The sequence below is a fragment of the Carassius carassius genome, chromosome 41, assembly GCF_963082965.1.
Source record: "Carassius carassius chromosome 41, fCarCar2.1, whole genome shotgun sequence".
NCBI lineage: Eukaryota > Metazoa > Chordata > Actinopteri > Cypriniformes > Cyprinidae > Carassius > Carassius carassius.
In genome coordinates, this window is record NC_081795.1 from 22897744 (window position 1) to 22969832 (window position 72089).

The 72089-nt window shown below is 36.5% G+C and overlaps 2 protein-coding genes across 3 annotated transcripts in view; both read left to right on the forward strand.

The window, feature by feature from the left end:
* LOC132122973 (protein Atg16l2-like) overlaps positions 1-24460 on the forward strand; it is a 31470-nt gene extending 7010 nt beyond the window's left edge. The window contains exons 9-18 of one of the 2 annotated variants that reach the window (XM_059533511.1): positions 496-601; positions 4040-4145; positions 4380-4450; positions 6000-6071; positions 7976-8096; positions 8234-8339; positions 13455-13604; positions 14630-14677; positions 21918-22019; positions 23618-24460. In XM_059533511.1, coding sequence (XP_059389494.1) covers positions 496-601; positions 4040-4145; positions 4380-4450; positions 6000-6071; positions 7976-8096; positions 8234-8339; positions 13455-13604; positions 14630-14677; positions 21918-22019; positions 23618-23711 — 976 coding nt within the window. In that variant the 3' untranslated portion in view covers positions 23712-24460. Of the gene's footprint in view, positions 1-495; positions 602-4039; positions 4146-4379; positions 4451-5999; positions 6072-7975; positions 8097-8233; positions 8340-13454; positions 13605-14629; positions 14678-21917; positions 22020-23617 lie in introns of those variants that run through there. The other variant, XM_059533512.1, reaches the window with a different exon arrangement.
* A 4157-nt stretch (positions 24461-28617) lies between these two features.
* LOC132122974 (beta-arrestin-1-like) lies at positions 28618-57809 on the forward strand. Its single transcript, XM_059533513.1, has 16 exons — positions 28618-29077; positions 47029-47059; positions 47691-47751; positions 48121-48165; positions 48564-48760; positions 48902-48961; positions 49075-49142; positions 49466-49601; positions 50401-50485; positions 50572-50644; positions 50735-50872; positions 50958-51041; positions 53348-53371; positions 53767-53837; positions 55545-55596; positions 56180-57809. Exons 1-16 carry the CDS (start codon positions 29058-29060, stop codon positions 56289-56291), a joined length of 1257 nt encoding a protein of 418 aa, XP_059389496.1. The 5' UTR covers positions 28618-29057; the 3' UTR covers positions 56292-57809.
* Positions 57810-72089: the final 14280 nt, after the last annotated feature.

Here is a 72089-nt window from a genome sequence, read left to right on the forward strand (position 1 = left end):
CTGTATGTTACTGTGTAACATCATTGATAACATTGTTGATCCAACGTGGTTCTTAAAACAAATGTTAATTTGCAGTAGTCACTGTGCAGTAATAACTTTAGTTACTATGCTTTTGGGAAGCTAGTTGATTTCTCCAACATTGTATCATAAGTATGGTGCTAAAGCTGCAAGGAGAAAAGGTGTAGGTTTTTCAGTAAATAAAGTCAGTATTTTAGCTAATCAGAAAATGCTTTTAGCAGCCATCAAGATTATAGTACATTTAGCTTCATATTTACATCTAATCTAGAATCCAGGAGCGTCTGCATATTCTGTCTAGACCTGGACATTGGTTTAAAAGAAAAGTACTGTACTGTATCTAAAATAATGTTATGCTGTAAAATTTAATTCAAATAATTTCAAAAATAATCTGAATCTGTAACCCATTTTAACACACTACACTCACTGCTTCTCTGTTGAAGTTCTGTATTATTGATTGTTCTTGTTTTGTGTGTCCAGGAGTAAGATTCGAGGGAGATCCGTTTGCAGGTCAGAGGAAGATCTCTATGTACCATTAGGAGTCTGTCTGGTTGCCAGAGTCCCCACCAAGGCCATTTTTACAGTGGTGCGTGTTACTGTTTACAACAAAAGTTACTTCTCACAAGCGTAGGTCCTGTTGGGTTATGAAGCAACTTGAAAACAGTATAACTTTGAATCCTGAAAACAATGGGGAAACAGTCTGTAGTATAGTGATAGACATGGATAATAATATTGATCTTGTGGTTCTTCAGTGGGTCATATTTTAAAGATGTCTTTAAAAGCACGTTGCCTGTAGCGGTGTCTGTGGGACAAAACGTCTGTGTCGCCGTGAAACCGTGTCTGTCATGTGCAGCCACCTGCTTCATATGTCCGTGTTCATGTAAACAGCTGACAGCAGGAACCAGCCCTAGTTGTGAAATGGAGAGGAGTTGCCACTTCTGTAAATGGGGATATGTATTGAAGAGCTTATCACCTGCAGCTTAAATTTCCATCGGAGTATAAAGTGATACACTTCTCGCTTGTATTATTTTTACACCTTAGTAAAGTTGCTTCCCTTTCTGTAGTTTTCACAATAGTGCACGGTTTAAAAATAAGATCACCCATGACCGTTATTATTTGTGCCGTGATAAAAACAGAAGGTAGTGAGGTTCCTCCAAATTAGACACTTGGTTATTTGAACACTCAGATACACACTCCTTGGTAAATGAAAGGATTTTTATTTTATTTTTTTTACTTTTTTTGTATCACAGTTTCCACATTATTATTAGGCAGCATAACTGGTTTTAACTTTGATTATAATAATAAATGTTGCGAATCGGCATATTCGTGTGATTTTCTGAAGGATCATTTGAGACTGAAGACTGGAGTAATGCTGTAAATTCAGCTTTGATAACCGGAATTAAGTACATTTAAATGTATATTCAAATAGAAAAACGTACAAAAAGTTGTAATGATATTTTACATTATAACATGCGCAGACTTTAAAAAACATTAATAGATGGTAGTGTTGTCACGATACCAAAATTGTTTCGATACCGATACCTAGTCAAGAATTGCGATTTCAATACTTTTCCTGAAAAGAGAAAATGCACTCTCAAATATCATTGATGTGCTTTATTTTAAAACCAGGACAACATTCTAATCCTATAACACACTAATAAGTGAACATATGAACAGCAGATATATTAAACATTTGAACAAAATATGAAATATCAAAATATAAAAAATAAAATAGTGCAATGACATTCAAGGTAAAGAAAGAATAAATTTAGCAGCATTATCTCAGTTATCATAAGAAACATAAGAGTAATAAATTTATCTTGAATCTTAATCTATTAATCTTAAATTAATATTGATTCTGAACTTTGAATAAAAATATGAACGGCGATTTATATTAAACAATGTTTCTGAACTCAGAAGATTAAATGTCAAAAGATAAATGATATCAATTTAAGCAATGGCGTTCAAGTAAATAAAAAAAAAAAAGAAAAGAGAATTTAGCAGCAATATCTCGGATATTGTAACTTATTCTGTCAGTTGTGCAACCTTTTCTTTCAGAGGAGAAAACTCAGCCAGTGAGCTTTAATGAGCGTCATCTTTAGTGAGCGTCATCTTTTTTTCTACCAGTCGTGGACCGGCGGCCACAGTATCACTTGTGCTCACTCATGCAGCCTAGTGATGCGCGGGTCGGGTTTTTTTCCAACCCGCGGGTCCCGCTTTTATGAAATTATTTGGCCCGCCCCAGCCCGCAAATAAAGAAACATTTCTTTACCCACCCCGACCCGCACATCAGGGACATCACGGAAGATACCTTGCTACTAGACTCATATTTCTCGTTCACTGAAGTTCCTCCCTCCACAGCAGCGCGCGAGCGGAGAAGCTCGGCGCTATTAGCAGCGCCTGCGCAGCTCGTGAACCGCTCTGTGAACTGTTTCATCCTGTCAAAGAGTTACTCAAGATGTGACGGAGCATGTGATTTGTTGAATGTAGTAAACCCATACGCCCTTCACTGAACGAGATCGAGAGATCTTCTCATTCCGGATAGTGATGGGAAGTTCGGCTCTTTTCAGAGAGCCGGCTCTTTTGACTCCTGAATGGCTCTTAATTTAGGATTTTTTTGTAGGCCTTTATTTTACCATAACTTTGCAAAAATTAATGGTTTGTGTGTTGAAAACCCTTTCATGTGCAGTGTTTTTATTAAAATCCTTATAATTGCCTAATTTTGTGCATTTATTTTGTTACAAAACCATTCTTTTGTTTAATATTTTAATCAAACATTTTATTGCACAAATTAACAACAAAACGGCAAATAAATCCACAGAACTAGAACCAAACTCAAGCAAACAGTATTAATGTCCTCCGTGAAGATTGGCATTCAAAAAAATCAGATGCCTCTGCTTTGATGGACTGATCATATTTCTTCTTTCTGTGATTATCTGCCCTGTTTTTGAGAAGATTCTCTCTGAAGGAACCGATGTTGCCACAATACACAGTCTCCCCTCCATTAACGTTGTCACGAATCGTTAATTCAGTGGAGTGCCACTTCACTTTATCCCCCTCTCTGTTTTTACATGATGGTATGATCCCATATACTCACATCGGATTGGCTGCGATGCGATTGCTGACCGATCAAAACAAAGTTCTGCCTTGAGGTAAACAGCCAAAGAAAAAAAAAAACTGGGAGCCGGCTCTCACTCTTCTGATTCACTACGAAGCATCGGCTCTCAGAGCCGCATCTTTTGCGCATGACCCATCACTAATTCGTGAATGAGTTGAATGAACTGATACATCTTGTTCGTAAATGAAATGAAGTAGTATACAGGGTCAGTGAGCCAAGCATGTAAATCTCGATCAAAAATCAGCAGATACAAAGCGCAGGTATAGGAGCTGTGCAGATACGCTCGTTTTCATATTTAGCATACAGAACATAACTCCACGTTTAATCCCCAATTAATGTGAATATTATGTCTGACCAAACAATTAAAATGTTAATTATGCAAGAAAGCCTCGTGCTTTATTCATCTGAATAATTTATTTAAACTATTTAATGCGATTATGCAAACATTTTAGTAAAGCCAAATCAGTTTAGTAAAGCCACTAATGCAGCCATCTCGCTGTAGTGCTTTTTTGCTGCGTATATGAGGAGAAACAACACAGACGTCCATAGGGAGGCACTGGAAGCGTGCGTTGCACACAAACATGAAATGCGTCTCAAATGGGGAACGCAGTCATTCTTTGAAGTATCGATACTAATAAATTTAGGTATCGTGATGTTTTCAATTTCCGAGAATTGCGATACTTTTGAAGTATCGGTGCACCGTGCAACATTAATAGATGGATTGCTAGGATATTTGGTTGATTGCTAGGGAATTGGTACGGTGTTGCTAGGGTGTTCTGGGTTGTTGCTAGGGTGCTCTATGTGGTTTCTAGTGTTTTCAGAATATTTCGGAAATGTCAGTGGATAAAAGGGTAAGATAAATGTAAGTGTAATTCTAAGAAATGAATGTGTGTTTCGTGGTTTCAGGATGCACATGAGCTGGGAATTAACGCTGTGAGGTTCAGTACCAGTTCAAACCTGTTGGCTACAGGAGGAACTGACAGAGTCATCAAACTGTGGGGCATTGAAGCAGGTAAACTGATCTAGAAAAAAAAACCCATCATCTTTTTAATTCTCAGCTTTAGCCGTAAAGACAGAGTTCAGATATAGATAGTATCGAGTGATTCTGAATGCTTTTGTCAATACATGTGACTGCCTCTGACCACCAGCAGATGTCAGGACTCTTATTCATATATATAAATCCTGTGCTCCTGTGATGTACTCTATTATGTGAAATATTCTCAGGCTTGATGTTTCATCCTCACAGGTACTCTTCAGAACAGAGGGACGTTAGATGGAAGTAATGAGGGGATCACCAGCATTGAGTTCGATCCTACGGTATGAACACACTCAAATCATTGTGTTATAACTCAAATCATTGTGTTATAACTTCTACACAGAGTTTTACAAATGAGCCCAGCTTACAAATTGTCTACTCTTTGTTTATTGGTTGTAAGCATTGTAGTTTTGTTGTGTTGCTTGGTTGTTGTGTATACTGGTTGTTACAGAGCAAGCATTTTGCTTCAGTTTCTTTAGCAGTCGTTTCTGTGTGCACTGCAACCAAACACAGATCTGTGCATCAGACTGCTTCAGATTCGCTCAGTAGGACCTGTTGTGATTAATGCCTGCATTTGTTTCTGAAATTTGTTGCAATGCTTGTGCAACTGCTACAAAAACAAATTAATAAAACTTTGATGTGATAAGAATATACCCAAATGAAATACTGTAAACCACTTTTTCAATAATGTTTTGATGAATTCCAGTTTACTCCGAACTATTTAGACCCAATCCCAATTCTACCCTTTAGCCCTTCCCCTTTCCCCTACCCCTCCATTTCGCGCGTTCACGTGAAGGGGTAGGGGTGTCTCGATTCTCTTTTGGTTGGAGGGGTAGGGGTAAGGGGAAGGGCCAGATAGCCCTTCAAACGAAGGGGTATGAATTATCTCGGCAACATGGCTGCTACAGCGAACAAAAAGACACATAAATGTAATCTTTTTTTGGCATAAATAAAGATTTTAACGAAAAGTAATCATTTGTTTTGTTACATTCAATTGTGAGTTCATAATAATGGTCATGTTACTCAAAGAAATGTTAGCAAAAAATCGCTTTTTGCTAACGTCATATCATTACTGACTGCATGATAGTGCCACAGCATATGTCTGATCAGGGCGATAACTGATGTAGACACTGATGGGGGCTAATGTGTTTGACACTTCTCGCTTGACATTTGGCACAGAGTGATCCAGCTTTACCTGCAAAGATTGAGATTTATACCCAGACATTATCTCCTCCCCCATTACCAATTCACCTGCTTACTGTGAACTGTTTCAAAAGTTTAATTTCAATATTCTGTAACCTTTTCACTTTTATTTAACCTCTGTCCACACTTTTGTGGAGTGTGTTGCAGCCATCACAATTACAAAATACATTCAAGATGGTCAGTTAAATCTTCGGAAGTCTTTTATTAGTATTTTTGTTAATTAAATGCTGAAGAGAATTGACAAATCATAGATTTTAATGCATTTTGCAAAATGCCTGAACACTGTAGCAGATCTAGACAGGTGGTGCTGGGGAGGAGGAGGGCTAAAGAAGATTCTCTTGGCATGTGGTAGTGAGCTGTACCTGGTTAGGATGGGAAGTGCATAGATAGGAAAGAGACATTGTTTGGCTACACTAACGGCTTGGGAGAACCAATCTGAAACTCTCAAAAAGCTTTAGATGATCTGAAGAACAACGGAGTCATTGCTAATTAGCACGTATCAGTGAGCCGTCTATAAGAGCCCTCGGCCACTGAAGGATCTTTACTAGTAATATAAGGAGACTGTTCTTGTAAGGCTGTGGTTACTGCTCTAATGCATTGTGGGGTGTCACTGTGCTTTTCCATCAGGGCACTCGGATTTTAGCTGCATCATATGACAAGTCTGCTCTATTCTGGAGGCTAGAGGACAGCGTTCCCAAGGTAACAGAGCTTTCCTCTCGCCCATCCAAACCTCCCGTACGCTTGTCTGTCTCTCTGAATCACTCTGGAGCATCGTCAGATGAGACAGACCAGTATGAACCATGTTAAAGAGGTTTATTCCTATGCCTGCTTAGATTCCATTGTGTTTTACTTGACAGTGAGGCGTGGGAGAGTTTTATAGGGTGGAATCAGCTTTTCACATAACTTGAGGCAAACAGGATGGATATGGGTCTTTCTTACTATGCAGTATTTGGGGCCCATCATATTTGTCTTAATATTTTGTATAAAATTATATATAGAAACATAACGGTTAAGTGTACATGGGTGAATTTAAAAAAATATATCTGACGTCATGAATGACTTGAAAATGAACGAAAAATGCTTGAATTACAGGTATAACTCAGCATTTACATTTTTTATAAGGTCAAAAGTTCAAAAGGTTTGGCAGGGCAGGAATGACCCATATAGATAAAAATGTGCCTGAAAATGTATTAGCGTGACAGAAAGGGAGGACAGAAAAAAGCAAACGCGAAGAATATTGTTTTCATTTCAAGAAATTTTTTATAAACCTCAATTATCATAAACACCAATTGTAAAGCAACAAGAAAAAGCATATTCTTCAGTAAAATGGTCTTGTTTTTTTAGTATCCAGATAAAGACACAGTTGCTCCCCTCAAAACCAATTCGTCAAGCTGAGTATGAGAGGAGACCACTTTAACAAGACACTGTTGAATATTGAATATATTTCAGCCCTGTGTGTGTGTGTGTGTGTGTGAGAGAGAGTCAGCAAGAGAGAATATTTCTTAGAAAATATGTCTGGGTCACATTTTACACCAAAAAAAAAAAAGTATATATATACACACATGCACAGTGGGGCTCGACCTTGCAGAAAATGTGAATAACTTTCAAAAAAATAAGACGGATCATTTTTTTAATACTGTCCTGTTCAAAAGTTTGGTTCTTAATACTGTGTGCTGTTACCTGATGATCCTCGACTGTCTTTGTTTTGTGTTGGTTGTGCATGAGTCTCTTGTTTGTTCTGAACAGTTAAACTGAGAACTGTTCTTCAGAAAAATGTTGTTTCCTTCTGGAGCATCAGTGAACGTTTGAATCTTTTTAAAGTTGTGTTTGAGTGCCTCAGTTGTCCTCGGTGTAAAAAGATGTATCTCAAAATCATCCAGTCACTGCTGGAAAGGCTTCAAATATGCAAAGGTGCTGGAAAACTGAAGAATCTGCAGGACCCTAAAGATTTTTCAGAAGAACAGCTCTCAGTTAAACTGTTCAGAACAAACAAGAGACTCATGCACAACCATCACAAAACAGAAAGACAGTCGAGGATCATCAGGTAACAGCACACAGTATTAAGAACCAAACTTTTGAATGGGGTTATTTTAATAATTTCTGAATTTTTTTTTGTCTTGTGCACTAAATTTAAACATCTTTTATGTACAATATCTTTACGGAACCCCATACATGACATGCAGGAAAAAAAAATATTAGGCTAACGATTTACTAATTCGTTCTCTCAATGTACTAAAACGTGCACACGATTACTATTGCGTTCCCTCGATTTATAAATTGACGCAATTAGTAATCGTGTGCACGTTTTAGTACATTGAGGCAACGAATTAGTAAATCGTTAGCCTAATTTTTTTTTTCCTGCATGTCATGTACGGGGCTCCATAATATCTTACTCGCGACAGTACAATGCAATAACATGCATTTAGTATGAGCTCTTATTTTTTGTAAATTATTCACATTTTCACAGATTATATATATGTGTGTGTGTTTGTAATATAACCATTTAAAAGTGGGGTCAGGTTTTTCTTTATTTTATTTTTTGTAATGTTTTTTAATGTTTACTGTCTAGCCTTTCATTAAAAGTATGTCTATTGTTTTTCTAGCTTACACTGACGGGTCATTCTCGTAAAGTGACTGCAGCCAGATTTAAATGCAGTCAGAAGCAGGTGGTCACAGGCAGTGCGGACAGGACCGTGAAGATATGGGACCTCCAGCGAGCTGCGTGTATGTGTCACACAAATATGCAACAAATCACTCAATTAATTAACTATGAGTACATTTGGCATCTGTCTGCAATAATTAGTTCAACATATTAACACAGGTCAGTAATTTCCATATTTTTCTCTCTGTACTACTCACAGGCATACAAACCATTGAGGCTGTGTCTTTCTGTAGTGATGTTGTTTGCTCCGAGTACCTTATCATCAGCAGCCATTATGACAAAAAAATACGGTTTTGGGACAGCAGGTAAGAACGGAGCAATTACAACACCACCCACGGCGTACACTCCTACAGTATCTAACATAAAAACTCATCTTAAGAAATGTTTACGAAATGTGGACATCTATTTAGTGTTTCATAGCCCGCCTTTGACTATGTGTATAAAGTGTGGTTCACATTGAGGCTTTTGCTTCACACTTCAGAAATCCCTCTATCCAGTTTTAAACGGACATGGCAAGTGCAAATGGCCAGATCTGATTCTGTTCAGAGTGCAGTCACTTTTCCTTGCATGTCTGCAGAAGTAGGTTTATCATGTGTGAGACTTCAGCATTGGATGTTTTACCATTTATGATGTTTTAATTTATGAATCTAAACACATTCATCACAGACAACAATGGAATTCCGAATTCTTATTTTTCATCTCACAGTTCTTATTTAGTCTGGTATTTAAATCCATCTTAATCTATCTGCTTGGATCACTACATTTGGAGGTTGTTGAAAACATGTGACCACATATCATCAGTGGTGTAAACATTGTAATATTGTTCTGTTATAAGCACTTATTATCAGATCACCTAACAGGGCCAAAGCCTGCTTGTGTACACAGACCAGCTATTAAAAACATTTCTGGTCCAAATGTAATATCTTTAAAATTTATAGCTGAAGGTGGAGTTGTTTAACAAGCGGTTTAATGGCTTCGTAGCAATGTAAAACCTTGAAAATGTCACATCATAAATGTGTTGATCACTGAAGTGCCTTTCACAGCAACCGTCCAGGTTTCCAGAACTGACTTGAGAGTAGTTGGCACAATTAAATCTGATTAATGAACCCAGCTGACTGTGCTTGAACTGGCACTGCTCTGTCCATCAGCGCACGTCTGTCTGGTGTGTTGACCTGAAACAGTGCAGCCTCAGGTGTGTGTGGATCCATCGACTGGTGAGCGACAGCTTATTAACGCTTTTGTGGTAATGTGCGAGATTGGTTTCTCCACAGGCCCGGTTGTGCCGACAGAACCGCTCCACACGGGTTAACAGTTAACCCTCAAAGGTGTTTGTGCTGCTCTGCATGGGGGTCATTTTCTATAGGCTAAACATTTTTATGCTTTAGGTTCAGTTTAGGACATGACTGTCCTCCTTTTTTTTTATAATTTTTTTTTACTTTTAATCAACTTAAAAACATAACTGCAACATGAATCAAGTAACATACTTAAAACCTGAAAAACCATCTAGTAAAAAAAAAAAAAAAAGATCTCGTTTTCATGCTACTCGGGCAAGTTTTAGGCCAATTAAAGGTTAAAACAAACAAAAAAAATGTAATGAAAAATATGTAAGAAAAGTTGGCACACTACGCTCCACATCTGTATATACTTTTTTTTTTTCTTTAAGATAATTAAACAGTTTTTTCCCTTCACAGTTCTCATATATATCTTGCATAATACTGTATTATCATATACTTATGATAAATTAAAAATTCAAAAGAATGTATTTATAATTTAAATGATAATATGTTGTAATAGGGTCGCAATGCAAATAATTTAAATCATCCTAAAGTGTATTTTTGATTTTAAAATATTTCAAAATTTTAAAATTAAAATATTTCTATTTATTATTATTTTTATTTTTATCAATATAGATTTTTTTCATAAAACCATTGTTTTAAGAGAGAAAAAGCTATATGAAAAAAATCTATTAAAAAAATAATAATCAAGGAAGTTACAAAAAAATTAAAGTGTCACATTTTTTTTTTTTATTTTTTTTTTCAAAATCAAAAATACATTTTAGGGTGATTTTAATGACATCAGCCAAAAACATTACAAGTAATTACTCTTTAAAATTCAATTTAATTTTACGAATATAAATTTGGATTAATAAATGAAGTTGCACCATGTCCTTACCAGCCACAACTGTCTTTCACTTGCATCCTGCTGGATAGTTCATAATGAAATCTCATTGGTCCGAAATCTCTCTCCAAATAGCAGTAAAAATCTTTTCTGAATGACTGTGATTATGTCGTGCAGAACTTTTGCTTCCAGTGTGGACCGACAAACTTCTTACTGGAAACTCTGCATCAGTTTTTGAACTATTTTCAGTTAACTAATACTATTTATCCAAGTTAAACTCTCCTTTTCTCATAAGGGCATAATAGCCTGTAATACCACAAACATATCATCTCTGCAGTCGAGCTGCGCTGTGAGATGCCACATGACAAAACCACGTTGCTCATCATAATTAATGGTTTACTCTGGAAGTGATGTGATGTCTAGTCATTACATAGAAGTTACATGCAAACCATGACAGTAAACAAACTCTACAACAACAACAAATATTACTTTGCATGACAAAAAACACACAAGCCAAGAATAGAGCTACCATCTGAAAGACTAGTTGACGTGTAGCTGTAACATAATTACTCATTTTTATAATATGTTTAAAAGTGACATTCACAACAATAGCAGCTATGTTTATCATGTTAAAGGGACAGAAGGAAACAAATATAGTTCATGTTGCAATAACTCCAATCCATTGGATGAGAAAGCAACAATAGCATCTTATGGTAAAACACTACAGACAAAACCATTGGTTTTACATGCACTGCTGAATTTTTTTTAGCTCTTTTGATTTCATAACTCTAGTCTTTATCAGACTGGTGGAAAGAAAATATCTAAAATATGCATTTGAATGTTTATTTTATTTTACTTTTTACTGCATTCCATTGCATCTGTAGATTTCAATTATAATAAAAAAAATTCAAAATGATTTATTTTATTTTATTTCCTCCTGCATCGAGGCAGAAATCTCTGCTTCGGTAGCATTTACATAGTTTTGTAAATGTTTCCTATCTTAAGCATGACGTTTCAGAACACTTGCAACACAAAACAGTCATCTTAATGGTGATATCTTTTGGCTAAAAAGTTTACCCGGTGCACCTGTTGTGTCTTGCCTTAAACGGCAGCAAACATGTGTCTTTGACTGAATACAGAGATGCATAACAACAGCTTACAACATTTGCTTCTAAATATTAATGGTGTTGCATGATTATGTCACACTGGAGCTGGTCAAGTTTTCTTTGGAAATCACCTCGTAACAGTCGAAGCAACCCTGTAATAATACGCCTCATTTGTTGCATAACCTTCGTTATTCAGAGCCTCGGTGGGTTTCGATTGCTCTGATTGGATAAGAGATGTAAAATAATAACACCAAGGATGTTAATCCAGCAAAGTTCTGTTCTCTGTAGGCCACAGAGCTTCACGGCGAGCGTAATTCATCTTTCAGCACAAAGCTGACAATATAGATGACGCCACCTAGAAAAAGAGCCATTATTTACACCACGTCTTCGTCCTTGACATCTCTCATTCACTCCCAGCATCCACAGCTTTCAGCTGCCAAGGAGACGACGGCTCGCTTGTCTCCTAGCAACTGTCAGCCCACAAAATTGTCTCTCATCTTCTTGTAATGGGATTTGTGCTGTATTATGACATTTTGCGTTTTTCTCCATGCAACGCTTTAACCATTTTTGTTTCTTTTGGAAAAGAAGAGTTACTTTCAAGTGGCAATTTAATGCCGGACGCATTCACTAAACATCTCTTGTGTAATATGCATGCACAATATGTGTCGCTTTAAGATGTAATAAACACTTGAGCCTGTCTCTGTGATTGAAATTACAGGTCATTGTCATGCGTAACGTTCAGAAAAACAAGTCTTCTCTGGTTTAGCGAGTGACATCCTGGATCTCATAAATGTTAAGATTCATAATCTTTCCCCTTGTCTTTGTCCAGATGATAACTTGTTAGAATATAAATGGAAACCGCAGACTTTAACCTCAGGCTGCACATCTGCAGCTGTCTTTCTTGTCTTAAGTACATCACTCATAGTGCAATGAGACAAACTATCATGCCATCAGTCTCCTTAACCTCGATGGAGAGCTGCACTTAAGCTTCAAGGTGCTTGATCTTTCCTAATATACAGTGCATATATAATATGAGGCCAGAAGGCAATCGTGAACAGGGTTCACTGTGGCGTCCCATGACATTTTTAAAAACAGATCCACTTTTTTTATTGATGGCTATTAGATATCTTAAGCTACTATCTATTCGAACTATTATTGAACATAAAATGAACAGAAAAGTAGGTCGTTTTAAACTCTTCAGTTGCCTTCACAAGTTTCTTTAATGGGTTTCTGTAATTACATCCTGTAACTTATTAACGTTTAAATATATTTTTCATATTGAATCTCCAAATTATTCTAGGAACAATTTAAGGGGCTTTCCGCACTGGAGAAACACTTTTATTGTTCCTAAAACTATTAGCGGAAGTACCCACTTTTTGGCACGTTCGCACCACAGTAACTGGGAATGATTGTAGTTCTAGGAAAGCCTTTTGGGGGAACTATATTAGCTCCTAGATCGGAGTAGGATCTAACCCTGTGCAATAGGAACTACCAGGGATGTAAGTGTACGCTGATTGGCAGAACACATGGCATATGCCACTGGCTCTCTCATTTTTTAAAAAGCTGTGTAAACACAGTTTACACATACTCCACTAACATGGAAAACAGCGATAGATGGACTGATGCCAGAGCTCCCATTCTCCAGTTGTTGACATTGTTGAATGCCGCTCTTAAATGACGTTTGCTGTCAGCTGGCTTGCGTCACCTCAGAGTTGCTTCTGGTGGTCGCGAAAGCAACCAGGAAAATGGCCCTAGGGGAAATTTAGTTCTTGGGGTGGCTAGTTCCTATAACTACTCGCTGCGAAAGACACTATAAAAACAGTAATTTAAATATGTAATATTTTAAATATTTGTTAAATGGCATATTTCACTGGCATATAACTGGAAATGATCATGTTTCTTTTTTTTCATTTTTTTACAATTACAGAACATGGAAAATATTACAACACCTTTTAATGAAAAGTAAAAAAAAAAAAAAAAAACAGGAATTCAGGAATTGAATAAAAGGCATGCTGTGTTAATTATTAATCATCACATTAAACTGAATGTACTATTATTCCTAGCCCTAAAAATAAAGCAATCAAAATAAGCAAAATATAAAAGTCATGTTTACCCGATTGCTGTTTTAATGCTCGGTTACATTAATCTGAAGGCAAAATGAAGTTTGGTTTCTCAGTCCATGTCTGTATTCTGTAGGGCAGGGAGCTGCACACAGGAAGTGCCTCTTCAGGGCAGAGTGACATCACTGGACCTCTGCCCCAACCACAGACAGCTGCTCAGCTGCTCCAGAGATGACATCCTGCAGCTGGTTGACCTGAGAAAGAGTAACGACAGGGTGGCCTTCAGGTAGAAACAAACACACCGACGGGGTTAGGCACAGGTGGCAGAGTATTTTTAACAGCACAATACACCGAAACAGATTTCATGCAGAGTTAAAAATGAACACTTGCTGAGCAATAAATATATGAAAACCTGCCAAGCAATTAAAAACCCTGCCATCTGGCCAGTAAGTTAATTAGGAATGGCAACAGACATGTTTTAATTCAGAATGTAAGAAAATCAGTGATGAAGAGTTCCTGTAGTTCAGCGAGTTGAGCATGGCACTGCCAAGGCAGCATAGCATAGGTGACCTATATATTGCTCTTAATGTAATGTGATATGATGAGTAATCCTCAAAACTGATTAAATAAACATCTGCTCAAAATGTATTTAATAGATTTAAATTTACCTTTGTAAAAACAAAAACATACATTAAATACATTAATGAAAAAGTATTAATTTTATTTAATTAAATATTGAAATATTATGTATACTTTTATTGATCAAAGGTGACAGTAAAGTCTTTTGCATTGCATTGTTACAATTGCATTTTTTAAAGCATACAAAAAAATGGTAATACTTTTATAATTAACTGTTTTTTTTTTAAAGGGTAGTGCATACATGTTATATACACATTGCAAATGACAGAAAAGAGCAGCGATTTTCTAAATTCAGACAAAGCTTTATGATATACAATGAGTTTTTTTTATTTTTTATTATTATTATGGAAATTACAGACTGATTGAAAGGCACTGCACTTCGGAATAAGCTCACAATGTTTATTAAAGTCCCAAGTGACAAAGAAATGAATTTATTTAAACCATCAGTCATGTATATTCAATACCCCGACACCAATGACAGAACGGCTGCCTTCAGTATTATCCTTTGTTTTGAAGAAGCTCCAAATGCATTAACGGGGAAACTAGTTATATAAACAGAACATGGCCTGAGACATTTAAAAAGTATGTTTATATCAAACTTTGAGCACTCGGATTAGTTTTGTTGTTAATTTTACAGAAGACTCAAGAGTTTCTCTTTCTTGTTTGTTTCAGAGCAGAGGGCTTCAAATGTGGAAGTGACAGCACCAAGGCCATTTTCAGGTGAGTGAAGTCAAACCGAACGCTTCGAGCCATTGCCAGCCATCCATCAATACTGAGTTTTCAGAGCACTGTCTGCGCAGTAATAGGTCTTCTGTGCTATGTCTCATTCGAGATTGCATGCGGTGTGATGCTTTCAACCCCTGAAACCTACTGCTGTACTGTGCTTCTGCCATCTACACCAGCCCTGATTTGCAGTCTTAGTCTTTGGAGAGGTCATGTGGATTTACTCTTAGGTGGAAAATTAAATTCTGCTAGCGTAAAAAGTAAAGAAAGCTAGCGAGTTTTGATTTGATTTATTACTCTTGTCATTTTTTTTTAGTTTCCGCAAGATTCACGTCTCGTTTTCTCTCAGGTAAAAGTCTTGATTAATCTGGCTGTGCAGTTGCATAATATAATAAACTTGTGCAGGTCATATTTCACCTCAAAAAAAAAAGAAAAAGTTTTACAAGATTATTTTGCAAATAAATAATTAAATAAACTTATGTTTTAGAATAATTGTTGTGTAACATTATTTCCATTCAGTTAAAGTACATTTATTACCTACGATGGCGTTTTAGTGCCACGTAAAAAAAAAAAAAATCTAATACGAGAATAAAGTCTAAATGTTACGAGAATAAATGTTCACATATTTGGAATTTTCACAAAGAAAACAGTTTAATGAATTGTTTCACATAAATACAGCGATCTGATCATTTAAAGAGCTTGAAAAACACATTGTAAGACACATAATTTGAGTTTTGCTATATAACTGATTTTGAAAGCTGAGACATTAAAAGAAGGTCTATCAAAAGCACGAATCTTACTGCTATTGGGTGGCTACAAATAACGAATGCAATGGAAGATATGAAATTATTTCCAAGCATACTGTCCCTGTGAGTATGGCACATTGTATGATTTCTGCTAATAATCCCACATATATTTGTAGTGCATTTAAAAAAAAATGAGTTAAATAAGAGAGCTACAGCCCCCCAAAGGAATGTCGATTGGGTGTGTGAGCTGATATTAAGATAAAAAGTTGTGCCTGTTCAGTCTGTTAATAAATATCATATTCTTGATAATAAGATGTTTCCGCGAGTCCTTAAAATTGACTCTTCCTCGTCCCAGTAAGATATTGCAGCCGCTCAGACACAACGATACTCAAATCAATCCCGATGGCCTGCAACTTCTCCCGGTGCTCTCAATCCTGGACATTTACATGCGCAATAAAGGCCTACTCTCAAAATAATACAACTTTAATTTCTACGATTTAAATTCTCAAAACATTTGACTTTATTCTTGAAGTATTTCGACTTTATTCTCGTAAATTTAGACATTCTCATAATATTCCGACCTTCGACTCATAATCTTAGTTTTTTTTTTTTTCAACGTGGCAGTAAAACGCCGTCGTAATTCCCTATCAAAAATAATATTTTTTTTTATTAAATGGAATTATTATAGTGTATTTACACTACTGTTCAAAAGTTTGCTGTCAGTATGATTTTTTTTGTTTTTGAAAGACTTTTATGCTCACCAGGACTGCATTTATTTGAACCAAACATACCTTTAAACCGATATATTGTGAAAAATTATTATAATTTTAAACAATTTAATATATTTTAAAATGTCATTACTTCGATTTATTTATTCATCATCATTACTCCAGCCTTCAGCGTCACAGATCATTCAGAAATCATTCTAATATGCTGATTTGATGCTCAAGTAATATTTCTGATTATTATGTTGTGCTGCTTAATATTTTTGTGGAAATCATGGAAGTCATTTTTGAATAAAAGTATGAATTTAAAAACAAAAAATTCTTAATGCCCTCAAACATTTGAACAGTAGTATATCTTTAAATTGTAAAGTGTATATACACACTACAGTATTTGTTGATTCAGAGAATAGTTTGAACGGGATGCTTTTCATTATTCTATTACAGTAATTTGAATGAAGCATCAGAAACAAACTCTGAAGGTAATAGAGTGCAGCAGTGACTGGACACTTTTTCTGGAAGCATTGTCTCGTTAGGGATATAGACTACAATATTACAATTCTTGCTAACACATTTATTTTAAGGACTAGTTCTCACTATTAAATAGTTTATTAGCAAGCAAATTACTAGCATATTGGCTGTTTATTAGCACTTATAAAGCACATATTAATATAATATCCCTTAATCCTACACCATACCTAAACCTTTTTGAGGGTCAAAAAGGTACATTTATGTTTCCAAACATTAAAAGGTACATATATGTAGTGTTTCTTTTAAAGGTTAAGGTACAATTTGTAGAGCCAGGCTGCTTGAATCTCAATTTAAAATAACGTCCGGTTTCTTCTGTTTCTTTCTTTTGGCGGAGACTAAGTCATAGCACGGTTATGCATGGTTCTTACCAGATTTGGGTAGTCCAGGGGCCAAAGAGTAAAAGTCCTGCCATTGCTCCACCCATGAACTCAGCAGCTGATTTCACCAGAGGAGGAACCAAGTCATTCCTTTCAAGTCACAAACAAGTCTTGAGTCAAATCCCAATTCCTCAAAGAGTAAAAGTTAATGAGATAATTAAGTGACTAATTAAATGAAGACGCATTAGTGATGAACACCTGCTGTTTACAATCAACATCACTGAAGAAAAGAGAAACACAAGAACTACAACTGACTGACTTTAAGCACAGCCTTGGATGAAATCAATTGAAAGGAAAAAAAAAAACTTTGCCACCATAATTGTGGTGAGTATTTGCTTCAGTTTAGCTCTTGAGCCTTTAAGCAGTTTTTAGAAATTTGCTTCTAAACAATTGCATTATTGTTTTGCAGCAAACATGTGTGTAATGCAGGTGACTTATGCCTTTGATGGCTATGATCTTGATTGTGACAAGTGACAAGCTATGACAAGCTATTGTACCCCTAAAGGTACAATTATGTACTTTATTTTCTGAGAGTGTAGCATCTGGCTCCTCCAGAAATGTTTGTAATTCACATTCACGTTCTTTATCCAAATTACGATTGTCATTTTGCTCTTCAGACTCGTTATCATTGCCACATATGTTTCTTGAGTATGAATTTACATAAGAGGCTTATATAACAGCGTAAGATGCTGTATTAAAGAATCAGACAGATGCTTTCTAGCCTAAAAATGGAGAGCTTTACTCCAGATGTAGTTTCAATAATCCTCTATATCCTCATGCACAGTCTGACCCTGCAGTTTTCTCAGCATTGTTAGACCATAAATGCAACACGCTCCATATGATGTGAGATGAGAAGCGAGAGTCTTTTTAGCACCTCCCTGCATAGGCATATACAGTTTCCATGGAGACAGCGAGGCCAACGTATCTGGCATGAGCACTTGAAAGAGGAGAGAGAGTCACAAGCAGGAACCTAATGGTCGCTTCATCATTCATCAACACCTTCACTCTGGAACATTTTCCCCTTGTGCCAGGCAAATAACTCAACATCTTTCCCACTAGCCAACACGCTTCTGATAGAAACAGCCCACTGCCAATAGAAACCGTGGATGTCACTCAAACTAATAGCTGAACAAAGCAGATCTATCTACACTGACAAAAAAAGTGATGTGTAGTTGAAGGGATGAGTGTGATCTAATGCAGAAGCTAGCAAGGCTGAAATGCTTCCTAGTACCTTTTTGAAGTCCATTGATTCATTTCAGATGCAGTATTGTGGAAAAATGTGTCCAGATGGTTATTGACTAAGGTTTATGGCTCTTGCTGTCTATGTACAGTAGGCAGCCATCTTCTAAGATTAAGACCGCAATGATCAACAGATTTGAAACGCTCTATATTGGTTTCAGCTCTGGCTCATAGGCTCCATCCACTATCTTATTTCTTTTTGTCATTGTGATTGTGGCAGTCTAAGGTATACAGTCTTGGCCAAAAGTTTTGAGAATTATCCATCCATCTTCTTCCGCTTATCCGGGGCCGGGTCGCGGGGGCAGCAGTCTAAGCAGAGAACCCCAGACTTCCCTCTCCCTAGGCACTTCCTCCAGCTCTTCTGGGGGGACACCGAGGCGTTCCCAGGCCAGCCGGGAGACATAGTCTCTCCAGCGTGTCCTAGGTCTTCCCCGGGGTCTCCTCCCAGTGGGACGCGCCCGGAACACCTTCCCGGGAAGGCGTCCAGGAGGCATCCGGAACAGATGCCCGAGCCACCTCAGCTGACCCCTCTCGATGTGGAGGAGCAGCGGCTCTACTCTGAGCTCCTCCCGGGTGACTGAGCTTCTCACCCTATCTCTAAGGGATCGCCCAGCTACCCTGCGGAGAAAGCTCATTTCGGCCGCCTGTATCCGGGATCTTGTCCTTTTGGTCATGACCCAAAGCTCATGACCATAGGTGAGAGTAGGAACGTAGATTGACCGGTAAATCGAGAGCTTCGCCTTGCGGCTCAGCTCTTTCTTCACCACGACAGACAGGTACATTGACCGCATTACTGCAGAAGCTGCACCGATCCGTCTGTCAATCTCCCGTTCCATCCTTCCCTCACTCGTGAACAAGACCCCAAGATACTTAAACTCCTCCACTTGAGGCAGGAACTCTCCATCAACCTGAAGTGGGCAAGCCACCCTTTTCCGACTGAGGACCATGGCCTCGGATTTGGAGGTGCTGATTCTCATCCCAGCCGCTTCGGCTGCAAACCGTCCCAGTGCATGCTGAAGGTCCTGGCTTGATGAGGCCAACACGACAACATCATCCGCAAAGAGCAGAGACGAAATCGTGTCGTCACCAAACCTGACCCCCTCCGGCCCCTGGCTGCGCCTAGAAATTCTGTCCATAAAAATCATGAACAGAACCGGCGACAAAGGGCAGCCCTGCCGGAGTCCAACACGCACCGGGAACAAGTCTGACTTACTGCTGGCAATACGAACCAAGCTCCTGCTCCGGTCGTACAGGGACCGGATAGCCCTTAGCAAAGGGCCCCGGACCCCATACTCCCGGAGCACCCTCCACAGGCCGCCGCGAGTGACACAGTCGAATGCCTTCTCCAAATCCACAAAGCACATGTGGACTGGTTGGGCAAACTCCCATGAACCCTCCAGCACCCTGTAGAGGGTATAGAGCTGGTCCAGTGTTCCACGGCCTGGACGAAAACCACCCTGTTCCTCCTGAATCCGAGGTTCTACTATCGGCCGGATTCTCCTCTCCAGTACCCTGGCATAGACTTTCCCAGGGAGGCTGAGAAGTGTGATCCTCCTGTAGTTGGAACACACCCTCCGGTCCCCCTTCTTAAAAAGAGGGACCACCACCCCGGTCTGCCATCCCAGAGGCACCGTCCCCGACTGCCACGCGATGCTGCAGAGGCGTGTCAGCCAAGACAGCCCCACAACATCCAGAGACTTGAGGTACTCAGGGCGGATCTCATCCACCCCCGGTGCCTTGCCACCGAGGAGTTTCTTGACTACCTCGGTGACTTCAGCTTGGGTGATGGATGAGTCCACATGTTTTGAGAATTACATAAATATTAGTTTACAAAAAGTTTGCTGCTAAACTGCTTTTAGATCTTGGTTTCAGTTGTTTTTGTGATGTACTGAAATATAATTACAAGCACTTCATACGTTTCAAAGGCTTTTATCGACAATTACATGACATTTATGCAAAGAGTCAGTATTTGCAGTGTTGGCCCTTCATTTTCAGGACCTCTGCAATTCGACTGGGCATGCTCTCAATCAACGTCTGGGCCAAATCTTGACTGATAGCAACCCATTCTTTCATAATCACTTCTTGGAGTTTGTCAGAATTAGTGGGTTTTTGTTTGTCCACCCGCCTCTTGAGGATTGACCACAAGTTCTCAATGGGATTAAGATCTGGGGAGTTTCCAGGCCATGGACCCAAAATTTCAACATTCTGGTCCCCGAGCCACTTAGTTATCACTTTTGTCTTATGGCACGGTGCTCCATCGTGCTGGAAAATGCATTGTTCTTCACCAAACTGTTGTTGGATTGTTGGAAGAAGTTGCTGTTGGAGGGTGTTTTGGTACCATTCTTTATTCTTGGCTGTGTTTTTGGGCAGAATTGTGAGTGAGCCCACTCCCTTGGATGAGAAGCAACACCACAAATGAATGGTGTCAGGATGCTTTACTGTTGGCATGACACAGGACTGATGGTAGCGCTCACCTTTTCTTCTCCGGACAAGCCTTTTCCAGATGCCCCAAACAATCGGAAAGGGGCTTCATCGGAGAATATGACTTTGCCCCAGTCCTCAGCAGTCCATTCACTATACTTTCTGCAGAAGATCAATCTGTCCCTGATGTTTTTTTTTTTTTTGGAGAGAAGTGGCTTCTTTGCTGCCCTTCTTGACACCAGGCCATCTTCCAAAAGTCTTCGCCTCACTGTGCGTGCAGATGCGCTCGCACCTGCCTGCTGCCATTCCTGAGCAAGCTCTGCACTGGTGGCACTCCGATCCCGCTGCTGAATCCTCTTTAGGAGACTATCCTGGCGCTTGCTGGACTTTCTTGGACGCCATGAAGCCTTCTTTACAAGAATTGAACCTCTTTCCTTGAAGTTCTGGATTATCCTATAAATTGTTGATTTTAGGTGCAAGCTTAGTAGCCACAATATCCTTGCCTGTGAAGCCATTTTTATGCAACGCAATGATGGCTGCACGCGTTTCTTTGCAGGTCACCATGGTTAACAATGGAAGAACAATGATTTCAAGCATCACCCTCCTTTTTAACACGTCAAGTCTGCCATTCTAACCCAATCAGCCTGACATAATGATCTCCAGCCTTGTGCTCGTCAACATTCTCACCTGAGTTAACAAGACGATTACTAAAATGATCTCAGCAGGTCCTTTAATGACCACAATGAAATGCAGTGGAAAAGTTTTTTTGGGATTAAGTAAATTTTCATGGCAAAGAAGGACTATGCAATTCATCTGATCACTCTTCATAACATTCTGGAGTATATGCAAATTGCTATTATAAAAACTTAAGCAGCAACTTTTCCAATTTCCAATATTTATGTAATTCTCAAAACTTTTGGCCACGACTGTACATTTGATGTCATGTCTAATTTGTCCAAAATAAGGTTTTCGAAGGCAGCTTAATTTCAACATTAAGTAAGAAAAAGCTGCTCTTCCTTAAAATGCAGTCTTGTTCACTTGGTTTGGGAACAGACTGAACAGATATGGCTTGTATATGTCCCTGATGTTTCAGATCACTTGCCCGAGGGGATCTATAAGGCAAGAGAGAATCAGTTCCATAGAATAATGTGGTTCGGTCTGTAGTCATTGGTCACAATGGTCGGTTTTCTCTCTCTTTCAGTCCGGATGGCAGTTTCCTGGCAGCTGGCTCTGCAGACGGTGCCGTCTACATATGGAATGTGAACACAGGACACCTGGAAAAACGGCTTCCTGACATGCACAGGTAACTCAGGGATGTCACCATGGACAACCAATCAGGGGTGCATTTCCTAAAAGTATTGATTTCAAGTTTCGTCATTACCAACACAGTCCAATGATTCTGTGTTTTCCAAAACCATAGTTCCAACAAATATTTGCAAACAGAATTGTGTGTAAGGAACTACAGCAGTTTCTTGTGGACTAGCCAACAGGCAGTACAGCCTATATACTTTGTCATTCCACATTTTCATTCTACATCTTTTACGGTGTAAAAACAATAAAAGCACCATCTCTGAACATAAAGCGAACCAATGGAGAAATCTGTCCAATATTTACAGCAATAATCTGACATTAAATCAAACCAAATGTATACTCCACCGCTCCATTTACTACAGTTCTGTATTGTCGAACCAGTGTGGTTTGAATGATAGGCGAGCAAAATAGTTACGATGGTTTCGGTAAAGAATGGTGACAAGCTAGTTAATTCTCTAATGATTCGTTGTATTACGCAGTGACAGTTGATGGCAGCAAGGCTTCTCCGTACAGTGATTTGATTGGCTGTTTGGGTTTACAGACCTATTGTAGTGCAAATTTACAGTTGATTTTTGAATTTTCAATATTTAATTTCAACAGGAATTGTAAGTTTTGCGTGATGGCGAAAAAGTTGCCCACACAGATTTTGCTCATGTTCAAGTTTGTAATGTAAATTCACTGTTCTGGCACGCAGAAAGCTGTTTGGTAGAATTTTTTTATACATTTTTTTTTTATCCAGGAAATTTTACTTTGCATTGGAAATTATGGAAGCTCATTTCTGCCATTTAAATAAAAAAATAAATAAAAAAGGTTGTGTTTTTATCTTACAATTCTGACCTTTTTTAATATAGATATAAACTCGCAATTGTGAGATATAAAGTCAGAATTGCGAGATATAAACTCACAATTCGGATTATTTTTCTTGCAATTGTGAGTTTATATCACGCAATTGATTTTCTCGCAAGTCTGAATTTTTTTTTCTCTGAATCGTGTTAAAATTGCCAATTTTGAGGTGTTAAGTCAGAATTGCATGATATAAACTAGCAATGGCGAGTTGAAGTAAAATTTTGAGTGGGACGAGTAAAGACTATCTCAGAATTGCGAGTTTATATCACAATTCTGAGCAAAAAAAGACAGAATTGTGAGATAAAAAGTCGCAATTACACTCTTTTTTTTTTTTTTTTTTCTTTTTTCTTTTTTTTTTTTCCAGTGGCTGAACAGCCTTCCATAGGAAATGCAACCCAGGTTGATTCATTTTTTTTCTGATTTATTTACTGCAAGTCATTCTCAAATAAGGGATAATGTACAATCAGCCGTTATATCAAATTTTGTCATTATGTCTATAAATGAATCCTAACTTCTGCATAAAATATTTTCAGCAAAAATGGACTTATTTCATGTCTGTTTTTTACACAACGCTATATTTTAGTTTTTAATGTGGCTTTAGAATAGTTGGAATACAGCATATTAGTTGTATAGATTATGGTTTTAGTCAATTTTATTTATTTTTTTATTTGGGGTGGGGTGCTGTGAATGATCTCTTTAATTGTGTCTTTAAATTGAATTCTAAGACGAAATTTCTTTTTGCAGAGCTTCAATAAGCGCTGTGGCCTGGTCGTTGTCAGGTGAATATGTGGTGAGTGTGGATAAGAGCCGTCGAGCTGTGCTCTGGAGTGATATCTGAGAGCAGACACGGTCTGCCTTTTTCCATCTTATCAACTGAAGTTACTCCTGAAAATGCACTCCAAAACACAGCCCTGTTGGGAAAAGCTCACACGCTGCACTTCGTCAATAACAAGACCTGTAGTATTGTGACAGTCTTTGTTGCTAAGAGGCCGTGTCATCCAAACCGTAGACAGATGTGCTGATGTTACGAGGTCTGGCGACTGTCGAGTGGAGCTGTCTGGGTTTTGTTTTGAAACCTTGTTACACATGATTTACTGACACAGAACGTGCCGAAGCGTTTGTAGGCCTTCCTGTCGCTTGATTCTTATTATAATTGTCAGTAACTTTAAAATCGAGAGATCTCTTGACATATACCAGATATAGCTGCCTCTGGGATTTGATATCAAAGGGAAACATGAACGGAATGGATTCAGCCTGTTTAAAGGACATAGGAACACATTTCTGAATACGTGGAAACTCGACCCAGTGTATTCGCATCTCAGTCCTATTTTTAGAGACCAAAACACAGAATAGACGCACAATGTTGAATGCCGGGTAAAAGGCCATTGTATATTGTCACACAATGACATTGATTCTTGAATGCAATATAAAATGAGATATATTATAAATTGAAAAAAAAAGATATTTATGCTTTATTGTTCAAAATAGTGGGGTCAGTATTTATTTTAAGCTATGAATGCTTATATTCAGCAAATTGATCAAAAGTGACGTAAAAAGATAAGTACTGTTCTTTTGAACGTTCTATTCATCAAATATCCTGAAAAAAATGTATTTCTACAAAAATATTAACATGAAACCGTTTAAGTCAATAAGAAACATTTATTTGCAGACGACTGCAGTAACTGGCTGCTGAAAATTCAGCTTTGCATCACAGGAATAAATACCATTTAAAATAAAATGGAGAAAAATTAAATTATTTTAAATTGTAATAATATTTTATTATTATTTATAAATTAATATTAATCAAATGCAGCCTTGGAAAGCAGAAGAGACTGACCCCAAATGTTTGAATGCTAGTGTATGTTTTTCAAGATGTCTTAGAACACAATAAAAATCTTGGGACCATTATGATGTATTTGATGATCATATTGATCTGTTTCTGTATCACTAATGAAATATACTCAAGCTAATTTGTGACCTCATCATTATGATAATAATTATCCCATTCTGAAAAAACAGAATCTTCAGGTTTTGCACAAATGGGATGATCCCATGAAGCTTGAGTGCTGCTGCCATTAAAACAAACGGGAGACAGACGCACCAAATATTCTGTATGTTGATTTTCACATTTAGATTTTCACTCGAATTAAGCCAATAATTTGTAATAAACCTTTTTTATAAATTTAGGAAAAAGCAAAGTGAAGCATTTTCCCTAGTGGTCTGAGATCTTTAGACCTCACTGTATGTGTTAATCACTGCCTCAGGGAAGTGCTCACTGACTCCAGTAATTTATTATAAAAAGGGACTCGAGTGTTTTAAAAATGAATGAGAGGAAGCCTTGCCCTCCTCCTCACTCTTTAGTGCTGCCATAGAGACCCAGGATGCTCGCTGCTAAACTGCGCTCAGATTAGCATTTAAAAGAGCCCTGTGTCTGACGAGAATAACAGCGCAGCGCTCCGACTGACTTTGAAGACCCTCATTACTGCCATCAGAGATCACACGAGTCCAGCTAATGCACCTGATTTGATCTGCTGTGTCATTTGCATGTTAATTATAGGTTAAATGAGGAAAGTCTAACGCCCATCTTACGCTTCTCAGCCGTTGGACCACAGAGATCTAATGTAGAGTCTGGAATATTTATTAATTTAAAGCCATATGTGCTAGTTTATATGATGACGCGTATGTGCCACAGAAATCTCTGATCTCACTGAATATCATTGTATTGTAACTTAATGAAATACAGAAATGTGTGATTCTCAATAAAATGTAAATGTCCAGATCACCCCAAAATCAAAAGAAAAAAATTATAAGATTATAATTTTTTTTAATAAAAGTTTGAGAAGTTATGTTTTCATAATTATTTTTAGATTAAATTAGCTTAAAGTCAACACATTCTGTCATGATTCAAACTTTTCATGTTAAAAATACATACAAAATATGTATGTTTGCATTATGGTAACAAGTGATATTTTTCCCCATGCAATAATGCGAATTAGGGTGAAAATCGTAATTTTTATGAAAAGAAAAATTTAAAAATTTAAATATTTGAATTAAATATGTTTAAAGGTTTGTTAAACGGACCTTGGCATGTTTTTCATGGCCTTCTTGAAATACTCTGGTTAAGTAAACCAAAGCCACTTTATGATATTAAGTAACAGAGAAACCTCTTTTTGACAAGTAAATAATAATAATTGATGTACAATTAGTTTAAACAGCAAATTTCTTCATGCATACAGGTGGCACTACTTGGAGCAAAAGATTTATTTGACCGTTAAAGTGCTGTTATATTTTTAGAGGAAAGGATGTGTTTTCTTTTTTAATCATATCGTTACTGAGCAAAACTCTGCCTTTTCAAATGTGGATTGTTCTTAAAGCAGCACAATTATCAAGGGAACAGCTGTATATCTGTTAACAACATTCATTTGTGTAAAACTTTTTTATTTTTTAATGTTTAACTGTTATATATATATTGTCTTTATTTTATGTGAAAAGAAATAAGACCAAGGACCAAAAGTGAGTTTGATGATAAAGTCTGTTGTTTACATAAGAAATTAAAGAAAAAGAGCAAATAGGTATAAGTTCATGCTTGTTACTACATTAAATGATTGTTAATGTTAGATTGAGAACAACATGTTTGTTTGTAGTTGTGATAAGCTTGTATTTCCCATAAATTGAAGAGTTTTTATTTTCTTTTGTTTTAATTTTTTTTATAGTAACTTTAATGAATGTCTGATATACTAATATAACCAGCAATGTTTCATACTAGGATTTTATGTTAAAACTTTTATTAGTGCCCAATAAAAGTAATGGGACACCAAGGTGTGTCCTGTCTGTGGAAAGTGCCATGATTTAGCATTCGAGAACATTCAGAGCATTCTTTTAAAAATAAATGCATTTTAAAACGTTACATGTTGTCATTACAGTATGAGGCTATTACGTAATGTACTGTGGGTATTGCTGGCGTATTATTTTTTGTTTGTTTTCCCTCTGGGCTTCTTCGCCCGAAAACGGGCGAAAACTTGAACGTTTTGAAATGTTTAATTTTTTTGCTTCATCGGATGGGGATGAAACTTGGTGACTTTTGTTGTATTACCTATATGAACACACAAAAAAAATCAAGGAGATGATTCTGATATGTTAAAGGGTCGTAAAAAAAAAAGTCACACTTAGCTTCCTCCCGCCCGAAAACGGGCGACATAGGAAATGAATGGGAAATACGAAAAAATAGGAAAACTCAGAGAAACTTTTGGTGGTACAAGCTACAGATCAGCAACTGTGCTGAAAAAAAGTGTACAGCAATGAAGGGGTGACACTCTAGAACATCAAGAGTGCAAATAAGATCCCCCCCCCACACACACACACACACACCCCCACGCACACAAACACACACACACATACACAGATAAACTGGCGACTGCAACAGCAAATTTGTAGAATATTCCACATAAAATCAATAAATGAAAAAAAAAAACTTGCTCAAATGCACACACACGCGCACACACACAGAGAGAGAGAGAGAGAAAGAGAGAGACTGGTAAGACTGCAACAGCAAATTTTGAGAATATGCAAAAATAAATAAATAAAAAATACAAAAAGAGACTCTCACTCAAATGCAACACACACACACACACACACATTCACTCACACACACACACACACACATTGTGTTCCCTTTCTAACCAAATGCTATAGTTTGATTGTAATCATAATGCAAAACCTGATACTTATCTAAACATTTTTGTTAAGAAAATAAAGTAATCATCTTTTAGAATATCTAAATGTATATCTAAATAAAAAAAACGAATAAGATAGAGAAATCATGTCTAAAACAACAAAAGGAATCAAAAAGCCTTTCTATATAGGATATATAGGAAGCTATAGGCAGCCTACAGGCTGGTACAGGACATTACACAAAAGTGGCTATTTTTTAAAGCCACTAGATGAAGTTCTTCTCCTGGAACATTTTTTTTTTAGGCTGGCACTCTATTTTGATGTGAAATGCTGCATTTATTGAAATTTTTTTTTTAATAAATATAAAATAAAAAATGATATATTAATTCTAATGGAAAAAATAGCTCATAAAAATTATATAATTAATTCAAAGTATCATAAAAAATTCTAAAAATTCTAAATAATAATCAGAAAACATTATAGAACAAAAATATATTTGATTGGTTATCCTGGGAAAAAGTAAAGTACAATTTTAAGGCTTCGCCCGTTTTCGGGCGGGAGGAAGCTAAGTGTGACCCATTTACGAAGAAGCCCAGAGGGTACAGTATCATTAATAAGCATCTTGATGTTTATTGCTTATACTGTAATTCTTCTCTGCAGCGATGGATATATATATATATATATATATATATATATATATATATATATATATATATATATATATATATATATATATATATATATATATATATATATGTGTGTGTGTGTATGTGTTTGTATTTTTTTTATTATCTTATACATGCTAAAAACACTAAAATATCAGGGATGCTTTTTCAGTTAATAAAACCATCTTAAACCCACTTGATGGCTGATTGATGTGTTTTACCTAAGCTAGGATTGATTTATTGCTTTGGGAGTTTAGAACTGTAATGTGACACCTCTTCATATAAATGATGTCAATGTCGAGACGTAAATAAGTCTTCGCCCGACAGTGCGCGCGCTGCTTTCACAAGCTCTGCGCGATGATGGCGAGCTGAGAAATCTGCCCAGCTTTGGAGAATATCATCACCCGCACACACACTTCCAGAGAGAGAGACGGCGGAAGAGCTCTGCTAGATTGTGTGGATAGCAAACGGAAGCTTCTTAAGCCTTAGAATTTTCCAAACTGCGTTTGTTGTTGATTACGTTCCCATCTGAAGGACCCCTAAAGCGGAGCGGCGCAGGAAAGCAGCGCGGAATCAGCGGCTGGTGCGTGTTTTATATCTGCAGCGCGAGGTTTGTCTGTTGGCAGGCGGCTGAGGAGATGCTCCTGTAATTGGATTCATCTGGAAAACGCTCAAACCGCGAGGAGAGCTGCTTAAGTGACAGCGGCTCTCTATAACGATCTCTTTTTCAGCCTGCCTCTTCATTTTTCTTTTCGCTCCGCTCAGCTCCATCTCCCTCTCTTCTCTCGCGACCCTCTCTCATCTTCTTCCGACAGCAGAAGTTTTTCTGTCGCACGCAGACCATCGCGATGGTTGATAAAGGCACAAGGTAAGCTGTTTCAGACGGACTAGCTGGTTAAGGAGGACATTATTATTATTATTATTATTATTATTATTATTATTATTATTATTTATCTTCTGTTCTAGATGTAATTGATCTTTTGCATCACAGTGGCTCAGTCAGTATTGCATCCCAGTGCACATCTGTCCATTCTCAGACTATGTTTAAGTAAATGGATGAGATGTCCGAGGTCTTCAGCATAAGTTCTGATTAGTTCATCTTTTAAACTGTATTTAGGTCAGTTGAAGACACCAGACAGGATAGTGAAGGGAGACTGGGACACAGGCAGGATCTGACCCTGCCCTCATGAGCACATGCACTGTACTACAAATAAGCCTATGTGCTATGCTAAATGGGCAATTAGCAAGCCTATAGTTGCATTTTTGATCCCCTCTGTGTGACCCAATCAGAAACAGACCTGCAAGCCATCAGAAACCACTGCATAAATATATCCTGTTTGTTTCATCTGTTGTTCATTTGCTTCATTTCTCTCTGGGAAGGCTTTAGAGGGAGGTGGAGGTATCACACTGCCTTGGCATAGCAACATTTCCATTGATATTTGACATTTCACACAAGAGCACCTTTGACCAGGACATTCAAAACTCTCAGCAGGACTGTGAAAGCACACAGCTTTATGACATGACTGATCATCTCACTCTTCAAAATCATCTACACCCTTAAAAGTTAAGGTTGTTCGGCATCTATGGTTCCTTGAAGACTCTTTAGCATACGTGGAAACTTTTCTTTATACAAAAAAGTTAGTTGTCCATGATGATAAAAAGGTCCAAATTTTTCTTTACACTTAGAAAACAAATGTTATGTTAAGAACTGTTTACTGATAGGTTCTCTGAGTAATCCAAATTGGTGCTTATGCAGTATTATTGTACATTAGTAAGAGATGTATAACCCTGTGAGTTATGATGGAGCCGTCTTTCTTAAAGAGACACTTTGTTACCATGTGTCTTATCATTGAGCTAGTACCCCTTATTAATATTAATAAAACCTCTTAAACTTCCTACTTTCAAAAGACTGACAGCATAACGTCTTTTATACATTACTGTTTATTCTGGTCAATATTTAGCCACTTAAGAATAGTTCATTTAACATTATAATATAATTTATAACATAATATATTTTAACACATTTTGTTTCAAATCCTTATGACTTTCTTTATATTTGTGATACTAAAACATTGCATTTTTGATAGTTATTGCTACATACATGTAAACTATAAGTGTTTTTCTACAGAATGCACTTTGCAGATTTTAAATATGTAAAAAGACATGATGTTACAAATACATAGTCCAAAGTTTTAATCATCTTTGATTGCAGTGATATGAAATACTCCAATGCAGAGTGTCACCAAATATTCTGGGCACGTTTGGCTTTTAAAGCAGCATCACTTACAGAGTCACGTGGAACCATGGTCCATAATGAGAGAGTCATTTTCTTCTCTCATCTAGCAGACACTCGATTGCGAGTACCTCACCATTCAGAATTACCAATACACTCCAGCGAAATACATCCCTTTTAAACAAAAGCACAGGCCGTTATGGTCATCTTAAGCAAGAGAGAATGGGAACGTTGGAACATCTTGGAGAGAGTTTTACTCCGCTGACTTGTAACTGATCGCAATGTGCTGAATGAAGAACGATGCGACTAACACACTCTCATGACTGTTTTAGTGTAATTAGTGAATTAGGTGGCTAATACTGTATGAATTCATACAATCCCGTTTGTACGATCTGCTTATGTTTAGGGTGGGCTTAGAGGTGAACCTTTTTCTTTTCTTTTTTAAGCTTAATACTTACAACTATAATGTAGAGGATCGTTTTGGATCGGTCCCATCAGACCAAAAAAAGCATCCCTTGAAGTAATGTGATGCACATAAAAATGTGAATCTCAGAGAACAGCAGAATAACTGCTCAATAATATCTTGTTTATTTGCTAACAATTCTTAAACATCTTTCAAAGATGTAATGACATGAATCTCGCACCAGTTGGAAATGACAGTGATTAGCCCTTTCTTGAAAGTGCTTATTGTGACAGATTAAGAGTTCTTGGTTATGACATTATTTTTCATGGCAGACTGATAAATACCTGTAAGTTCTAAACCCCAACAGATTGGAGCTTGGCATTTTAAGAAAATGTTGTCCTATATGAATCATTGTGAATCCCATGTGGTGAACCCCAAGTTAGGAATGATGCTTGTTATTTTACACATACTTACTTGCTTTGTTTGAGTTCACCTGGATAGGTCACCTAATGCTGAGATCCTAATGATGTGTTACTGGCTAGCGGCCAATGCTGGAGTACCCAGGATAACCTATTTACCGTCCTTATATTAAAACTGACAAAGAAATAAAGACAGAAATAAAATAAGAGTTAATCACATCATAATGTAGAAGTGGAAGGCCCATGCACCCATTGTCCCTACAGTGTATGTCAATTCTTTGACAGTTAGAGCCAAAAGTTCATACAAACCAGTGAGAATCTGTGGATCTGCATTATCAGCCTGGTTTTACTTTTGAACCAACTAGGCCTCAGACCTAACTGGCAGTTGAAGTTTTGGTGTCATCAAAACTTGTGATTTACGATGGTATCAAGCTGTCAGCACTGATGTGCTTTTTCAAATTCAGAGTTGATTTCTGAGTTCCCGGGGCAGTAAGTTTAAAATCTTTATAGCTTTTAATGGTTTATTGTTACTTAAAATGCTTTTTAGTTCAAAAGCCTACAATTGTTCTGTTATGGATCTACTGTGCAGTGATTTCAGGATTGGCGTCCAACTCGTGCTGCCCACACTTGGAATCTATTAAATGTTGATCCATTGTTCATTTTGAATGATTGTTATGTTTTTGCATCAAGCGTCTTTGTGTGATTATCACAGAGCTCTTCAGTACCTTTTGAATTCTCCTGCCAATCTGAATCTCCCTTGATGCGTATGACCGCTTGAATCACAGTCTCAGTGTCTAGGATGAGTTGTGCGTGGTCCATTAAGAGGCAGCTGTAAGCAAATTCAATTGATATGTAATCCAATAATAGATGGCACGTCTTTAAACCTATAATGCTTTTGTTGGTGTCATTTTTGTATGTTGTACTTATTCATGGTGAATAACACTTAAACTGCTATATTCTACCTGATAAGTGACTTAATCTTAAATATCATATCACACTTCATATGTGGCATGACTTCTCAAGCCTTAACAAACAACAAACAGTTATTTGAATATATCAGATATCTCTCTCCATGAAGGCTGGGAATTTCAGCCACCCATAACCAAACTCACAAATAGAAAGTTCACATTGGGTGTAGAAATACGTTCAAATGTGTTTTATTTCTTAAATAACAATCCCTCAGTTTAGTCAGTCATAAAGTTTTATGCACAATCAATGCAACAATTTTTTTTTTATTTAGTCACGCAACAGTGTCAGACAGGCAATGCCTTAGTGGCTGTGAACAGTCTTCAGACACATCAGAATGACTGACACAAATTTATCATCAAATGTGTCCTACTGCAGGATATATTTCATGGAACCTTTGACCTGCATGACACGAGGAAGCCTTTAGATTCGTCATTTGCCAGGAAACATCAAGTTTGTGGTCTTCAGCTTTTCCCTCGGCTGAAACACAAACATACTGTACGCAGGTCTTGCTCCCAGAATTCAGGAGTGTTTCGTGTTGGACACAAGCTAAACATCAAGTCTTCACATTAAAATGTTGTGTAATGTATGGTGGAATTAATATTAGTAATTTGAACTGAAAAACAATGTAAAAACTCCCTGTTAAGTAATTAAATTATCCTATGGTTAAAAATTGTTATTTAACAAGATGTGTAAATGTAGTAAAATATATATATAATACGTAAAAAAAAGTATACTTCTAATTTAAAAAGTACAACTATTATCTTAAGACAAAACATATACTTACCAAAAAGAAAAATTACACAAATGTTAATGTGCGCTGTATAACATAATTTGAACTGTAAAAATGCTACAGCCTTTTGAATGATTAATTCTATTGTACCTTACCATATGGTTACAATTTGTATAATATTTAAGGCAATTCACATAAATGCACTATAAAATACAAAAAAATAAAATCATGTAAAAAAAAAAATATTTGCAATCATTTACAGCTAATAAGACACATGCACTTACCAAAACAAATTAAAAGTATTTTATTAAGTACAGAGGAAGATATTGTGAAGAAAGTGGTAATTTCCCACTGGGCAATGTAAAGACGTCCACTGAGTTTGATCCTCCTCAGCTGAGTTCTTCAGAGATTTAATGTCTTTGATTTGCAGTTGATTTTAACACATGCTCAATCATCATTTATTTCATTATTTTATAAAGATTTTTTTTCTTGACTTTAGGACAAACGCAGTGTCTGGAAATTACACTGAAATAACATGACTCTAAATCTAATGCATCATGAGAGTGTTGATTTGGTCCAGAAACAGTATAAATTATGCCTAAATGAACCTTAAATGATGTTGAAAATATGTCCACTGACCACTTTTAAACTAGTTTTAAATCTTGTAAGGAGGTTCTGTGAACGTCTAAATCAGACGTACAGAACACGTCTAAAAAAAGACGTCAAAAACTTTCATTCTGGCTCCTCAGCGGACGTCTTTGCAATGTCAGCAAAGACATAAAAAAGACGTCCACTGGACGTAACTTTGCCCAGTGGGTAGTTGACAGTAGCCATTGACTTTCATAGCTTCCATAAGCTGAAACTCAGTGGCTACATGTTTGGTTACCCACATTCTTCAAAATATCTTTTGCAATCAGCAGAAGAAGGAAATTCATACAGGTTTGGAGTCATTTACTGGGTGGGTAAATGATGACAGAATTGTCTTTTTTGGGTGAATGTCCACTTTAAAATGTATTGTTAACAACCACAGTCTGTAATCTCTATTTGGTACAATGAAACTCCAGCAATCACAGCTGCCAGTTTTTTTTATAGTGTACATCAAATATCTTTTTAATCCATGTTTTATTTCCACATTAAACTGCAGATTTTAGATGGACTAATCACAATAAATACCACTTCCATTTTATTTGATGATTAGCATAAGCACCTCTATTCCCTTGATATAAAGGTTGGAAGCTGTTTGCCTGTGAATGAGTGGAGGTGGCGAGGGGAAGGCTTCGCTCTCAGCCCACCATCTCAAAGGACACGACCGCTGTTTGTTAAGAGCACTGACTTCATTTATTGATTTGGCCTGAAAGCCTCTGACATAACCGTGAGCAAAATCTATTGGCACAGCAAGATAGTCTCAAGCAGCTGCCAATAAACTGGTTGTCTTCCCCGTCTTTTGTCCAGTTGTTCTCTTTTTTTTTCATGGACCACTAGAGAATGGCTTTCTCTTCTTTAAAATCTGATTAGCTATCTTAATGAGCACAACTCACTAGAGCAGAGGTCAGTCAGTGATCGTCTTGATCTGCTGATCTCTCTCTCAGCCTTGGCAGCTTCGCTTTACTCCGGCCTGCAGAGGATGATGTAAATGAGGTGCTTAACCTTTAGAGAAAATGTTAATCATCAATTTCAGGATGTCAGAAGGTTGTTTACAATTTTATTTGTTTAATTATTCAACTGTGTGTGTGTGTGTGTGTGTGTGTATTTCACACACACATACATACTGAAAAACTGAAAGAAAAAAAAAAGATTAAAATGTTGTAGGATTTACTGATGGGTTAAAAGATATTTAAATAATGAGCCACTGATTACACACACACACACACACACACACACATATATATATATATAAAACAATTTTCACTCAGAAATTGCTAGAAAATTTCAGAAATAAGAGAAATGGCAAGTAACAAATTGAATTAATCATGAAATTATGAAGTAAAACGACTGAAATGTTTATTTATTTATTTTTTTTGTGTAAAATATACTCTAATAATCTGTTTCATTTACAATTACAAAAATCATTTTCAGACTGTGTGTATATAGATTCAAGAATTAGCATTTTTGTATATACATATATATTATTTATATTTGAAAAAATACAACAACCGGTGTAAAATTGGCAAAATGCAATATAATTATTTATCTGCCTGTCCACCATGATGCCTAAAGGGTCCAGTGTTACTTTTTTGGATGACAAAAAAAGTTTTATTCAGTTTTTACAGTTTTATTGTGTGGAGGAAAGTCTTTCAGCAAACATGCTGCATTAAAAGTGTGAGAGACAATTAATTATTTCATTTTTGATCAATTCAATTAGTTCATTAAAATCTGTTTTTAGAGTTTAAAGTAAATTTCTGGAATGAAAATAAATTCAGCAGTTTTTTTTTATTATTTAATCGTACGATTTTCACTGTCTGTTACAGTCGAGAAGGTCAAGAAAAGCGAGGCAGTGCCAAGTGCCAAATAGTGTGAGACAGCTTCTCGCTGTGCTGTAGACCTGAAAACATGCTAGTCTATTTTATCATGGACCGTGGTTAGTCTGTATTGTTAGGATGGTGTGCAAGTGTTTTCTACACTTTCCTCCTTGTGAGAATGGATACTGATGTCCATGTAGTCAATGAAGACTTGCATGTGAAGCAAGCATGGCAGTCATGCTTAGCGTGCTAAACAGAGAGCGCCTGTCATCTCTCCTTCCGCTTCCTCCCCCAGTCAACCCCCACCTGCCACGATCCCACCCATGCTCTTTGTTCCTGTGCCGCACATCCTGTGTCTTCAGATGCCGGGGACTAGAGCCTGGGTTGAAGAGGATGCAGTTGAACACAGATTTAACCTGTTCTTAGATGCAGTGAAAATGCGGAATGCGTTGTTAAACGTACATCTTGTGTTTGAACTTTAAGCCAGTGTTTGATGCTATTTATATTACGATCTTAGTTGTGAAAAAGAGAATTCACTGTACAGTAGTGCAGGGGTGTCCAGTCTTACTTTTGCTCCAACCTTCACACTCACCTAGAAGTTTCTAGTGAGTCTGAAGCTAGTTCAGGTGTTTAATTAAGACAGTGACCAGGAAGAGGTTTGGACAGCCATGATAGTGTACTGTATATACATTGTCATCAAATGAACACAGTGGAACCTGGTAAACTTGCAAGTACTTCCTCCTCGAAACTTTACATTCTGTCAACCGGTTACTCTGTTTATAAGGCGAGTTATGAGCAAAATGGACAATGTACAGTCAACAGTGACTTAAATTTATGTCTTTTCCTCATATAATGCTATTTTATGGCTTGAGTTAAATTTATGATACATTTAATCTTCATTTTTGATTTATAGCATCCGTCCCCACTGATTCTCATTTTATAGAAAAGAATGCTCAACCTCCTCCTTTGTGTTTGAAACGACATGGAGGTAAATGATGACATAATTTTCATTTTTGGGTCAATTATTACTTAATTTAGTAAGCATTCAGAATAATTCTATGAAACCAGTGCAGTCTTTCAGAACATGCTACCCTTTAGAGCGAGAACACATTAACTAGTTTAGTCCGAACAAGGTCTAAATTATGAACTTAGTTAACTACACCGGTAGCCAGTCCTGCTGCTTTAGCTTAAGAGTACAGTAAAATTGCATACACTCTTGCATGCACCATATTTAAAAATTCATACATACACTTTGAAATCACTTACTGTATGTTCCCTTGCTATTAAAACTTGGAGTGAGAAAGCACATTATGGGCTGAAAGCTTCCTGGTGCCTCTCAGGTTTAATTTCATGAAGCCGTTGTCTGTGACATGTTTATGTTAACACACAATCTAATGCTTTTAGGAAATGCCAGGTGTCTATATATGGCCAAATCAGCTTTGGTGGGTACAGAATTGAATACAGCTTTCTATAAATTAAGGTAATCACAAATCTGAGAACCTTTCTCAAAGCTTAACAGTTATTCATATTCTCTGAATCAGGTTTGGTCTCATGGTGTTATGTAAATGAACACTATAATCTCTCAGTCTGAAGGCTTTGTGTAATATTTATTAAAATGGATAATCACTGAAGAAATATATAGTTTTGGATGTGTCTCAAGACGTCTTTCCCTCTGCCTTCACGGGTGAAGAGTCTAATCTGGTTTATTTGAATGAGGCTAAATGTAGGTCAGAGATGCTGAGTATTTGTTTCTTTATTCTGAAAAAAGATTGAATACTTATGACTTCATGTGATGAAGTCTACTGTGCAGTGTTTCTGTGACCCAAAATTTTGACATAAATCAAGTTGTAATTGCCTGGCTTTTGCCAGAATCTGTATTGTGTGGTTGTAGGGGGCATTTTCAGCAGCTGTGTCCTCTTTGTCAGACCACCACAATGTTACATTTCACCAACATTTACACTTTTATTAATATGAAATGTTTAGCAATATAAATAAATATTGCAGTTTTTCTTAATCACAGGGATTAATGCAAAAAATAAATAAATTAAATTAAATCCTGAGCCTTTATCTTTTTTTTTTCCGGCCGTTGTGGGGGCGGACACATAAACAGGGTTATTTAGCAAACAAAAAAAGAAAATGATTTTCCTTGAAACGAACTAGTAACGTACCTGCCATTGCCTTTAGCCCCTGACAGGCTCAGACTACAGATATGATGGGATATTTGAAACAGCAATAATAAGAAAGGTTACTCACTAAAATATGGTGCAAACACGTTGTAACGTTTAGGATGCTTTTGATAAGTTTTGCTCGTTAGCTTTGTTTTTGACAGGGTACAAGATGACCTTCATTCAAAAACATGAAATTTCTGAAATTGTTTTGTTAAAAAAAAATGGTAAATTAAATAATATTAATATAAAATACGAAATATACAAAGACAGTTTACTACAGAAAACTACACTCAGTTCAATTAACAACAACTAAAACATTAAAATCATCCAAGAACTGGTAACTTAAACAGGGTTCAAACAGATCAGAATAAAATTCCAGGACTTTCAAGAAGTAAAATCAGATGTAACTCATCAATCAATATTGTTATTATCTTTCAAATTCTAATAAACGACTTTAACATTTGAAAGGATACTATGGCAAAGTTATCGCTTTCCTCATTCAAGCTTATTTTTTTTTTAAGAACATATTATTGACCTCTAAAGAATGAAAACTATGTCATACACTTGGAATATTATGAACTCATGCTCATAGACATAAGGGGTGTGACAATACATTTAGCTCACAAGGTGAGACAAAATACAGACATTTGGTTCACTAGAAAAAGACAATGATTTAAATACTTTAAGAAATTATTTATACAAAATATTTGTCTTTTAATCACAAAAAGGAAAACAATGCAGTTCTAATCTAGTACTTAACTAATGATTATTTTGCTAATCAAGTAATCTACTGATTATTTTAACACTGTAAAAAAAGAAAAGTTGACAACTTAAAATTACAAGGTAATTTGCTGCACAGCTTTTTTGAGTTTACTCAACTTTTAAACGACTTAGTTCACTTAACTCATGTCACATGTCTCCCAACTTAAGATCTTTTTTAATGTGTCTGACACTCCCTCTGAGTTAAACCAATATCCCTCGTGAAAGAGTCAATGTTTCGTTCATTATCTGGCTCGGTGTTCATCTTCAGTTCTCTCTTCACAGCAGTTCAGTCAGTGTACTGTTTGAGTAAATGAATTACTCCGGGATATTGGTTTGTTTGAACTCAGAGGGAGTGTCAGCCACATTAAAAAAGTTAACAGCTTAAGTCATTTGTGGATTAATGCTTATTGGAGATGTGAACCGTTTAAAAACGATTCAGTTCGATTTGATGATGTTTTTCTTACCTTTCTGGACATGGACAGTATACCGTACACACAGTTTCAATGGAGGGGCTGAAAGCTCTCGGACTAAATCTAAAATATCTTAAACTGTGTTCTGAAGATAAATTGAGGTCTTACGTGTTTGGAACGACATGAGGGTGAGTTATTAATAACATAATTTTCATTTTTGGGTAAACTAACCCTTTAAAGAGAGCATACTGAGCTTGATTGGAGCAGTGACATTTTTTTATAATTTTCATGTAATCTATTAAAATGACAAGATTTAGCAAAATACATATTCTAGGTCATGTATTAAGTTCATACATATTTTAGTATGAACAACTATCATTATCAATATCTATGAAATTATACTTTTTCTTATTGATGTCACATTAAAGCTGTGTGATTTTCATATTAAGTTAAACTCACCTTACCATACAATAATATGAAATCTTCAAATATTATAGCAGTATAAAACCACAGACCTAGAGTACACTATCAATTTCAAAAAGTCTGGTTTATGAGATTATAGAGCAGACTGTAGCTCTGAATGACAGTGTTAAATTAAACATTTTATGGCTTTAATAAGAACAATAATGCCTTAAAGGGTTAGTTCACCCAAAAATGAAAATTAGCCCATAAATTACTCACCCTCAAGGCATCCGAGGTGTATATGACTCTCTTCTTTCAGACAAATCCAATCAGAGTTATATTAAAAATGTTCTTTGATCTTTCAAGCTGTTTAATAGCACTCAGCGGGTGTTTCAGTGCATTACTTCAAAAAGTGTCTCAAACGGCTCCGTGGGGGTGAACAAAGTCCTCCTGTAGAGAATTGATGCGTTTTAGATTGAAGAGCAGACATATAGATAAATCTGACGAACGCAAGAGAGAACTCATTTGGGTTCAGTTTTCAGAGCACAGACACTGAAGCATACACACACAGAGAGCGCGTCTTACAGCGCGTGAATACTCTTCCACATTGCATAAATGGAGAATTACGCACAAAATTATGTTGAATTGTCCGTTTTGACAAGTATTCACATGAGCACTGTTGATTACATTTTAAATGAACATAAACAGCAGGGAGAACATTGTCTTTGTACATTTCATCAGTGTATCTGGTTTTAAAGGGACAGCAGCCTAATTTAATAGCTATTGTCCGAGTCATTGATGTTAATCAAGCATCAAAGACAGAAAATCACACACTGCTCTTGACTGAAAAACTTCAGTAGCCCTAAGGATTAATCTACATTTATTTAGAGAAATAAATATGTCTGCTTGAAATGAAGAATATGGTAAACAAGATGCTATAAAGATTGCATAATTAGCCTATATAACCAGTGGTATTTCATTAATAAGAAGTCCATGTTCTTGTTCTTTATGCGAAGTGGTTTTATTTAATTTTAACATGGAGGTATGTTGTGTGTCACAGCAGTTAAATCAGTGTCTATCATGATAAAACCTTAATATCAAACCTATATTATGAGTTGATAAACCTATATTAAATACTATGACTAAAACTAAATCAAAATTTGAAGTCAAAATTAACACTGATGGAGTGGTTGTGTACACACACTGCAACACACATTTCAGTTCAAACACCTTGTAAAAGTGAATGTAACATCCAATGACTCCTTTAAGAATTTGGGTATTCAAGCAGTTGGTGGTCCCCATTGGAGTGAGGAAGAAAAAAAATAAAGTTAATGGGACCAAAAACTTTTTGGTTACCTGCATTCTTCAAAATACCTTTTATGTTCCACAGAAGAAAGAAACTCATACAGTTTGGAACAACTTGAGGGTGATTAAATGATGACAGAATTTTAATTTCTTTTTGTGTACAATCACTTTAAGTAAGCCATTCTAAGAGTTGCTTAGAAATCCCCCTATTTGTTTTAAGTTTAGTCCTATACATCAACACCTACTCATCCAATGGTGTGATCAGGGAATATGTTGTTCGATCAGTGGGTGACAGGGTGGGGGCATTTTCTGAAATATTTTTGTGGTTTGATTCAGTGGCACTAGAGGCGCAGAAATTACATTATGCTGTTTTAGTTTGATGCTGTCACCTTAATTATTATACTTTTTAAAGTAGCTTCCCCAATGTTCGTGGTCTGAGTATTAAAAATGGTCATCTCTTGTAAATGTTCAGACTATTATAACTAGTTTAGAAAGAGGTCAGAATATAATGAGGAAACTCGAGTTATAATCAAATCTCATTTATTTCACATCCTGACCTTTCCGCTTCATGAATATTTTGTAACTCAAGAGCCTTGCTTTTTCCTATTGATCATTTCCTCAGTATTTCTCCAAGGAAAGCTTAGTGTGAAAAGACTGAATATTTATCACTGTAATTGCTGTAAATGATCTAAATCACTGTCTGTCATTATTGTGCTGTCAAAGCCTGAGCTAAGGGAGTGTAATATAAGGCTCCACTCTATGAGCCATTCATTTACATGAAGACAGACTCTTTTCCAAAAGACATTTGGTGGTAAGACATGACTTTTTGGCTCTTGACTAACATTCCTGCTAGTGACTGAAGAGGAACCCTTACATTTCAAAATAAAATCACAAATGCAACACACAGATTGTAATTTTGTTTGTCATTTATTTTTTATTTTTTTTGTATCTGATATTGCAAGTGGAAATGCCCATTTAAACTGCAATTGGACTTACGAGTGGTCAGAGGACTTTATTAATTTACAAACATTTTTCTGTGTTACTTAGATAACAATTGCCATAAGAATTAAGTGCTTCTTGCATGCAACAATTCTACATAGTGCTTTGGGAAACAGTACCCAGCTTTAAATGGCTTGGTGTCTCACTGACCTGGCCAACATAAAGCCAGTGCCCTAATATGCTCATTTGCATTACAAAACAATTTAATTAGAGGCATGGCACGAAATGGTAAAAGGCATTATTCATTGCCATGCCAACTATATTTTAAAAGAGAATGCCACTTTCTCTCTTTTCCCTCTTTCACTGAATGCCACTGTGCTTTCAGGGTACATTTCTCTTTTTATTTAAGCAATGCCAGCTGTACTATGGTAACTTAAACAGTGAAACTTCACTGACAGTCACTGTTTTATATTTATTCATTCATCAGATGCTATCTGACTTACAAATGAAAAAATAAATAAATAAAAAATCTGCAATTTATCAAGAGACAAGAATATTAGCATTGACAATATAGGGATAATAACAGTAGCAGTTTTATGTATTTTATTACTCAGAGACTATTACAAATGTATACTTGTAAAATGTTGTTTGTATAAACAGTTTTATGAATGTGGAAAGATAAGAAGCAAATAAAGAATCTCAACAAGTGGTCTTAAACCTTTGTACCCCACTGTTTACAACAACAGCAATAGTAAGCTTCACTGTAAAAAAAAATCTGTAAAAATTACGGTAAAAAAAATGGCAGCTGTGGTTGCGAGAATTATACCGTAAAAATACGGCAACACCATTTAATTTTAAAGGTTTTACCTTAAATTTACAGTTTAATACTGTAATTTAACTGATATAATGTTAATATACCAACTTATAACTGTACCTTTGTAATACACTGGTAACCACCAAAAGCAGGTGGTGATGAGAAAGTCACGTGATGAACCAAAGCCCATCAGCTTTTAATTAATAAGGTACATAGAAGGTGCACACAGTAACATTCACACAAGCACTAAACACCATCATGGAGAGATTTCTTAAACTGAAATATGCAATAAACATTAATTTAACAACATTATATGTATAATAACATAACAGATAAGAAAAAAATAAGAAGAAACATAGTTATTTCAAAGAAAAAATATCAAATTCAAACAAAATTTGAAAAGCAATGCAGAGAATTCTGCCGTTAACCATTTAACAGGTTTGTACTGTAGCATTTTCAGTTTTTATTGTTAAAATCAGTAATTTTTTACAGTGTTGTTACACAACTGAGAGACTGTAAAAACTGACCACATCTCTTCTACCACAAATGTTTGACTGTTGCCACTGATTTTTATTTTTAGTAAATCATGAAAGATTGGAAAGTCATGTAAAATTATGTAAAGAGTGTGATGTTTATTTATTTGTTTTTTAAACTCACATTTTCTAAAAAAAAAAAAAAAAATTATATATATATATATATATATATATATAGCTTTCCTTAACTAGAAATATTCTTATGTATTGCATGTTAGAAATAGTAAATGTCTTGCTTTGTTTAGCTTAGTTTGTTTTATACAAGGCCCCCTTGGAGTTAATATAATGAAGCTAATATTGAGATTTATTACAACTTTGTTTTGTGCAAAATAGGTTGCACATCAGTGCCATCAAAAGCACTTCAAATGTTTTATCTAATGGAGAAGCCATAAAAATACCACAAACTTGTGTTTTTGAAGACTGTAATGAGTCACACTCACTGCTTTAACAGTAAGCAGCTTTTTGCTAACTGCTAAGATCTCCATCATTACACACATCTTTATTGCACCAAAATACTTCCTCTGAAAGCCTAATGTCCATTAATGAGGACACTTTTCTAATAAGGATGTAAAGTTGAGAGGAAATGCTGGTGCCCTGCGGGATTGTGGAGACACCACGGCTAACTTACAGCAGCATTAGGACTTAACAGAGAGGAAAGCTGGGTAATTTAATTGAAGCCCTTTAACTAGAACAAACATGCCTGTAGGCTATCACTAGAAGCAAGAGTTGTTTGGCTAGCAGAAGCTTTAGGAACGATATTAACACTGTTAATTAATACTTACAATTTAAAACACTGACCAGGTACTTTATCACAAAATGCAATGTGCTCGATTAGACTAACCATTTCCAATGTCACAAATGAACATGGAATAATGTCAGCAGCAGTTTTTTTTATTTATTTATCTGCTTCTTGAATATTTTATCATATTGGGAAGATTTAAAAAGGTCGAATCACCCCAAAATTGTAATTGTCATCATTTACTCACTCATGTCATTCCAGACCCACAAGACTTTCATCTTCAAAGCAGAAATGAATATGGTTTCAATGAAACCTTTCTGTCCCTCAATCTGAAGTCCATCTGTAGCTTTATTATTTTCAATAAAGCATCAAGATCTAAACCTCAGTTAATATGTAGTAAGTTGTTTTGTATGAAATAAAGTCAGACTGGTTTGTAATCAGTGAAGATTCTGCGATCTAGAGAGATCTGTTAGTGTTTAATGTTCTGTTTTATTATTTGTATTGTTTATTTACCTAACAATGAAGATGTTTGATCATAATAATTTAGAAAATTCCTGTAAATTAAGAGTGTTGTCCGCTTATTTAAATAAGTATATTTTCTTTACTTTAAGGTTTTTGTTTAGCAGCTGTTGCAGCAAGTCATTTGACTTTTTTATCATAAAAATGGATTTGTCATTGTATTAATAACAGGGTTTTTTTTATTTTAAATTTGATATACATTTGTTTGTAATTTAATAAAACAGAAGAAACACTGTATATAAAAACAGTAATTTTCCTGTATAAAAAATTATTTGTAATTTAGAGTAATTTGTCTTTAATGTCATAATACTTAAAATAACTGCTGATTAGTTAATTTAGATATAATTTTATTTTAAATTAGAGTTTTGACTACAAATCAAAATAAAAGAAAACAACCGTTTTGTTTTTTTTACAGTGATAATTGGGTACAATTGAGATAATTTAGCACTGTAGCATACTATTGTTTGAAATGTTAATCCATTTAAAAATGACGTATTCAGTGCAGGAAATATCCTAGTGTACTGTGCAGTAAGCAGTGTGCTACTGTGGTATTTCATTCTGAACAAAGTCAATGTCTTTGTAGATTTGAGTTTGGATTAGTCATTGAGTTTGGATTATTGTCCATTTAAAATTCTAAAAAATGAAAATGTATTTCTTTTATTGTTGTTTATAAAAGTTGGTGCCCTTAATCTTTGTCCAGAAAGAAAAAAATTATAATAATTTTGTTTTGTTTAGGCCATATACAAGCAGATAAAATGCCTTAGCGTTCCTTTAAAAAATTAAGCCATCACAACAGCAGCAAGGCTGATTTACAACTTTATTTACTGTTGTTTTGCTGTAGGGTCCTGCCTCTGAAAGGAACGGCTGAACTCTGGATGAGGAGCTGAGAGATCATTATTATTTCAGTGCCACTGTGGCAGCCAGTCTTTCTACAGAGTAAAAGAGAAATGAACAAATAAGAATAAAAATAAGTTTTGAAAAATAAACACTGTACTTCTATACCTGTGCTATGCGAGTTAGAAAAACTAATAACAATTTCATAGTAAATATTGCAGATAATGTGGCCTTTTTGTAGCTGTTTGGCTGTTTTATCAAATCAGAAATGTCAAGTAAATTTTAAGTCATTTCAATTTTATTTGTATAGCACTTTTCACAATGCCATTAATTCAAGGCAGCTATACAGAAAATTGTGATTCTAAAGTTTATAATTTATAATTTATTTTGTCTTTATGCACCAAAGTCACATTTAGCAGATCGCTGGGTTTACATTTGACATTTTGAGACGATCAAGCAGTTGAGATTTAGTGGCTTTTCATGAGATGATAAGATAACGTTGGATTTACTTAAAAACTGTTTAAAAAATGAGTGTGAAATGACAGTGTTTTGCAGGTTAATAATTGCATTAACACTTCTGACATGACTTGATCAGAACTCTTAATATGAATATACAGGGTCAAAGAGCCCAAACAAATGGGATCACCATTCACCATTATGGCAACTTTAAAACTATCACAGCTGTAAACGACTAAAATTTCTCACAGTGGCACAGTTAAAGACAACTTTATAATGTGAATTCACATCAAAACAAGAGCAGTAAATTACTGTGATGTTAGCATCATTCTGCTGTTCAATGGCAGTCATTTGAAAGAAAATTACCCAGCATACATTCATTTCACAGCTAATTTCTGTCTACAGTAATTTTATTGTAAAAAAAATATTTAATCCTGTAAATTCCTGGCATTTATTACGGTGTTATGAGAGAGAGAGAGAGAGAGAGAGAGAGAGAGAGAGAGAGAGAGAAAGAGAGAGATTACCTGCATCTGATACAGCATTCATTTTTCAGCTCAATCTCATATTCACAATAAAACATTAGCTTCACATCGGATGGTTCTTGTTCTCTAGGTCATACATTTAAAATCCTTTAATGCATGGTAAACCATTGATTATCTGTTAAATTTCTCATGGGAGGAAAGACCTCTCAGCCAATCAGATTTGAGAACCAGAAAGAACTGTTGTAAAAACGTATATATCCAAAATTATAAACTGAGCTGTGCAGTAATATACTGTAAGAAATGCCAGGAATCAACAGGATTAAAGAATATGATTTTACTATAAATTACTGTAGACAGAAATTTGCTATGAAATCAATTCATGCTGGGTCATTTCCTTACAAATGACCGTGAATGAACAGCAGAATAACGCTAACATCACAGTAATTTACTGCTCTTGTTTTACTGTGAATTCTCATTATAAATTTGTTTTTAACTGTGATGAATAATATATATATATATATTTCTGAGAGTGCAATTAGATACAAGAGAAGTCCCACTGAAACTACTTTGAAATTAATGCAATTTTTAACCTGGAATATACTGTATGTACATGGGTAATACACACACACACACAATGTGTATTAACAAGCCTAATTACTATATTCTGATGTGTATCATTGTCATGGTTACATGATGTGATAAATTTTAAATTTTGTCAACCCCTAAGCAGTTTGAGGAGTCAGTTGAAAGTCATGACATAAACACATTATGCAGAGGACATAAAAGCTTAAGTTACCCAATATACAAGCCAAAAACAACTGTGGCGAGGAACGAAAAACTACCAAAAACCAGTTAACACCACAGAGACAAGTTCTCCTCTGGGTATGAGGGCATGGCTGATTTACTGATATGATAATTCAAAATTTCTGATGATATTTAAGGAAATCGCCCATACAAAACCTTGAAAAACAGAAATGAGGGCACTTGGAGCATTCAGATTGGGGTTTTTTCTTTAGGGGTTCTGCTCCAGCCAAGCAACTGCCATTGGTTTACAGAGCCTAAGGCTGTCACAGAGACAAGTGCGATTTCTCAAGACCCCTGTTTCAGTGATGTCTGTCAGGTGATAGGGACATTTTATGCATGTTATCTTTTGATAACAAATTGCTAACAGCTCATTTAAATAACTGCATCTTAGCAAAACTTTATTTATATTAACATCTTATGTTACTCTTTTTTTCTACAGAGTGTTCAAGAAGGCAAGTCCAAATGGGAAGGTAACATTGCAATATTTTTTCCCCTTCTTCGTGTCTGCAATAATGTTTTAATTCTGATACTGCAAATGTTTTTCTGTCAGCAAGTGCAGCACTGCCTGTTATGAAATGTTTATGATTGAGTAACCACAAATATTGGGCAACAGAGTACCTCTTGTTCCAAAATCTGATTTGATGCTTGCGACATGGTTAGCCAGACGGATGGGTCCCAGCTCGCAATGTTTGTGCGGTTAGCATATAGCCACAAATCTATATGTATCATTAGCAGGGAGTCCTGTGGTGCGCCGCGACAGTCCTTGAGCAGGAAGCGGGCGTGGGGCGAATATGAAAGAGGGGCATGTGACTCAGCACCCAGCCTTCTGCAAGGATCGGCACAACACAACCATTACAGAAACATGAAATCATATGGGAAAATTCAGCAATGGGTTTTGATGGAAAATGCACTTTTAAAGACAAATTAGTGCTCGTAACTTAAAACATAAAACATTAATTTTGCTGGGGTTAATAAAAGATAATTATAAAACTTAACATGCACAATGGTGCAAATGGACATTTTAGCTTAGTCCAAATTGTTCAGTTCTTGAATTGTTTTGTGTATTGTGCTAATACTATAATTTTGTGATTGCCTTTTCAGTTAACTGTGTACCTTGGTAAGAGGGATTTCGTCGACCACGTGGATCTTGTGGAGCCTGTCGGTAGGCAATAAGAGACACAATCTTAACTTACAGTTGCACTTTATGTACAGCAATTATGTTACATTGTAATTTCATTGTAATTAATGTCATAAATATGTATGTGTACTTTGTAATTACGCAATAAAGCTGCTTGCAAATACAACTGATTCAAATGACTAATTTACTAATGTAAATTATTAAACTTACCTAACACAGACACTCTAATGTCTTACTACATTTATTGTCTGCAAAATTATTCATCAAAAACACATTTTATCATTTCTCTTTTTAAATAGAGTTTGATGTTTTGGATTAAGAATTAAAGTAATAATATAAAAAATCTTTTCACAGGTATAAAGATGACTATAATGTATTTTTTTGCTCTTTCAGATGGTGTGGTTTTAATTGATCCAGAGTACCTAAAAGAGAGAAAAGGTGAGATTCTTCTTCTTCTTTTTAAGTGCCATGATATAGCAATAACCAAGCTGTGATTCTGCTGAAGTTCTCTGCCTCACAGATTTTTCTCCACAGTAATTTCACTTGTCTCCTCTAATAGTTTCAGACGAGATCTCAGTGGTCAGATTAGAGCGATACCAGCAATTATAAATCATATATCTCAATATGAACTCAATCCTCACTCGTTACATCCATCTCCAAGATTAATATCTGAGCTGTGCTTTCCACATTAATTTTATAGCTCTGTACACTTACTGTATGCCAATAATCATCCCATTTGTTGCTGGTTTTCTTCTTTTAGAAACAGGGAGTACAATGTTGACTGTTGATCCATTAACCATACAGTTACAGAGAAGTTTGATTTTATTCTTCCTCAGTTTTTGTGACACTGACGTGTGCCTTCCGCTATGGAAGGGAGGACTTGGATGTTCTTGGCTTGACGTTTCGTAAAGACCTCTTTGTGGCCAACATCCAGGCATTTCCCCCTGTGCCTGAAGAGAAAAAGAGCTTGACACGTCTACAAGAGCGACTGATAAAGAAACTCGGAGAACATGCTTACCCCTTCACCTTCGAGGTGTATCTTCTTTCTCATTTTCTTGACATAATGCCAACTATGTCATATTGGATTCAGTTCTAATTAAATTTGGTCCCTTTCTTATTTATATCTGTGCTACAACTGTAACCTCAAATGTAAATGTTGAACATTTTCTTACAGATTCCGCCGAATTTACCCTGTTCTGTCACGTTACAACCAGGGCCAGAGGATACAGGAAAGGTACATTTTCCTTCAAATAATGTTTCACGATGTTAGTTTTGATAGATATAAGCAAAAGGGCTTTGCAGAGTTTCACACTCCAGAGTAACATTTTCTTATTCTTATCTGCAAAGGCCTGCGGGGTTGACTTTGAAGTGAAAGTTTTCTGTGCAGAAAATGTTGAAGAAAAAATCCACAAAAGGTACAGCCTTTCACAATGGCACCCAACTGAATAACTGACAAAGCAACACAAGTGACATTACCTTTCTTTTGAGCAGTTTTGCAACATTCTCGGAATGTGGCTTTGGAAAATATGGACACAGTAATATGCACACTAACACACAGTAATTTATTTATTATTAGTTTGTTTCTGCACGTACTGTTTGCTATTACTGTTTTAATACTCACTATTAAAGTTTTAATCAATTCAAATTGGCCTGACAACCACTCACAACATAGATTTAATAAAAGTCAGTAAATATCACAAATTATAATATGTATGTGCCATTAACTGCCATTCTACAGGAATTCAGTGCGTCTTGTCATCAGAAAAGTGCAGTATGCTCCAGAGAAGCCGGGCCCACAGCCGATGGCTGAAACCACAAGACAGTTTCTCATGTCAGATAAACCTTTACACCTGGAGGCTTCACTTGACAAAGAGGTAGGGATGTCTGGTTATTCAGCTGGTCTGGATAAGATATCTGACAATTGAGGAAAGACAACATAGACAGAGAGAATTCTCCTAAGTAAACCAAGTTAATCCAATGACAACAAGTACATCTAGTGATGGAACCAGGGTATTACAACTGAAATCCTGCAGTCACAATGTAAGAGTGGTAGTAGATGCTACTACTACTACTAATAATTAATAATAAACATACTTTTTAAAATTTCTCTTCATTTTTTATATTTTCTAATGACCCTATGAAAACTCAGAAACAGATATTATTGAAGCTTTAAACAAAAAATATTAATAAAACTATTCTAATAAGAAATTTGGCATGAATGCATAATCAATCTATAATATGTATCACATTCACAAAATCAGGAATCAGAAAATTAATTAGATTTATTTAATTACAGTTAGACCTGGGACCTCAGAATGCCATTAAGTTCTTTTGCCATGTTATTAAATGTAATGTCTGTTTATTGTTAAATATTTTATATATTTGTTTTATATGTTTTGTTCGTGGACAGATCCCAGGTGTGTGTGTATAATATATATATGTGTGTGTGTGTGTGTGTGTGTATATATATATACACACACACACACACACACACACACACACACACACACCTGGGATCTGTCCCTGGACAAAACAGAAAAAATAGTTAAATAATACTTTCTTCAGAAACACATACCGTACAGGGTACAGTTATTTTATGACCTCTGCTGCCATTAACTCTTGTTGTTTGAATGATGCTGATATTAACTTAATTAACTGTTTAATGCCTTTCAGATTTACTATCATGGTGAACCAATCAGTGTCAACGTCCATGTCACAAACAACACAAACAAGACAGTAAAAAAAATCAAGATTTCAGGTCATTCAGTTATTCACAGAGGACAGACTTTGTATTTACACTAGTGTGTAGTTAAGAAACAATAACACTTGTTTCTGTTATTGCAGTGCGACAATATGCTGATATCTGCCTCTTCAACACTGCCCAGTACAAGTGTCCCGTGGCCACAGAGGAAACAGAGTAAGTCCTCTGCGAACTGAACACTCAGCTACTGTACGAGAACACAACTTTACATCCCATTAATTACTCTCTGCTTTGTTCCTGTTCTAGTGATATCGTGGCCCCCAGTGCGACATTTTGTAAAGTATACACTCTCACACCTTTCCTCGCGAATAACCGAGAGAAACGTGGCTTGGCTCTGGATGGCAAACTCAAACATGAAGACACAAATTTAGCCTCAAGTACATTGTAAGTACAGTCTCTCATTTGAAAGTGGATTGTGTTTCTTCTAAGTTTTATTAACTCTCCTCTCTATGGCATTGTTTCTTTAAAGGTTAAGAGAGGTGGCCAATAAGGAAATTCTGGGCATCATTGTTTCTTATAAGGTGAAAGCGAAGCTGGTGGTGTCTCGCGGAGGGTACGTTTGCATTTTGCTCATCGTGTGTGGCGTGTGATGCTGGAATGAACTTTACAATAAGATTAAACAAATGTCTTCATAGCACTTTGCAACACTTTCTGACTCCCAACTTGTCACACACTGGTCAGGACCCCTTGGCATCACTTTGTAATGCACAGGGTACGGTACATATTTAGCACTACTTTTTGATATGCAGGGTACTCCATTGCTTACAGTTGTTTGCCTTATGCATCAGATCAAGACACATTTAATGATTTTCATGCATTTGTAAAAATAGAAATTATTTTGTCTACATTTATACATTCATAGATATTTTAAGCTCCTAACCTCTAAAGCTACTCACTTCTCAACATTATAAAACACATAACAGGACAATAAAAGTACAGTCGCAAGTATTTACTGCAAAAACTAACCAAAGATCAGTGTAAAAGTATCACAAACAAGTCATGTTGCCTTTCAAGTCTTCTGAAAAACAAGATGTAACACAAAAGACTTTAATAATTCTGAAAGTAGTTGTATCTGCATGTTATATCCTGTGTTTTAGATTGACAGGTGTTTGGGTTTTGGGGCAGGGGTTGGATTATGTGCTCATAAATGTCTTAATAGTGTAATGTAATGCCTGTGGCTGTTTAAAATGAAAATCATGCCAGTGGTGTGCAGTGGTGTTCTGAAATGAGGAGGCAAAGTTCTCAGTCTTTTTTTTTTGATCAATTGTAAATTCATGTCCTACAGAAGTCACATTTTCTTTTTTTTCACAGCTATATTTAAAAAAGAAAAAACTAACTAAATTCTAATTTATATTGTATTTTTACATAAAAAATGTAAACAATATTTTATTTATTAAAGCCAAGTATGAATCTCATCAAGTTAGTGTTTTAAAGCATTTTTCATTTATTCCAAAACAATAACTCAAGACATTAATAGTTTAAGCAATATATTTTATATGTTCTTTTTCATATTCCTTTTAATAGGGGGAAGTCATGGCCTAATGCAGGGGTAGGCAAGTTCGGTCCTAGAAAGCCGCAGACCTGCAGAGTTCAGTTTCAACCTTAATCCAACACACCTGAACACGCTTATCAATCCACTCAGGATTACTAAAGTACAGGCAGGTGAGGTTTTTTTTCAGGGTTGGAGCTGAACTGTGCAGGACTGCGGCTCTCTAGGACTGAACTTGCCTACCCCTGGCCTAATGGTTAAGAGAATAGGACCTGTAACCCAAAGGTTGTGGGTTTGAGTCTCATGCTGGCAGGGATTGTAGTTGGGGGGAGTGAATGTACAGTGCTCTTTTTCACCTTCAATACCATGACTGAGGTGCCCTTGATCAAGAACCCCCAACTGCTCCCCGGGTGCTGCAGCCCACTGCTCTGTGGATGTGCAAAATGATTAGCCATTATATAATTTTATTATGACATGTCCTTCGCATCAGAATATTGATAGCAAAGGTTTACCCTGGCCTGCACATTTTAAAAATTGATGCTAAAGTGGTACCCTTGTTGTTAAAAACTCACCTGACCAGGTGTCAATATGTGACAAGTTGTGAGTGAGAATGTGCTACAGACATGAAACCTTCACATGAAAACTTATTGAGGAGAGATGACGTATATATTTTTTCAAAGCATTTGAACTGTATGTATGGTGGACCATACATTTGGCAAAAAAAAAAAAAAAATTCCTAGCAACTGCATAGCAACATGCTATAAACATCCACAACTCCCTGGCATTGTAGAGTTTAGCAAAGGCAAGGACTGTTCAAAAATCCTTTAAAAATCAAAATCTAGTTATCATTATCATTATACCTAGTTAAAAGGGGAATTTTAGACTTCACAAATGTCTTAACGGGGTCAAAATGACCAGTATTGGATTTATTAGTTTTATTAAAAGAAAAAATTCTGGGTTCATCTTTATTCTGGGTTTATCTCTCAACAGTGTAAAGAAAGATTTTTACTGCAGACAAATATTGTTTATGTTATGTTTAGTTGTTCACTTCCCATGTACAATAAATGAACTCTTGAATTTAATATAAATGATTATTTGTGTGGTAATGTTAGAAATTTTAAACATTTTAACTGTTTATATAATGAGAGACTGGTACCAGTCAAAAATGTGGACACAAATGGTCTTTTGGATCATGACAAACTTGCATTCTGTTGTGCTTGACTTTTGGGATAAAGATAGACAGATAGGTAGTTAGACAGATGAATTTGACCCTCTTTAGTCATTCTAGGGTTACTTTGAAATGACTTTGCTAAATCAAAATGAAATGCTTATTATTGCAAGTGTCATGTTTTATTTTTTATTTTTCCCAGGCTGCTTGGAGATCTTGCCTCAAGGTAGTGTCATCTTTATGTTTATTCCTACCAGAAATTATCCTGTTTTTATTGTGTGCAAATGTTTGACACCCTCCCCCTGAAACCAGATTAAAGCTGCTCCATAGTGAATTTCATTGACAAGGACTGACCATATATTAAAGAGTCTGTCTCACATGGCCGACTCCAGCCAATTGTGCACATTAGAGATTCTTATAAGTAGCCAAGCTTTTGACTAGAAGCACAGACAGGCTCAGACACTTGATAAGATACCATGAATTACTGAACCATTTGTGCTGATGCTTTTAGGCCAGTGGTTCCAGCACTCTGTTAGCATCTCATGAGTGATGGGATTGAGTTTATTTGGTTACCATGCTTCTTGGATGCCTTACTCTCATGATTTGCATTTCCCTCTTCAGTGATGTTGCTGTTGAGCTCCCCTTTACATTAATGCATCCCAAACCATTGGAGGAATCGATTTACAGAGATGGTATGTGCTAGATTGCCTTTTTATCTGCTTACATATTGCTCTGGGTAACTAGTTTAAAGCCAGGATTTATTTTTAGCGTGAGATCAGTTACAGCACCTATAACATAGACTTTCCCTTATACATATTGAATATTATATATATATATATCAGGTCTGGGCAAGTTAATGCGTTATTATCGCGTTAACGTGTTACCGTATTTTTCGGACTATAAGTTGCACCTGAATATAAGTCGCATCAGTCCAATAATACGTCATGATGAGGAAAAAAACATATATAAGTCGCACTGGACTATAAGTCGCATTTATTTAGAACTAAGATCCAAGAGATAACATTACCGTTTACAGCCACCAGAGGGCGCTCTATGTTTTCACTGTAGACTACAGGAGCAGTGAGCAGCATAAGAGTGCCCTCTCGCAGCTGTAGACGGTAATGTTTTCTCTTGGTTAATTTCTCTCGGTTCGTGTCAAATTAATTTTGATAAATAAGTCGCACCTGACTATAAGTCGCAGGACCAGCCAAACTATGAAAAAAAGTGTGACTTATAGTCCGGAAAATACGGTAATTTATTAATGCCGACAATTATTTTATCGCACTTTAATGCAGTTTTTTATTATTATGAAAGTCCGTTGCTCACTGGCTCTCAATACAAATAAAGACAAAATCATGGGTCACAGGAGGGGATGCTCCCGATCAAATTATTTAGGCTAAGCATCAACATTCACAAACCAATGTCCACAGTTTTTTTACTTTAAACAAAGAAGAATGCAACAATCTCGAAATCATGACTTTATAAGTTGGAAATAGGAAGTTTCCGATAGCACGTGAAGACTGCAGAGAAGCGCTCTTCCTCAACACAGTGGAGTGAATTGTTTTGTTAACTTTGTGGTTAATTATTTTCAGTCGCATGGGATGTGGTAACACACGTCCCTCTCACAATATATTGCTTTACAGATCTATCACTTTTGCCACTCAGAGAGCAATCATGCTGCACTTATCAGAAGATCTGCAGTCTGGTGCAGTTAGCGCAGTTATTAGTTTTTCTATAATAAACTATAAAATATTTTCTATAAAAACTTTAATGTCCAGCAGTGACAGGTGGCTTGTATTGTATTTAATTTAATTACATTAATGTTATAAGTTGAAATTTAGGCTACAATGTCTGCTATGTCAAAGGAACACTGCTGTAAAAAGTCCATGTTTGTTTAAAGTGTTTGCAAACCTAATTTTTAAAACCTACTTTTAAATGAAAAAAAGGCACAATACACTACTTTTGAATGCATTATTAGTTTTGTTCAAAACAAACAATATTTTTGATTAATCACGATTAAAAACATTTAATCGTTGCCCAGCACTAATATATATATATATATATATATATATATATATATATATATATATATATATACAGAAGGAATTCAGTACTGAGAGGTTAGTACTGTCACTGTCAGTACTGAATTCCTTGTGTACAAATATGTACAGAACAGTCAAAAGCTAAAAGCTGACAAATAATGTTTTGTGGTTGTTTGATTGCAACTAAAATCTCACCCACTGCCAGCTATTCAAAGAAATTACAAAATAATGACTGTTTTGATGAATGAAAACATTTTTGTGTAGACACCTTTGTAAAAGGGGTTCTTTAAGTGGAAAATTATGCCCATTACCTACAGAGTGCCTATCAATATTCTTTCTGCAACCTTATTGTTTTAGCTTCAGAAAATGATGCCCCCATTGACACAAACCTCATTGAATTTGACACAAAGTAAGTGAAAGTCTTTCCATTGTGTAATTTGATTTTAACCTACTAAACTGCTTTGAGCCTTGTGGTAATATAGTTATATATAATTATTATTTGTTTGTTTATGTATGTTTGTATGTATGCATGTACTTATGTATGTTTAATTCTTTTATGCTCAGCAGGGCTGCAAAAATACTGTACAGTAAACCAGTAATATTGTAAAAATGTTTTCTGATTGAATACTTTAAAAAGTCATTTATAAATGTGATGCAAAGCTGGATTTTCAGCAGACATTATTCATCTTTAGTGTCACATGATCCTTCAGAAAATGTTTTACATCACGGTTTTCAGCATCTCAGAACTGATAATGGTAAGAAATGTTTATTGGACACCGAATCGGCATATTAGAGTGATTACCGAAGGATCATGTTACACTGAAGACTGGAGTAATGATGCTGAAAATTCACTTTGTAGTGAAACCTATATAGGAATTGCAAGAAATGGTATGGTCCTAGTTCAGATTCTATTCCACTAAAATTCACTTTGTTTGATTTTTGCCAAAGCTAATTAAAGGAAGAAAAATATTTCTGTAATTGTTTGTCCTCAGTGACGATGACATCATCTTTGAGGACTTTGCTCGACAACGCCTGATTGGGGCAAAAGATGACAAAGATGAAGACGAGGAGGGTGCCGATTCGCCCAAACTGAATGACAGATAGATATGCAGATTCCTGCAGAGTTTCCTGTGTTGTGACGATACAAGAGACCTTTTTGAGATAACCTGGAAAAATCGGACACCCTTTAACACACTCACAGTGGTGCAGTTGTTGTGTTCTTGTTCACATTTGTCTCTTCCATCCTGCAAGGGTGTACAGTAAAAACGTAAGTGTAGAAAATGTGAACTTGTCGTTGAAGCAATTAGAAGGTGAGATTTTAGTTGATAGGTCGGCCACTGAGTGCCTCGGATATTTGAGGCTCATTTAAGGTTGAGTCAATGGCTTCACATCATAGCTAAATCAAACGTCAGTGGTAGCATACCTTTGTTGTTCCTTTGTTTTATAGATTCTTCCTTTGATTAGAACAGAAGAAGAATTTAAGGACCGTGTCTTAGTATTGAACCATATTTAATGTATGGAATTAGTTATTTTAATGACTGTAAAAGGAACTGGATTTACTATGTTTATTATAAAAGCTGCCAAATTGAATCATCTTTGTAATGTCTCATGTCTCAACTGAGAGCTTTTTAATCAGTCATTGCAGAGTGAAAGTATTTTTTCTTTCCACTTTTTGAAAGAAATGATATCTCAAAGTTATCTTACCTAACAAAAGTTCTGAATACACTACTGATAAAAAGACTATATGACACAATGAACAACAATGCCTTTTTTCTCTCAACAATCTTCAACTGTGTGAAAACATTTAATTATAAACAATGTCTATATATAGGGGACTATATATTGCTATATGATATTTTTACATAAGTGAAGCTTCTCAAACAAATCACCTGTGAATAGTCTACAAACTACAAACTTTCTAGTTACACTATCCTGAATAAAGTATATGTATGCTTAAATCTGTCTCTTCTGTGGAACAGAAAAGAACTTTTGAAGAATGTGCTGGTATTTTTCCATTGCAATCACAATTAATTGAGAGCTTTCAAGATTCAGTAAGGATTTTAAAGCTCCGGGGTATCATGAAAAATCCCTTTATCTTGTGCCATGTGCACACTGCATGAAATGTTCTGAATTAAAAGGGCTTGTGTGATTAAGAAATCAACATTTAAGTTGTTATTCATTAATAATCTGTCCAGTACCCTGGAACTTTATTTAATAATTAATTATTCGGTTTTTGTGAATAAGATCAGATGATTCAATGAAAAGATCAGACTCAAAAGAACAACTTGTTAAATTGAGAATCAGTTGAACTGTTTCTCTAACAGTTCAAGCTCAACTGTTTACTTCTGTCCTCTTTTTAAAGCTGCTTTATGGCAGAATTTTGTTTGCATTATCGAAACACTATTTTATGGAGCCCCACACATGGCATGCAGGAAAAAAATATTAGGCTAAATCATGTGCACCATCTACTATTTAGTTCCCTCGATTTATAAATTGAGCACAAGATTTAATAATTAGTTCCCTTGATTTGCTAAATTGTGCACACGATTTATAAATCGAGATTACGAATTAGTAAATTGTGCACATGATTTAGCAAATCAAGGAAACAAATTAGCAAATAGAGGGAACCCTTCTATGATCATTTCTAGATGTTTTTCTCCATATGATCATTTTTAAAGCTTGAAAGCTCCAGTCCGGCACATTCTTTCAATTTCTTTTGAGTTCCATGTAAGAAATGAAGTCATGCAGGTTTAGAAACAAAATAACAAAATAATAAATAACAGAATAAATGATGACAGAATTTAGATTTTTGGGCAAACTATTAATTTAGAGGAGTTTGGACAAGAAAAAAATTGTCCATAAAATATTTAGTCACATCCAGTAATTCTCTGAACTGGAGAGTTACCAAAACTAAAAGACACTTCATTGGAAATGTAGCTATTTATACATTGCAAATATTATGTGCTTTCTATATGAATGAGGCCTTGACTTACTGCATGAAACATCAACAATTTGTATGTTTTGTGAATGAAACATTTTGTAAAAAAAAAGCAAAGAAGAAAAAAACAAAAACAAAAAAAAAAACAGAATGATTACATGAAAATATATTGTTCAGTGAACTGATATAGCGTAATATAATTTTCATGTCTTTGATAACCACAATTATAAAATAAATAACTTGTCTATTGGCCTAAGGCAAGATGTGTCAATGATACTGTTGATTAATTGTAGGAAGAAATTACAATATATTAAATATACATTGTTGTATATATCAAGTCTTTGTTTCTTCTTTATATTCTATTTATTTACATTTATTTTACAGCAAGTGATACAAATTAGGTACAATGAACAATTCAAATGAAGACTTTGAACTATTTGAACACTTTGTGGTTAGAAACATCAATACCCACATAGCAACATTGTGTCAGCCCAGATCGGGCCCACATCTGGCACCCATTGAAAGATGATCTGGCCCACATGCAACATGGAATGATGGCCCTTGGGTGGACCGCTCCTGTTTGCCAGATTTGAGCCACAAGCAGGCCATAGCAATGCCACATGTCAGCCAAGAGTAAAGATATTAACCAGAACTGGACCTTATCTGAGCCACAAAATCTGTGTATATTAAATATGAAGTTATTTTAGCCTTAATAAGCCTGTTAACAAGCAGAATCACTGAAGGTAAGAAGAGAACAGAAAAAGAGATGAGCAGAAAAACACGAACTACAACTGACTTCAGCCACAACCTTAGATGAAATCAACTGAAGATAAAAGAAGACATTAAATCTCTCAAGATCTCAGCAGAGGAGGATTAAACAACTCCAGACTGACTTTATTTATGTTAGACATCTACAAAAGTTTTTATTGAGAATTAACAGAGGTTTAACTCTAATGTGTTTCACCATAACAGTGATTAGTGTTTTCATTAGTTGGGCTCTTAACTCTTGTTATATATTTTGTCTTTTTTTTGGCCGTTGTGACAGTGTGTTTGTTAAACACATTTGCAGCATCAAAGAAAGCTAGAGTGACATGATCTTAGGTGATGGCTGTTATCTGTTGATGGTTTTATAATCATCATGAAATACACTCATTCACTGATGTTTTTTAACAATTATGTTGCTCCAATGATACATTCATATTACAAACCCTGTGTATCAGCTGCATGAGATCCAGCAGTATTATAACAATCATTTAAAATATTTTAACAAACATGAGCTCAAAAAGTTTAGCCTATGCTGACACACACAGATACAAACAATCAGCACATGAATCTCAATAATGTTGACAATCAAAAATATTTAGATAAACTGATCAATTCAGAACTTCACTGAAAAGCTACTAAGTCATAACAAAAACAACAGCAAAAAATATAAGCAAATATTTAGAATTCAACAAAATAATAGGACAATTCAGCTGCATAATTTATTCACGTTGCAATGCATGCTTGGAGTTTTGTACTATGCTAGTACCCAGCATGCATTGCAGCAAGGTACATTTGATTGCCACCATTGTTGAGATTCATGTGCTGATTGTTGATGTCTGTGTGTGTCATTGTAGATCGACTTTTTCATGCTCGTTAAAAAAAACTGATTGTTGTAATATTGCTGGATCTCATGCTGCAGAAACACTTGGTTTGTGATGTGAATATATTAATGAAACAATTGTTAGACTAAAAAAGAGCAAATCAGTCCGTTTCATGAGGATTATAAAACCATCAACAGATAACCGCCATCACCTGACCTCAATTCACTTTAGCTTTCTTTGATTCCGCAAATGTGTTTAGCAAACACACCATCACAGTAGCCAAAAAAGTAAAAAAATAGAACAAGTTTAAGAGCGCAACTAATTGAAACACTAATCACTGTTATGGTGACACACATTAGAGTTAAATCGCTGTTAATTCTCAATAAAAACTTTTGTAGATGTCTAACAGAAATAAAGTCAGTCTGGTTAGTAATAAGTGAAGCTGGTAATGCAGTTTGTGGAGTTGTTTAATCCTCCTCTGCTGAGATCTCCAGAGATTTAATGTCTTCTTTTATCTTCAATTGATTTTATCTAAGGTTGTGGCTGAAGTCAGTTGTAGTTCTTGTGTTTCTGCTTATCTCTTTTTCTGTTCTCTTCTTTCCTTCAGAGATTCTGCTTGTTAACAGGCTTATTAAGGCTGAAATGACTTCATATTTAATATACACATATTTTGTGGCTCAGATAAGGTCCAGTTCTGGTTAATTTCTTTTCTCTTGGCTGACATGTGGCATTGCTATGGCCTGCTTGTGGCTCAAATCTGGCAAACAGGAGCGGTCCGCCCAAGGGCCATCATTCCACGCTGCATGTGGGCCAGATTATCTTTCCACGGGTGCCAGATGTGGGCCGGATCTGGGCCGACGCAATGTTGCTATGTGGGATGGATCCAATAGTTAATTTTAATGCAATATATTACAGTCCTTGTAACCACAAAAAGGAGATCTCAGTTGTTTTCAGTACTACTCTTATGGCGGTTTTCAACTGCATGGTTCGGTACTGTTCACTTTGGGGGGGTTTCCACTGGTTACATTCCCTTGTACTTGGTACTCATTTTTGTACCACCTCAGTTGAGGTTCCAAGTGAACCATACTGTAAAACATGACGTGTAAACTCTGTTGATCACTAATTGGCCGGAGATAATCTACACTACCTGCTTCACTGAACTTGTGAAACTAAACACAACAGAACCGTAAAATTTAAATCAGCACAGCCAGCGAACAATTGTTTTTAACTAGTTTCGTTGTCTGTTGAGGATGTACGTTCCTCTTGTTGATAGCAGAACGGATCCAGCGAAAGCTTGGTGGGGCGACAAAAAATTAAAACGTTTCTCCGGAGTCGTGGCAGTAGAGGCAGTACAACAATGACATATGAAAAATCCTGCCCCCTCTAAAGCGGTACTAAACTGCAGTGGAAATGCAAACTGAGCCAAGTCAAGCTGTGTCGTACCGTACTGAGACTTACCAAGCCAAGTCATACCACACAGTGGAAAAGCATCATTACTGTAGGTCAGGAATCCTCAAATCTTGAGATGAGATGAGATCAGAGTTGGAGCTAAACTCTGCAGTGCATTGGCCCTCCAGGGCAAGATTCGATGAACCAAGCTGTATGTCAACAACTGACTCAAATGTGTTTATTTTCATTGTTTTATATTTTCTCCTTATATCAGTTCAAATGAAGCCCTTTGGTATACTGTATAGTTTAAGACTGCAGCAACACCCTGGGGCGCTGTAAAGGGGGGGTAAACGATGACGATTCTCGGGGCCCATGACTAAGAGGGGGCCCAGAAAAGCCCCCAATAAAATTGTGGTGTCTTAAAAAAAAATATTTGATAGTAAAAATTATTAACTTTAAATTATTCTGTTTACTGTTTCCTGGTGTCAAAAAAATGTATTTGTTTAGGAAACACAAACGTCCGTGGGCCCCTCTCCCCCTCTCGATTATCATAAAATGGTTCAGTCCGCCCAAATTGTATCTAGTAACCAAGGCAACACAAACAGCTTGGCAGATTCAACTTGACAGAAGAGGATGTGAAAATGCCTCAAAAATCTGGAAGTCAAAAACGGAAAGAGAAAAAAATAAGAGAAGTGAAAGAGGCAAAGGGTCGACAGTATGTTACCCAATATTTCACAAGAAAAGGTGGGTTTGTAAGTAGGCCTAAATTGTTAGTGGACCGCCCATGACAATGATCGTAGCCTACGGCACTTTTCTGTGCGTACGCACGCTTTGTACATGAGGCCCTAGGTCTCTACGGTAGCATTTTTCGACAAGTTAGCACGTTTCGATAGAGCAGGGTGCAGCGGGTGCACGGCTTTGCCTCACATGCAGCTGGTGTCGGCATCTTTGTATGAGGCTCCGCCCACTTTCAGCACCCTGCTGCGGTCCACGTTGTTGCACCTGTCTTGCAAGCAGTCTAACTTCATGAACTCTGATAAAAATCCTCTGCCAGCTACTGTACAAACTACTATCAGCTGTTTGTGAGGTTTCAGTGCATCTCTTGAAGATGATGTGGAGTTGTATTACTACAATGTCCCCTATATTGTCAAATACAGCATGATTCATCTCTGCCAACCATCTTCACATAATACTTTCACATTATCTGATCCAGACTGTCGGCAAAACTTAATTTAAACAGCGCAAAATGACTGCCTGTGGACGTATAAAATAAAAATTTAAACTAGTTTTAATGAAAATTCATGTAGTTTTATGAAAAGTCAGGGAGCAGCAAGGCTTTGTGATTTATTTAGACAAAGTTATTGACTATGCAAATTTCAAAACGGTCAAAATGATGCCTTGTTTATTCTAGTGTTAAAGATAATTACCATAAGTTTAAATGTTGTGGTTAAAATGACTGCTGGTCGTCGTTCTAGTGTTAAAAGTGCATGATAAGGGAACTCAATTTTCTCCCCATGTTAGGTCAAGAAAACGCTGGAAAAAATAACAATACACAGTTTTAGTTAAACATTCAATGCAGTCAAACCCACTTTGTCAAAATCATGCCTCATTCCAAACAGAGTCAAATGAACCAGCAGCAGCAACTGGTCCGGCTGTCTCCCAACCCCTAACTCCAGCATCCCCTGAATCAGCCTCTGCGCTCCCACATGAAGAAGAAGGTGAGCGGCTATTAATATTGGTTTAATGGCAACACATTAATGTCTGAAAGTGATACACACAAAATATAAGAGGCATCTGTAGAGTGGAAAAGATTGGCTATAGGAAATGCTATATACTTTGTCAGTTCCAGGACCCTCTTCCTGTGTGTCAGGGAGAACTGAGGAAGTGGAGGAAGAGATGGAAGAGGGTACAGATGCAAGTGAGAGACAGATGGCAGAGAGTGAAGATGGAGATGAGAATTCAGATGCCGAGGATGGACTGAATGTTGAGGGATTTGAAAGGGAAGAAAATATTGTGACAAACGACCCTGGTTTGTGGCCAGCAGTTTGTACTGATCAGGATAGGGAGGACATAGTCAGAAAATTGGCTGTGACCATAAAAGAAAAGAAAGTGGAAATGCCATGCGATTCAGGGGGGAAGCCATTCCCTGAATACTTGAATTATACAAAGTCAGCCAATAAGAGAGAAAAAATTAAGAGAGACTGGCTTACTTTTAGTCAAAGCAATCAGTCACTATATTGCATACCATGTGTGCTTTTCTCCAATATACAGAAAAAGCCTTCCTGTAGTGCACTGGCCAGTCAAAATGGGTTTAAAATGTGTCATGTGAAGTGGCGTCACATGTACAATAAACTCCCAATCCATGAGAGGAGTGATGCACACAGAGACTGCTACTTAAGATGGAAAAATCTGCAAAGATCTGTTTTACAAGATAAAGGTATAGACTAGACTCTCTGTTAAACAGGGAGTTCCAAACAGAAATTGAGAAAAATAGGGCCATCCTGGAGAGACTGTTAGATGTTACCCTACATCTGGCCTCAAGAAACCTGCCTTTCAGAGGCAAATCAAGCGACTTAGATGACGTTCATAATGGCAATTTCCTAGGCACACTGGAGCTTTTGTCACATTATGATCCTCTGCTGAAAGAGCACTTTGAAAAAATCAGGGACAACAAACAAAAACAAAAAGAAGGAAAACAAACCAGGCTAACACATTATCTTAGCTCTGAAAGTCAAAATGAGTTCATCAATTTATGTGGCAGACGAGTTCTGAAAAGAATTCTACAGGAAAGGGAGGATGCCATCTATTATGCAGTCATCGCCGATGCCACACCAGACATTTCCCATACAGAGCAAAACGTGGTGGTACTACGGTATGTCAAATATGACAAAGAAAAAGACGAGTGGGAGATCACTGAGAGGTTCCTTGAATTCAAGGATTTTTACAAAAAGACAGGGAGTGAGATAGCAAAGATGATTGAGTCTGTTCTTTGTGAGCATGGGCTTGACATCAGTGATTGCAGAGGACAGGGATATGACAATGGGGCAAATATGTCAGGGAAGGTAAAGGGAGTCCAAGCTGAAATACTGAGGAAAAACAAGCTAGCTACTTATTCACCTTGTGCCTCTCATACATTAAATCTTGTCGGCGTACATGCTGCACAATCAAGTCCAGATGTATCCACCTTTTTTGGCTGCATAAACCGCCTGTACACATTTGTAAGTAGTAGCCCAGAGCGCTGGGCAATCTACAAAGAGCAAACAGGTTGCTCATTGCATCAGCTATCTGATACCCGCTGGAGTGCAAGGATTGAGGCTGTTAAACCTGTGGCAAAGCACCTACCTTCTGTCATTAATGCACTTGATAGCATACTAATGACTTGCAGTCTCACCAATGAAGCAAGATCAGATGCTAATGGTCTCAGAAAATACTTCATGTCATTTGATGCTATTCTTCTTCTCACCATCTGGCTGAAAGTACTGCAAAGCATTGATGACAGGAATGTTATTCTCCAGTCAGGGAAAATCTCACTTGACATAGAGGCAGCCAATATCAGAGCCTTGACAGAAGAGATGCAGTCTCTGAGAGATGCATGGGGGTCTCTCCTAGCTGAGGCAAAGTTGATAGCTAGAGAAGCTCATGTTACTCCTCAGTTAAGCAAGGAGTGCAGTCGCAAGAAGAAAAGAAAGAGATTCCATGATGAAACCTGTGAAGAGGAGACAACTCAGGAAGATTCAGAAACAGAGTTTCGGAATACTGTGTTTTACACTGCTATGGATAGTATCATCAGTGACTTAGACACTAGGTTCCAGAGAATTGCTGATATTGTGAACGAGTTTTATGCGGTTCTGAAAGTTGGGCAGATTAGTGAGGACAAAATCTCTTCTGTGTGCCAACCACTGATCACTAAGTATTCCAGTGATCTAACTCCTGATTTTGAAAATCAAGTAAGACACCTAAACCGTGTATATGCTTCCAACTTCCCCCCTAACCTGTCACCTCTTGAACTCCTAAATGCTATTTGTAAGCTGCAGCTGCAAAGCATCTTTGGAGAAGTGTGCATTGCTTTGCGTTTATTTAGCACACTGCCAGTGACTGTTGCTGGTGGGGAGAGGGCATTCAGCAAATTAAAACTGATAAAAAACTACTCGAGGTCTACAATGTCTCAAGAAAGGCTTTGCAGTCTTGCTATGCTTTCCATTGAGAGCGAGTTGGCTAGAGAGCTCGACTTCAAAGATCTGATTAATGATTTTGCAGCTGAAAAGGTCAGACGTTGGACTTTTGTTTAGAAATGTTGAGCAAGTACAAGAGATTAGAAATGATGTGGAAAGAGTAACTCAGACTCATCTATGTTATACCTTGGCCATTCTTTGATATAGTATATTATGCAAGTTCTGCTTAAATTATTAGAAATTTTATATGGCCATTTTGTTTTATGGTGGTGTTTTCTTGCTGAGATTTTTTTTTCACCACAGATTGTAATTCCTGTTTATTTTAAATTGAAGAGTTTTTTTTTTTAAATTTCAGTATCAGTGTTGAAGCAAATAAATATAAATACATTTCATTGTATTAAGAGTGCTCAGTGTTTCCGTTACATTTAAACTGTCATGTTTAAAATATTAGGTTAGATTAGATTAACTTTATTGTCATTGCCAGTGTACAGTACAAATATGGACAGTACATTCATACAAATATAAATATATGTGAATACACTATATGACACATGTACAGCTATGCACAGTATATACATTATACACTACTATAGTAGTGCAGTATTACAGAGGACAAATTACGGGTGTGGACATGGGATGGAGTTCAATTGTCTGATTGACTTAAATATATGAGAATGATAGTCAAAATACCATAAAAGCGCATGATTTTATGTAAATTAATATGAAAAAACTCTCAGCTGTGTTGGGGGCCCTGTCAAGATTCTTTTCATGGGGCCCAAAATCCTTAGCAGCGCCCCTGGCAACACCAATGTCATGGGGTTGATTCCCAGGGAAAGCAAGAACTGTGGAACAGTGTATACCTTAAATGCAGTGTCATGTTGCAAATCCTCACATATACCCTTTTTCTCTCAGAAGGAATATAATTGTGAGGATACTACCTTTTCTAGTATCTTTCACAGAAAAGGGAGATTCGAGATTGGTCTTTAATTAATTAACTAGTTCTTTGGGGGCAAGTTGTGTTTTTTTATGAGAGGCTTAATTACAGCCAGTTTGAAGGTTTTGGGGACATTCCCTAATGACAATGAGGAATTAATAATAGTCAGAAGAGGATCTATGACTTCTGGAAGCACCTCTTTTAGGAGCTTGTTGGTTTAGATGATTAAACAAGTTTATACAATTCTTCCTCTCCTATAGTAGAGAATGAGAGGAACTCTTCCTCAGGGGATCTATAGTGCACTGTCTGATGCGATACTGTAGCTGACGGCTGAATGGTTACAATTTTATCGATTCTGCAGCAGCCCCAGAAGACACGAGAGAACATGCCCAATCACAAAGAGACCACATGCAAGTATTATTTTGTAGAGAGATTTAAATGCTGCTTAAAGTTTGTCTATTACCTTATCAAGGTGATTTGATTCGTTGTTGTCTTTCAAGGGTTACTGTCTGTGAGTTTGCATAACTGAGCTTATTCTGTGATCGTGCCTATTCTCTCACCTCTTTCTCTCACGCATTCTCTCTCTCTCGCTCCTTCATTTGGATTCCGTTATGTCTTGTACAAAGTTTACTGTCTGTATTGTCGTACGCGTATTTACTCTGTGTGATTTGTAGTTTGATGTATTATTAGTTCAGTTATTAAAAACCAATATATATTCATGATTGCTTCTGTCTAAATTGCTTACATCACGAGTCAATGAAATGTCTGATCTTTAGCTACAAGCTCGTTACTGTGATAGGAGAATGTTTCATGGCCAGAAACGATTTTCCCTGAATTATAAGAAGTGATAACCTTATTGAAAGTTGATAAGTTAATCTTACGGCTGTTTGCTGGACAAACCACTGTTTGATTTGCGGTAATTCACAGTAAGAGATGTCACTATAATTGGTATGAAGAATGGAATATTGACATATTAATGAGTAAATTACAGTGCCTTGTAATGAGTTACTGATATATACAATTGACCTATTTTTCATCTTCAATAATTTTAATGTAACTGTCATATGAGATATATATATTAATCATATTCCTGATTAATTATTAAAATTCCCTATATATCATTTGAGTTAATTATAATGTACAACCCAGTGCGACTAACTGGGATAACAGTAAGCAGTGTTCCTCTGTCCAGTTTGGCTTTCTCGCCCTTCTTGGTTTTGATTCCATGTTTGATACATTAAAACCAACATTCAAACCGCCACTTAAATAGGACAGCAATCACTGTGATTGGAAAGAGTGGAACAAATTTTATCATTCTTAGCCAATCAAATACCTTATAGGAAATTAAAAGCATTGTAAATAAAAAAGGCTTCATAAACATACACATAATGTGTGTGTGTGTGTGTGTGTGTGAGAGAGAGAGAGAGAGAGAGAGAGAATGGTCAAATAGAAAAAATTGTAAATTCAAAGTGAGAATTAGAATAGACCCTATACTTAAAATCACTCTTTTTATCCTTCTTGGACAACCAACCAATCACAGTCTTCAAAAGAATGTGTCATACATAGCAACGGGGTCAACCCCGCCTCCTCACTAAGATGAAAGTTTTTGTCTTTTCCTTACTCAGAGTTGCTCTCAGATTGGTCCCGAATCGCTCTTAAGCTAAGACTCCTACGTAAAGGTTTTTAAGCTAAATTAAGAGTTTTCTGAGAGGATTCTTAGAATCTTTATTAATATGCGCCCTGTTTGTGACTTGGAATGACTTGGTTCCTCCTCTGGTCAAATCAGCTGCTGAGTTCATGGGTGGAGCAAAAATATGGCAGGACTTTTACTCTTTGGCCCCTGGACTTCCCACCTCTGCTACACTCTCAGAAAATACAGTACATAATTGTACCTTAGGGGTACAATGGCTTGTCACTGGGGCTGTACCCTCAAGGGAACATAGGGTACAAATTTGTGATTTGTACCTTAACCTGTTAGCCAGCACCCCCCATTATGGGACTCACAGCTGAAAGTGCTCTACCTAACTTATAATTGTAACCGTTTCCTACTTCAGTGTGTTAAAAACATATGTAGTGTATCTGACTCGAACCAGACAAATTAAAGAGTCGATCAGGGCTGTGGTTGAAACATGAGCCAAATTCCTTAGGAAGGCAACCAGAGGTCATAAATCAGTCCTAGTTCCACAAGTCAGAAACAAGTTAACCAACCAACCAACCAACCAACTATTTTACAGAACAGCTTTCAACATTAACACCACTAGAACAATCATTGACAATTTCAATTCGGAGAAGAGATTGTCAAATTTGGGAAACAAATTGAGATGCAACGCCGGACATCACATGTAAACCCATGAGAGTACTACACAAGATCCTTAAACACTTCCCCCACCTAGCAGAACCAGACTGAAATTCCTAAGGGGGGCCTTTTAACTTCTGGTCTCCACAAGTCGAGTCAAGTTAAGTCACCTTTATTTATATAGTGCTTTAAACAAAATACATTGCGTCAAAGCAACTGAACAACATTCATTAGGAAAACAGTGTGTCAATAATGCAAAATGATAGTTAAAGGCAGTTCATCATTGAATTCAGTGATGTCATCTCTGTTCAGTTAAATAGTGTCTGTACTTTTATTTGCAATCAAGTCAACGATATCGCTGTAGATGATGTGACCCCAACTAAGCAAGCCAGAGGCGACAGCGGCAAGGAACCGAAACTCCATCGGTGACAGAATGGAGAAAAAAACCTTGGGAGAAATCAGGCTCAGTTGGGGGGCCAGTTCTCCTCTGACCAGACGAAACCAGTAGTTCAATTCCAGGCTGCAGCAAAGTCAGATTGTGCAGAAGAATCATCTGTTTCCTGTGGTCCTTTCCTGGTGGTCCTCTGAGACAAGGTCTTTACAGGGGATCTGTATCTGGGGCTCTAGTTGTCCTGGTCTCCGCTGTCTTTCAGGGCAATAGAGGTCCTTTCTAGGTGCTGATCCACCATCTGGTCTGGATAGGTACTGGATCCGGGTGACTGCAGTGACCCTCTGATCTGGAATACAGACTGGATCTGGTGGCTACGGTGACCTCGGAATAAGAGAGAAACAGACAAATATTAGCGTAGATGCCATTCTTCTAATGATGAAGCAAGTACATTATGTTATGGGAATTGTTTCCGGTTCCGGTTTACCTAATTAATGCAGCCTAAAAATCCTTTAACGGATTTGGATATTAAAAGCATATTAGTATGTTATGTGTAAGCCAGGTTAAAGAGATGGGTCTTTAATCTAGATTTAAACTGCAAGAGTGTGTCTGCCTCCCGAGCAATGTTAGGTAGGTTATTCCAGAGTTTAGGCGCCAAATAGGAAAAAGATCTGCCGCCCAGAGTTGATTTTGATATTCTAGGTATTATCAAATTGCCTGAGTTTTGAGAATGTAGCGGACGTAGAGGATTATAATGTAAAAGGAGCTCATTCAAATACTGAGGTGCTAAACCATTCAGGGCTTTAAAAGTAATAAGCAATATTTTAAAATCTATACAATGTTTGATAGGGTGCCAGTGCATTGTTGACAGGACCGGGCTAATATGGTCATACTTTCTGGTTCTAGTAAGAACACTTGCTGCTGCATTTTGGACTAGCTGTAGTTTGTTTACTAAGCGTGCAGAACAACCACCCAATAAAGCATTACAATAATCTAACCTTGAGGTCATAAATGCATGGATTAACATTTCTGCATTTGACATTGAGAGCATAGGCCATAATTTAGATATATTTTTGAGATGGAAAAATGCAGTTTTACAAATGCTAGAAACGTGGCTTTCTAAGGAAAGATTGCGATCAAATAGCACACCTAGGTTCCTAACTGATGACGAAGAATTGACAGAGCAACCATCAAGTCTTAGACAGTGTTCTAGGTTATTACAAGCGGAGTTTTTATGTCCTATAATTAACACCTCTGTTTTTTTAGAATTTAGCAGTAAGAAATTACTCGTCATCCAGTTTTTTATATCGACAATGCATTCCATTAGTTTTTCAAATTGGTGTGTTTCACAGGGCCGCGAAGAAATATAGAGCTGAGTATCATCAGCATAACAGTGAAAGCTAATACCATGTTTCCTGATGATATCTCCCAAGAGTAACAAATAAAGCGTGAAGAGTAGCGGCCCTAGTACTGAGCCTTGAGGTACTCCATACTGCACTTGTGATCGATATGATACATATTCTTTCACTGCTACGAACTGATGGCGGTCATATATGTACGATTTAAACCATGCTAATGCACTTCCACTGATGCCAACAAAGTGTTCAAAAGAATGTTGTGGTCAATTGTGTCAAACGCAGCACTAAGATCCAATAAAACTAATAGAGAGATACACCCACGATCAGATGATAAGAGCAGATCATTTGTATATCTAAGGAGAGCAGTCTCAGTACTATGATACGGTCTAAATCCTGACTGGAAATCCTCACATACCTCACATAAAGGATACCACCTTTTCTAGTATCTTGGACAGAAAAGGGAGATTCGAGATTGGTCTATAATTAACTAGTTCTTTGGGGTCAAGTTGTGTTTTTTTTGATGAGAGGCTTAATAACAGCCAGTTTAAAGGTTTTGGGGACATATCCTAATGACAATGAGGAATTAATAATAGTCAGTCATGACTTCTGGAAGCACCTCTTTTAGGAGCTTAGATGGTATAGGGTCTAACATACATGTTGTTGGTTTAGATGATTTAACAAGTTTATACAATTCTTCCTCTCCTATAGTAGAGAATGAGTGGAACTGTTCCTCAGGGGGTCTATAGTGCACTGTCTGATGTGATACTGTAGCTGACGGCTGAATGGTAGCAATTTTATCTCTAATAGTATCAATTTTAGAAGTAAAGTAGTTCATAAAGTTATTACTGCTGTGGTGTTGGGAAAAGTCAACACTTGTTGAGGCTTTATTTTTCGTTAGTTTAGCCACTGTATTGAATAAATACCTGGGGTTATGTTTGTTTTCTTCCAAAAGAGAAGAAAAGTAATCGGATCTAGCAGTTTTTAATGCTTTTCTGTAGGATAGGTTACTTTCCCGCCAAGCAATACGCAATACCTCTAGTTTGGTTTTCCTCCAGCTGAGCTCCATTTTTCGGGCTGCTCTCTTTAGGGTGCGAGTATGCTCATTATACCATGGTGTCAAACTGTTTTCCTTAACCTTCCTTAAGCGTAAAGGAGCAACTTTATTTAAAGTGCAAAAAAAAGAGAGAGTCCATAGTTTCTGTTACATCATCAAGTTGTTCTGAGGTTTTGGATATGCTAAGGAATTTGGATACATCAGGAAGATAACTTAAAAAGCAGTCTTTTGTGGTAGAAGTGATGGTTCTTCCATACTTGTAACAAGAAGTAGAATTTACAATTTTGGCTATATGAAGTTTGAACAGAACTAAATAATGATCTGAGATATCATCACTTGGCTGAATAATTTCAACACTATCAACATCAATTCCATGTGACAGTATTAAATCTAGAGTATGATTTCGACAATGAGTAGGTCCTGAAACGTGTTGTCTAACACCAATAGAGTTAAGAATGTCTATAAATGCTGATCCCAATGCATCTTTTTCATTATCAACGTGGATATTAAAATCACCAACTATTAAAACTTTATCTGCAGCCAGAACTAACTCGGATGTAAAATCACCAAACTCTTTAATAAAGTCTGTATGGTGCCCTGGTGGCCTGTATACAGTAGCCAGTACAAACATAACAGGGGATTTATCATTAACATTTGTTTCTCTGGATAATGTTATATGAAGCACCATTACTTCAAACGAGTTATACTTGAAGCCTGCCCTCTGAGAAATCCTGAAAACGTTGTTATAAATTGAAGCAACACCTCCACCTTTGCCTTTTAGACGCGG

Bases quoted from the DNA above. Each gene is read 5' to 3' on its own strand.
- LOC132122974 (XM_059533513.1), top strand. From the start codon at position 29,058: ATGGTTGATAAAGGCACAAG. The intron at 48,166-48,563 runs GTGAGATTCTTC...ATTCTTCCTCAG, and splicing joins GTACCTAAAAGAGAGAAAAG to TTTTTGTGACACTGACGTGT. The intron at 53,838-55,544 runs GTATGTGCTAGA...TTATTGTTTTAG, and splicing joins GGAATCGATTTACAGAGATG to CTTCAGAAAATGATGCCCCC.